At 40.7% G+C, this 72,089-nt stretch overlaps 2 protein-coding genes across 3 annotated transcripts; both read left to right on the top strand.

The window, feature by feature from the left end:
• The first annotated feature begins 18,910 nt into the window (after nucleotides 1–18,910).
• On the top strand, nucleotides 18,911–20,869 carry LOC118585308 (keratinocyte proline rich protein). Of its 2 annotated transcripts, XM_036189697.1 has the most exons (3): nucleotides 18,911–19,512; nucleotides 19,618–20,213; nucleotides 20,280–20,869. In XM_036189697.1, the coding sequence occupies exons 1-3, from the start codon at nucleotides 18,911–18,913 to the stop codon at nucleotides 20,867–20,869; spliced, it is 1,788 nt and encodes a 595-aa protein (XP_036045590.1). The 2 variants fall into 2 exon arrangements, with proteins under 2 accessions (XP_036045590.1, XP_036045589.1); XM_036189696.1 differs by having other exon boundaries at nucleotides 18,911–20,869.
• Nucleotides 20,870–68,380: 47,511 nt separating this feature from the next.
• LOC118585271 (late cornified envelope protein 1C-like) lies at nucleotides 68,381–69,033 on the top strand. The gene has a single exon (XM_036189604.1). The coding sequence runs from the start codon at nucleotides 68,398–68,400 to the stop codon at nucleotides 68,839–68,841; it is 444 nt and encodes a 147-aa protein (XP_036045497.1). The 5' UTR covers nucleotides 68,381–68,397; the 3' UTR covers nucleotides 68,842–69,033.
• Nucleotides 69,034–72,089: the final 3,056 nt, after the last annotated feature.

Here is a 72,089-nt window from a genome sequence, read left to right as displayed (position 1 = left end):
GGCCACACTTCCACAGAACAATGATAGAAGGTCTTGAGCTATAAGAATTGTTTGCTGCAGTCCTGGGTGCCTAAGATCCTCCTTCTCATCTCAAAGTGTTTCATCTGTATAAACTTTTATTGATTTCAAATTATTTTCAGTAGTCCTTTAAATATATGATTTTGAAACTCTGTTAATTTTCTAAATTAGAAATTATACTTCATACGTTTAATTTGCCCAGGTTCACACAGCAAGAGCATGGGCTGCTGTCCGTGTCTGCCTTCCCATGTGCTCATCTTCCCATTCTCTTCTCTCCCAGGCACTGCCCTTCCACCCCTCTGCAGCAGGGAAGTGCGTGCTGATGGCTAGGAAGCTGTCATTAGTGATGCTTTGGTGACCCTCGAACCCAATGTAGGTTCCTCCTCGAATGCAATGACTTCACTTTGCTTTCAGAACTTCCTCATCCTGGAAAAACAGTCTCATTTACATGCTTTTCTGTTGTGTCTCTCCACTCCAACGTATACTTCAAGGGTGAAGGGGGCTTGTTTTCTGGCCCACTGTAGCATCTCCTGCACCTAATGTGCTTGCATTGTGTTGCGAACACATATTCCAAGTCCACATGCAAGTCTGCATCTTGTTCCTGAGCTTCTGATTGATAGTTGTAAGATTATTAAGAAATCTCATCAGTTGGGGATTCTATTTTAACAAAGTTCAAGTTTACAAAATGAGATTCAGCATCTGTCTCCACTCAATAGATCTCTCTCATCCAAGTGAGAGGCATCATTACCTTCCCATGGAGAAAAGAAAAACATCAAATTGTTCTTCCTTTTGTAACCAGTGCTCACCAAATCTTACTGCTTCCACCTCTCTTGAACTTACCTGCTTTTCTCCATGTTCTCAATTTTAATGAGTACCAACTTTGGTTTCTTAGCACCGCCTGCTGAACTTGTAGTACACTTTTCTATTCTGTTCTCCATACTGAAACCCTGATAATCTTTATAACGAAAATTTGAATGCAGCTTTACACTCTCAGTTCTCCAAGGCAATAATGTCTTTGTGTTCTTTTCTTTTAACTCATATCTGCTCCATGAGGACCCTGGGGTTTGTTGCTCTTCCAGGAAACAATTAGATTACTACAGGTTCTTGCTCAGAGACTCAGGGGCCCCAGTAGACATAACTCTGGTACAACCTTTAAAGATATAGTTTGAGTGTTATCTGCCCCTTTGTCAAAATGGGGGACACAAATCAGCCAGTCACTTCAGGAGACCTTTAGTTCTACACCTTATTGTCTATTTGGCTCCCAGTGATGACACATCTCCTTTCCAAAGATATGATTTTAGCCATGCTATTATAATGTTGTATTTGCTTTCAGGGATGCAAGAGTCAGGGCTTCTTTCTGCCACCTCTTTGCATGCTTTGTGCAATGAGAGTCTACAATATCCCTAACCCAAATGACCCTCAAGCCACTATTTAAGAATATTTTTATACCAAATAATTACTATGCCCTTTAATAAATGTTGTCTTGAGTGTTCTATTGTGTCACTGGAACATTTTCATCAGTGATGTGTATCAATTATAGAGCTATATATTATTTAGTAAATGAGTGTATGACTTGAAGTAAGTTATTAATTCAACAGTGCTTTAATATTGTCTTTACAAAGAGGAGAGAAAACCAATTGTTTATGTTCTACCCTGTTGGGAAGATTGAGTCAATATGTGTGAATGATTTTAATATCACATATATGGCAGCTTTCTATGGCAATTCCATGATTTTCTAACAACCACTGGTTTTTAGTAACTCAATTTAAATCTGACCCTACTCCCAGAGTTAGTATAGACCCCACAAGCTAAGGCTCAGACCTGCTACCATTTTTCTTACTTCATCTTCCCCTGTAAAGTGGTTCCTGGTATACTCATTCTTCTGCCTGGATGACTACCAACTTCCTCCTGAGTTCAGACACAATTCACAGAACTCAGGAAAGGGTTCACCCATGATGATGTGTTTGTTATTAGAGTTACAACTGCATAATAGTCTAATTGGAGAGATGCTGTGTTAGTCACCTTTGTGTCATTATGACAAAATACTCGAGCTATTGTAAGGAGGAAGGGTTTATTTTGGCTCAACCTTTTGGAAGTTTCAATCCATTGTTACTTGGCCTTGTATTAAGGCAGAACAGAATGAGGGATTGCATGATGGAAGAAGCCCTCATTTCATGATCAAAGTAATCTGTGAGAGCAAGGTAAAAGGTTGTGGCCCAATATCCCTTTCAAGGAATGCTTCCAGGAATTTCCCTTCTTCTCTTTAAGTCTCATACCCTAAAGGTCCCACCACTTCCCCAAAGCATCTCAGGGTAGGGACCAAGTCTTCAGCAATTCATCCTTTGGGATGAGACTTAGAAAAATTGTGGAAGATGCATAAAGTCATGTATAGAGGGAAGGGAGATGGAAATCTTTTCAGTCCTTTCCATGGAACTCTCTCAATTCCCACAAGATTAATATATTTATGAACCTAGAAGCTGGAGAATGTTATCCCTTCAGGCTTTTGATGTAGGTCAACTATCTTGGTGAGGCTGAAACTTCCAACTCTCTAATCATGTTCCAGTTCCTGCTCCTAAAGGTATTTATACTTCTCATCATCTTTTAAGTATATACTCATGCATGGTCTAAACTTTAGACTCTAAAGGGACTTTCTGTGAATAACAAAGGGTACCCCAAACCTCAAGGAAAATCCAGGGATTTTGGAGTTTTGTGCCAAGGACCAGGGACAAATATTAAAACAAAAACCCACTGGAATGAATTTATTTCATGGAATATGGTTATTTTGCCAATGCCATCGAGGCCAAACTATATTCGTCATTAATGAGAACAACATTACTGTGATCATGGTCACTCCCAACAATGACCTTCATTCGTTGAGCAAACCACCCTTAATTCAGTCCTTATTATTCCTTTTCTTTCTAAACACCTGAGATCTCTGCAATAAATTCCACAGTGCTGACACTCAGTTGAATACTACATTACATTCCAATGAAATTTTTGGTTCTATAACTGTTATATACTTGTCCTTCATAACTCTTTATAAAGTTATTTTTTCTTGATTATTTACCATTTTCTTAAGCCCATTCATTAATTGATAGGTAAAATAATGACTTTTGTCTTTCTTTCATCTTAAAATTAGTTTCTCCAGAAACAGAGTTAATGTCCAAGAAGCTGAATGAAGAGGTTTGCTCCTTGGATACTTCTTAAACCTTCTCTGCTTGAATAATTCCTCTCCTGTTTTCTTGTCTTAGGTGAATTCTGACCTTACTTTAGCTTTTTTCTTTCATCATCTGATATCCATATATAAAAGCCAAGAATGCCAGCTTGTATTTGATCCTGACGGTCTTGCTGGCTTCTTCCTTGCTCTTAGCATCTCATTGGTCCTTATGTTCCTTGTGGCTCCCAGTTATGTGTCCTCTCACAAAACTAGCAGCACCCAGGACTTGTCTAATTGAGAAATCAAGTAAATACTCACTGACTCTTGAATTCTTCAGCACAAGTGGTTTCCTTATATTTTACTTAGCAGAGTGCTCATTATAAGTCAGGACACATTTACTTTTTGATTAATAAAATTTTTTTCTTTCTAATTTCGTATTTATCAGTGAGGTATATAGACATGCATTTAAACATTATCTGCCATTTTATCTTGTTTAAAAACTAAGTCCAACAGGATCTGGTAACTAAAGTGCATTTGTCAGTATCTCCTTCCATTTTCACCCCCTTCAACCCCTCATAATGCTGGCTCTGCCATCATCCTACAATGCCTTAGGCTGTCTTTTGCTCCCTCCTTGAGTCCTTCTTCCTTGTCAATGACCTTAGCTTCACCCCTCTTCCTGACCTGCTTATTTACCCTACTCCCCACCCAAATATGATTCCCTTAGGCCTCTGCTCCCAGTTAAGGTAACATTATGGGAACATCAAGATGAGATAACATCCAAAGATCATGTTGCATTGAACCTGTTGTGTGTCCTCCTTCAGGGAACTCCTAAATCTCAAATAATACTGTCCCAAGACATTGGTCTCACCCATTGGTCTAAAAAGTTCCAAATCATTCATGCTTTTATTCAATTAATTAATCAGTTCTTTATGGCTACTAGAGTAAGAATTCCTGAAAGGAAGCTGTGTCTACAAAGGTTGACAGATTAAACTTCAAATTTCCCTGGAGATTTTAGACAGTTGTAAGCCCCCGAAGCTCCCTAACAAACCATTGCTTATCCACCTCTGTGTCAGACCTAACACCCTGAAAAACAGATAAAGGCCATTTGAAATATATTACCTTAAGGAAACTCTATTCTCTACCAATCAAAGAATATTGTCAGATGAAATCTGAGGCCTCTCTGCTTGGCTGTAACCTACTTCTAGTATTTCTATCAGTATATTAAAAAAAAGTCCTTGATTTATAACTTTCTTTGTTTTGTTACTACAAAAATTCTGTGAAACTGCTTCCACATTGGAATATGGAAATTGAAACAACCTAAATCCATGTGTCTGGCCTGTGTGTGGTCACTCAAATTCTACTCCAGAAAAATCTAACTCTTATTCCCACTGTGCTGAGAGCTTTGTTTTGTGTGTGTGTGTGTGTGTGTGTGTGTGTGTGTGTGTGTGTGTGTGAACACCAGGTGAATAAGGATGAATGTCTTCCAGCAATGACTCTGCTCTAAACAGGTTTCCATTTGGAAAAACAGAAAGGAATACAAGTAGGAATGGTATTGTCCTGGTAGGATGGCTTTTAGAAGTTCACACCTAGGTTACAGTGCCTTGCTACAGCATTTAGCAGAATGTTTTACCATGAGTTGTTTATATATTATGTCCCCAAGGCAGCTTAGCTAAAATCATGATAAAAGCAACTTGCAAAACCCAGGACCAAAATAGATAATGAATATTTATTGAATTAGTGAATAAATGTATATATGATTGTGGAATGGCTGACCACAACAGACCTGTGAACAGATGTCTTGGCCTCCCTGTCTTCTAGGATTTCTCTTGGCCTCAAGGGGCTTCCAGAAGGCCCAGTGCTGGGAACAGAGAAGAGTTGGCCTCATTCCAGCTGTGAAAGTGACATATACAGGCTGCGTCTCATTCCTGGGAAGGCGACAGGCCCCAAATAAAGGGCTTTAGTGCTAGGCCCCTTGATCTTCAGGCATGTCACTTCTCATTGCTCCTACTCCTCCACTGAGCCAAGTGAATGTTTGACAAGGAAGAGGTGGACAGAACAGGATGTAGAAATAGGAAGGCATAATTAGAGGCTGAGAGATGTGAAAGATGTTACACCGGAGAAGTCCTGGTTTTCAGAATCTCTCTTTGCTATTTGGCCATTAGAAAACTAATGTTCTAGATATGACATATAACCACCACCTTGATATCAGAGATTAGAAAATGAACAAACCATATGTTCCCTTCCAATAGAAGGCTGGCTTTGAAGTCCATTTAGACAGAATATTGCAGTGTAGGAAACATGGAAGGGAAAGAAGAAAATATTAAAACTTATTTTGTTCCAAATTAGTTGTAGAAGGCAGACCATCAGCCAGCTCTTTGGAGGGAGGGTACTTTTCTATGATGTATGGGAACAAGAGAACAAGACTCCATCCTTGGAGTGGTGAATGGATTTCTTTCCATTTCTCAAGTTGACAGAATTTTGTCCAGCATCTCCTGCCAGCAGGATCATCAACAGCATTAGCACCTCTTCAAGTCTCCCCAAAGTGTGATCTAAAGCACCCACACCAGTGCTCAGCCAAATGCCTACCCAAGCTCTATCTACTGTGTCTTCAGCTTTGAAATTCACAAAAGCTTCAGGACTGGTACTGCTGCCCGGGCTACCTCAAGTCCTGTGTTCTTTCCAATATGTCTGGTCCAGAACCTTGGCCAATGTTTGTGTGAACCATCAGTGTACTTCCTGATACTGCCATGGCTCTAGGGAGTGATGATGCCCTTTCTGCATGGAGAAGTAGTAGGAAGATGAAAGTTTCCTATGGCCTCCAGACTTTCCCTTCTGTTACATTCCTCCATCTTAGAATGTGGGAGCTGAAAAAAAAATCTTTCTCAGAGGGCTCATCTCTATGTCACATATAAACTCTTCTGGCCCCATATCCGTGCAACCCCACTTGTGACCCAAGGCTCTAAATAACTGTGGCTCAGTCTTGACCCCACCACATGAACACATGCAGACATACATGAGAACACACACGTTCCTTCTTCATATTCCTGACATGCAGTACTAATCATTGTTCTGATGACATCTTGTCCTGACTCCATTTTGTGTTTACATAAACAGTTCGAGGCCCCAATCCTACCTCCCAACAGTCACATCTGCCTTGGCAACACATATGAGATTTCCATGAATTTGACTGAGCTCTAGATGTATTAACCAAAATAATTAATGTTTCTACAAACAATATAAACTGATATAACCGAGGAAGACATAATTACGTCTAAGATATTTACTATATTCTGCCAGAAATGAATGTTTCCAAGTTACTCTGACCTTCATCTAACTTTGATGTAAATTGTGCTCTTTATGGTTTTTGCCTTTAAAATGCTGTACCCTGAGCTTCTGCAGTAAGGGATTTTGAGGCATGAGCCGGCTCTTCTTCACTGGCTGACAAAGGATTCTCACACTTTTAATAGGCTTAATCAGTGTGGTTGTCTAGATATTTCTCTAGTGGATTATTATGGTTCTTCTAGGCAATATGGCCCCATTTGGGTTCTGTACACTCTAGGGAGTAGACTGTGACTCCCCACAAGACATAAGCCTAGAGAAACTTAATGAACTCATCATTTAATCTAGAAAAATCAACCTTCTGCAAGCTCCAAGGTTGGGGACCAGAAATGACACTGAAATTTACATCAATTGAATAAACAGTTAAGTGTTATTACATGTTACTTTTATATTCTGTGGAATGTAAGCAAGGGCAATAGAACTAACTGTGTTGAGAAATGGAGAGACTGATGAGCTATTCAGAAAGCTACATGGATAGAGTGTTTGCCATCTGGAGCCTTAGTCTGCTACTCTTTCACTTATATCACATGTCACATTATCAGCCTCTGTGATTTCAGTTTCCAAAAGGTTTTGGATCACTGGAAACTGTTTGAAAATTGTTATTTTTTATTAGGTGAGGTCATGATGCAGTAAGCATCTATAATGTTAAGTAATAATGATTTAATGATGCTAACCAGATAATTATCTCCATTCAGGGCTGATTCATGGCTTGCCTCTTTGTATGCCTTTTCTGAAATCTATAGGATGAACATTATTTACCTTGTATATGTGATGAAACTAACCAGGGCTCGGAGACAGTAAAGGACTTGTTCTGCCACACAGTTAATTGGCGGGAGTCACAGAAGTAGTTCTGATGTCAGAGCAGGAAGGGCTTGTCACTTCCCCGGCACGTTTCAGCCTCCTGCTATGGTTCTTTATTTCTTGAGATTAAATGAGAGGCTTCAGATTGTGTCTGATGGTGTGCAGCATTAGCACAGGCCCACAGTAAGTTTAATTATTGAGACAAATGGTCACCCATCTCCCTGGTTCTGCTCTCGCTCCCCAAGCCATCCCTCCAAGGTATTCAGAATCAGACCACATCCCACCTCTACTTAAAACAGTTGGCCACATTCTAAGGTCTTTACATCCACTCATAAAGCAGCCCCTTCCTCCTGTTCTGACATCACCCGATGATTTCAATTCCATTAAAGTACTGCAATCCCCCAGGACATCTGCTGTTCTTCTGCAGAATCTCTCTTGTGCCTGCAAGTTCTTCTCATTCCTTTCAATCCCTGTGGGCTTTATGTCTCATGTTTCCATGTCATAAGAGCCTTTTCTGGTCTCCCTATTCAGGTCAGCTCTTCTGTTTTCCCAGTGGATGCTAGTCTTGGAAACCTTCATTGCTTTGTAGATGAATTCCACCAAATACCAGTCAGAATCTCTGGCTATTTAACTTGTAACCATTTTTATAGTATTTTTTCTCCACTCAGTCAAATTATACGGAACACTAGAGCTACATGTGCATGGTTTTATGTCTTTCCTCTGTCGTCAGATCACAGTACCATTCTTTTTACCTACTCAGGATTGAACACATATTTGCTGGATGAGTAAATGCATGGATGGATGAATGAATCAGCACAATTACGCTCATAGCTATCATTCTTCCAATTTGTGTTGGCCTGGAAATATTTTTTTAACTGTTACAACCCTATGGAACCACATATATGATTGAATTTAAAAAATGAAAGAACAACAGAAAGTTGGGTGCATGAGGAGGTGGGAATAGATCTGGGGTTAGTTTAGGGATGAGAGACTATCAAAATACATCACATGAAGTTCTCAAAGAACTAATACAAATAGTATTAAAATAGTTGTAGTTTATCTAAAATTTAAGTTCAGATGAACATCTGTATTTTCATTTGCTAGGAAACTCTACCTCAGGTACTAGCTTTTTCTGTGGCCTGGACAAACCCATTTCATGGTGGGAGGCTTATGGCCCCATCCTCTTCCTGGTGTTAAGTGTGAATGTTTTTCTCCATAGAGGAAGGTAAAATCTTTGGAGTCTTTGCCTCAGAATGCTGCTGCTTTTTACTCTGTGTCTTTGTCTCCAGAAGAAGTCATCATATTTGCTGTTTACCTTTAAAAAATAAATACAAATCCGCAATTGTTTAAAAGACAAAACCACTTCCCCTCCATTTACCTTTTCATTTTCCTTTTTAGATTATCAGATCCTTGAGGCAAATTCTTTGAGTTGGTGCTCTGAGTATTTGTTGGATGAAGAGATGGTGACCATTCTTAATCTAATTCCAGAATTAAATGGTGGTTAGTTTGTACTTGTTGAGTGAACTGGACTTAAGAAGATCCACCAGATAAACTAAGATCTTATCGATTATGTGTGGTAATGACTATTAGCTGTGAAGACATTTTAAAAATGACTATCTTCAGGATCACTGAACTGTTGCCTCAGATTATAAATTGGCTTCCAGTGAACATGTCAGATGCTTGGGGGAGATTCACTGGACCTCAAGAGAGACTGAGTCATAGAAAGGTGGAAGATGGGTGTGTGCCTATGAGGTGGGTCTCAGGAAGTTTGTGCTATGTTTAAAGAATATGATTTAGGTTTCTCTAGGGCACATGGATATGATTATCTATTACTGATTTTTAAAAATCTGAGTATATGTATGTATACAACATATTTGCATATGTATGTACATATTATGCATGTAAATATATATATATAATTGCTATTGATATTATAATTCATAGGCTATAAAATCAATCCATTTAAGATATAAAATTCAGTGGCTTAGTGTTTTCACAGAACCATGTAATTATCATCACAATATAACTTTAGAGTATTTTAGTTGCTGTGTGGTGGAATACCCAGACAGTGGCCATCCACGGTTAGGTTCCTTCAAGTCTGTCTTTCTATGGTGCTTTCTTGTGACTGACTTATTTCCCCTACCATCAGTGAGGTCCAGCTATGTTACAGCGTGCATAACCTCATTCCTTTTCATCATCCATTAATATTCCATTTTATGGGGAAACCATAGGAGAACACCCATCCACCAGTTGACAATTATGTGGATTGTTCCTGCCTTTTGCATACTGCAAATTTTGCTACTGTGACCCCTCCATATACAGGTCTGTGAGTGTACATGTGTTTTCACTGAACTTGAGTGAGCTTTTCATTTTACTGGAAAAGAAACTGATAGTTCATAGAGTAACTCTCAGTTACTTATTTGGAGAACTGCTGAGCTATTTTCTCAGTGACTATGCCATGAACGTCCCACTGAACTTCATTGAAGGACCCAATTTTTCTGTATCCTCCTAGCACCTGTTATTTTCTGTTTTATTGTAGTCATGGAAGTGACTGTGAAATATGTCATTATGGCTTTGGTTTACATTTCCTTAAAGACTAACGATGCTGATTATCTTCCATACACTTCTTGACCATTTGTATAGCTCCTTTGAAGAAACGCTTGTTCAAATTCATTGCTCACATGTAAATTGCATTATTCTTTGTTAATATTATTTATATATTCTAGCTGTAAGTTTCTTTGTTCAGATACATAATTTACGCATTTTAGCTGCAAAATTTATAGCATAAAAATTCAGTTTTTGATTGTGCATTTAATTCAGTGGTATAGTATCTACCTAGGATGTGGAAACCCTGAGTTTGATTACCCAGCACCACAATACATAAATACATAATATGTCATACATATGTATGTAATATGACATGCATATCACAACAAAACAGAAAATCTTTCCATAAAAATGTTTTCAGTTTTTATGAAGTCCACTTTTCCTATATTTTTCTTTTATTCTTTATGTTATTTGATATTATATTTGAGAAAGTAACACCCTACTCAATTCTACAGAGATTTGGCTCCATGTTTTCCTCTAAGAGTTTTTACAATATTGGCTTTAATAGGCTACTTTATGTAGTTCTTAATATGCTGTTAGAATGCTGATCACCTAGTGAAGGAGCTAAACACAGTAGCAAAGACACAACATTTGTTGGTCCCAGGAAGAGAACTCCAGGGGGTCCTGAAGTGGTCCACTCTACACTCCACCTAGGATGATGGTGAAAGTAGAACACCGATTGGTAGATGTTTAGCACAAAACTTAGAAGTAGATGAAGAATGGGCGAGTGCTCTAGGCAGAGGAAGGGTTCTGAGGAGTGGCAGCAAGTGATCCATCAGCTTACCATAGGACCAATTGAAGACTTGCATATAACTTCAGGCTTATCAGAAACAATACATCCTTCTTCGTTGCTTTCTGGATTTGGGGGTATTGCTATCCTAGGATTGCTATTTGGTATCATTCACTGAAGCCAAGGATCTGAATACACATGGCTCATGATGCTGTTTAGATTATATGTTAACTTGACATACCTAGAGTCACCTGAGAAGTGGGAACCTTAACTCAAGAATCGTCTCTATCAGATTGACCTGTGGTCATGCCTGTGAGGAATTGTTTTGATTGTTGATTGATTTTGGAGGGCCCACTGTGGGTGGTGCTATCCCTGAGCAGGTTTTCTTAGGTTACGTAAGAAAATTATTTAAGCACGAGTTAGCGAGAAAGGCAACAAGCATCATTTTTCCATTGTTTCTCATTCAGTTTCTATTTGAGTTTCTGTCCTGACTTCCCTTGATGATGTATTGTGACCTGGAAGTATAAAGCCAAATAAACCCTTTCCTCCCCTAAGTTGCTTCAGATCATGTGTTTATCACAGCAACAAAGATCAAACTGACACACACTAATTGTGACGACTGATATTTTACTATTATTTAAAAATAATTTGATTCAAAGGGGGATTTCAGGGTTGCATATGGCCAAAGGACATGATCTATTTCTATGAAACTGTCTTTATGCAATCAATTATTATATGTAATAAATGTATAACAATAAATTTTTATATTAAAAAGTAGTTGATTCAGCCCTATATTAGGCTGAGAATATTACTGCTTTTGTGAAAGGGGTATAGCAAGGCAGTCATCTTTTCAATTAGTTTTTATTCTGCTAATAAAACATGTATTTAACTCTATTTAGCTGTGGCAATATTATTAAATGTGCAAAATAGAAAAGGTGTTAAATTGGAAGCATAGTTCTACTTTTGGTTTTCACACCCATATCATCCTTTTTATGTGGTTTCTGATTATCAGTGTCAAACATCATCCCCTGTCTATAGGCATCCCTTCACATGTCCATTTGTTGTTCTCTGCTGCTTGCATTGCTGAGCAGGAAACAGGACCGAGAAGTTCTTCTGCTCTGTTAAGTACCATCTCTTCTTTGTATCATCATCCTAGCCCTTGGATGCTCATGTTTCTTCAGCTATTTAGTCATATGTCAGAACCCCGCGATGCTGTGTTTTTACCTTTGCCTCCACCTTAGTTGTCTTGTAGGTTTGGAACACTCTGATGAAAACGGACTTGGGTCAGAAGGCTCAATGGTACTCTTGTATCAGTCTAAATACCTGGAATTCTTCAAGGATGAATAGCAAAAGACTCGAGAATTTGTGTGAAAATATTGAAAGATAATGAAGGTGACTGATACAATCTTTGTTTCAGTGCAGAGGCCCAATGCCCCTTGCTATTACAGTGATGGACAAGAAGCTGAAACAGGAAGACCATGCAATGACATCACCATAAAAGAAGAGTCTTTAATATGGAGACCCACACTGTTCAACATGCAGAGAATAAGACGTGGTCAAGCACTCAGTTCCAAATGGGACAAGTATATCATATCCCCTCCCACCAAGGCTCAGAGATCTTCTTGGAAGAGAGGGCAGAAAGACTGTAAGAGCCATAGGGTGTAGCTGGCCTCAGGAAAAAACCAAACAAACAGTATTTGCCAGACACAACAGCACAGTTAGTTGCATACATGAACTCAGAGCAGCTGGGGCTGTATGCACAAGATCAGTTAAAACTCCAGCATGGATTTGGAGAGGCTCATGAAGTCACCCCCCATCTAAGATGCTATTAGTATTTGATAGCTGCTGAGATAGGAGAGCCAGCTTTCTTCAGAGATGTGGGTCCTGAGGTGGTTGCCTTCTCTAGTAAATGGTCCCACACCTGTGCACATACAGGCAGCACTAAGTGAAATCAGTTCGTATTAAAATTTTCTTTTTTAAAAAAGAGAGAGAACATGAACTTGGGAAGGAAAAGTGGTGAGGTAATAGGGGAACAATCAAAAGGGAGGGAATGGGGGAAATTTGATCAAAACATTCTATCTTGTATGAATAACACATAAAATGTGTTTAAAGCACATGTCTTTGCAGCATGGAGCAAGTCTACCTGGCTCTCAGGATCACTAAGTTGCCACTGAATCCTTTCAGGGATTGACAACCCAGAGTCCCAAAGGGTTGCAAGTCCCAAAAAGATCTAGAATGAAATGGAGAGAATCTCTATATATCTCTAGCTCAAGTAACAGATTTGCTTCTGGAGGCTTCTTGTCGGATAATGTGGCAATGAACTCCTGTTCTGACATTCCCAAGCCTGGGATCTCAAAAATACTACTTTGTTTTTGAGCCTATGTTATCTCAGTTATAAAATAATGATCTGTACCACAAAGAGTTTTTTTAAACCAACTAATTACTTCTTCCTGGAAGTAGCCCTTGCTTTTCACTTATTTTTCATTTAAATATTTTTATTTCATAATTAATTTAATTTTAAATATCAGCCAATGGTTCCCCTATCTTCCCTCCTCCCACCTCCCAGCCTTCTCCCACAATGCACCCCCTAAAATCTATGTATCGATTGCATCCTCCGTCTCTTAGGAACTATTGTTGTTTTCAGTATGGCCTTAATATATTGTCATGTGTTCACATGTGGCTTTTCAACATGTAGTGAAACAACCTAGTCCATAAAATAGTACAAGACATGTACATTAGACTTATGTGTACATGTGTTCATTTGAATAAATCAGAATGAAATGGTTTAATAAACAAGGGGAAGTGCACCATATGCAATGACATTGTGTCTGTTTCTCAGATACAAAGTTTTAAAAATCACAACCTGTTTCCTTGTGAAAACTGCAGTTGGTGTGGAAGACAGGAATGTAAATGATCAGAGCACATGATAATCTCAATGACAGACGTGCTTCAAGTGCTGCCAGAGTGCCAGGTGAATCACGGCTATCGTGGCTCTAGAGTCACAATCATTACCAAAGACTGCCATTAGAGCTGTCTCAAGCAATGAGCAATAGTTCACATGTAGAAAGAGATGAAAGGATGTTCCAGGAAGAAGAAAAGATACCCACAAAGGCCTGCCAATATGGAACATCAAGGCATGTGAGGAGGGTGAAAACTACTTTACTTGTGTTTGTTTGTAGTTCTGTGGCATGGAAAGTGAGTTGGAGTTAGTAATGCCGAGAAGGACATGAGCTTAGAAAGGTAGGATAGAGCCAGCTCATTAAGGGGCTCATATTCCCTGCCAAGGAACTTGGATGTTTTTATAGTAGACAATTGAAAATAAACTAAACATAAGAAACTTTTATATTATTACTTTAGGAAACTCACTCTTATGACTGCTTTCAATTAAAGCCTGGATGCAAAGAAAATAGTGAGACCATTGTACCACATAGGAGCACAAAATTCTGACGTATGTGTGTGTGTGTGTGTGTGTGTGTGTGTGTGTGTGTGTGTGTGTGCACTGCTGTGTCAGCACCTTTAGAGGTCAGAACTTGTTTTTGGGGTGCATTCTTTTGTTGCTTTTCCTCTTGATATAGGGTTTCTCACTGAGCCCCAGGCTCACAGTTAGTTAGGCTGGCTGGTAAGTGAGTCCTCAGGGTCCTTCTGTATCTTCCCTTCAGCACTAGGGTTACAGACATGCAATACCACACCTGGCTTTTTATGTGCGTGCTACTCTGAAATCATGTCCTCATGTTTATGAGGCCAACATTGTACCCACTGAACCATCTCCCCTGTCCTGGAACCACTTAGTTTGAAGATGCTGCCAGATAAGGAATGCCCTTTGGAAGAACTCTAAACCTTATTGAAAAAATATCTAATATGCCACATTTATCATCACCTTTAGACAATCACAGCACTAATTCTAGTTCTTAACCATTGACGACTTGTATGTGTGTTGTATTTGTGTTTAGGTTTTTGTGTGAGTGTGTATATGTGACAGAGGTCAATGTAAGTATCTTCCACAATCACTCTACACCTACATATTTTTTTGAGACAGGATCTCTCAATTACCCTGGAGCTCACCACTTAAGCCAGGCTGATTGTCTTACAAACCTCAGGAATATCCTGTCTTTGCCTTCCTACTGTTGAGATGAAAGAATCAAACAATAATGCTTAGCTTTTGATATGAGAATGTTGGGAATTAGAACTCTGATCTTATTGCTTGTGTGGGAAGCATGTTACAGAGTGAGCCATTCCCTGGCCTCAGCAATGGCAAATTCTAATTTCTAGGATACACATAGCAGGAGGAAGAATGTCAGGAGTTTTTCTTTTAGTCAATGACTAGTGTATGAAACTGTATTATTGAAAACCATGTCTAACTCTAAATTATAGCCTTCCCCACCACCATTTTCCCTCCATTTCTCACTCTAAGTTCCAAGAAGTAACAAAGCTTAGTGTTCCTCTTGGTTATCAGCTCATTCTCTAGTGATCTGAGATACGTGAGCCAAGCCTAAGTCCTTGCCCAGTCTTCTACTCATCCATTATGATTCTTTTAACAGATTCATCTTAAGTCAGGATACAGACAAACAGGGACACCAGAGCTGTATTTCTCTTCAAAATTACAGATTCCACAAAAAGTTGGAGGGGACAGATATTAGTATTCAACAGTTCACATCCTGGGGCATTCTCAGTTTTCCTTCTTTGCTATTTTCCAGGCTACTCAGATGATTATCCAGGTTAAGGGAAACTTGGCTAAAGTATGTAATTAGAGAAATACCTCACAGCAGAAAGATCACTGGCTTTGTACCAGATCTAACTAGGATTTCATCTCTCCATGGCAGTCATTAGCAGTTGGAACCCAGAAAGATTTCCTCTGCCTGGGCTTTAGGATCCTCATCTATAGAAGGGCAGGGTAGGACCTGGAAACGTTTGAAGATTTTGGTTGTATGACATTCTGAAAGTCTATAATCCTCCTGAAGTCTAGGTGCCCTTTGGAAAGAGTGATGGGAATGAGAGCAAGACTCTGAAGTCCTAGTGAACTGGGTGGACTTCATCTTGGGAGAGACTTCAGAGATGTGATTGGCATGTGCACTGTAGGTCACTAAGAGCTTTTGTCCCAAGGAGAGCCTCCAAGGTGTTACCAGCCCCATCATTTCATGAAGAAAATGAAGCACAGAGAGCTAAATGCCTGTAGTAAGTATGCCAATTTTCTTGTTTAATTCATTCACACAATAACCTTAAGTCCTTTCATACTTACTCTTCCTTCCCGCCCATTATTTATTTATGTCTACAAGGGGGTGTCTATATGAGTATTTATGGATGTGTGTATGTGGGTGCTTAAGTCTAGACCTGCATGGGAAGGCAGGAAGAAGATGTCATGTGTACCCTTCCATTGCTCATCACATGTTCTTCTAAGGCAAAGTCTCTTCTTGAACCTGGGTCTTCACAACTGGGCTAGACTGGAAGCCATCATTTCTGCCCTAGGGATCCTCCTTGCTTGGTTCCCCCAAAAGCTGGAGTCATGGGCTATTGCAGGGGATGCCTGCAAGGTTGTTAGGGGACTGCTGGGATCTGAATGCTGGTCCTTAGGATTGCAGAGCAAGTGCTATTAACCACTGAACATCTCTCCAACCCAATGGTTGCTTTCTTTTTAGCCATAAAAAGAACACAAGCAAAATAATATAAGGAGATCTGTACTTTAGATTGCATATATAGAATAAAGAATGATGAAGCTTTGTAGAATAAGAAATTGTATGCCCTATTTATGGAAGGTAGCTAGCTAGCTGTTGTCAGGCTGATGACAGGCAGGCTTCCCTAGACAGACTGCATTTTTAAAAGAAAACCTGGAGATCTAGAATCTTAACTGAAGTCTCTTTATTAATAAATATTAGCTACTACTTTTAACAAGATGCAGAGAAACATAGAAGGTACCCAACTTGTGTTCATGTGGCTCAGGGGACTACCTTGTTAATTTTGTTCTGAACTGTGCTGCCTCCAAAGGCTGCTCCATCACATTAAATGGCTTATACTTCTTTGTAAGGCTGCTCTATAGCATCCTCCAGGCATCTGCTGTGCATTAGCCTCTCTCCTCAGCTTCAGACTGGGTTGGAGCAGATACTCACTAACACAGCTGCATCTGTTGCCTGTGGCATGCTTACTCTTGAGAGGGTGTTGGATATTTTGAAGATAATTCTTGATAAGATGGTTTCATATGAAAGAATTTGCTGTAGTCTCTATGACAACTATAGAAAGGAGATTGAATTTTATACATTTTACAGAAGAGTAAATTAACATATAGTTCAATTATTAAGGTCCCCATGCTGTAAGTCATCAACAGGAGACATTAGATCCAGCTCTGACTCCACCGTATCATCATTCTAAAGTTGACTTGAGTTTAGACTTTAGCTTGATTGCTTTAAGATAAGAGATGCTTCTGTTGTTACCTCTATCTTGTGAGAATCTGAGGCAAGAAGGTAGGGCACAGAATCATTTTCCAGAAGAGATGATACCCCCACATTTCCTCACCACCTTTACCGTTGGGTCCTGCTGGGATAGAAGGGAAATTGACAGGGTAAAGGAGGAGGAAGAAAACAATAACCAGCTTCTTCATAGCCTGGAAGCTTCAGCACTAAGGCAAGACACTCCCAGCTCTGTAGGTGACTAGATGGACAGCACACGGGGAGGGAATTGACTGGTGGAATGTTACCTTGGGCAGATGCCAACCAGCTGTCTCATGGTCTGAGCCAGACCCACGACTCTTTATATAAACACAGCCCTCTGCCCAGATGCCTTAGCCTGGATGACTTTGTGCCTGCTGAGGAGGGTGAGTCTGGAAGCTGGGTCCTGGGATTATGTTGGGGGTGATATTCAGGGGCTTCTCAGACTCAAAAGAATAAGGCATGATTAAAGGAGAAGCTGGGACTGAGGTACATCAACCTGAGGAGAAAAACTGCATAAAGAAATATAAAACATGTAGAATTTATGAGAAGAGATGGGCTGTAAAATTGTGCTTATCTTTGACAGTCCTGGCTTCTTCTCCAGGTACCATTTTCTTTTGTTAGGAACTTCTCCCTGGAAAAGATACCTTAGTGTCTATTTTGTGTGAGTAAAGACAAATGAGGATGGATCAACTTCTCCAGGGAACATGAACTTAGACACTTGCTACAAAAGGAAAATGTCTAGCTCTGTCTTCCAATGGAAGCATTTTTGGTATTTTGGGAGATTGTGAGAGGTGCTGTGTTATATGATTCAATTGCCAAAATAGCCTTATGCTGTGCTGGTCACGGGGCTGCTGGCATACAGACAGGTGGCCCTGGGAAGAACAAATGAATGGGAGCTGATGTCCTTTCTTGATAGCTAAGGGAAACATAGGATTGTATGCCTGAATGTCTTAGGCGTTGCTGTGATGACCTTGCTATGTAGATCCGTAAGTCTGTCTCAAAGTCCTTACACAAAGCCTTGACTGTGACAGAGGATCTGACAGTCTCTGAGTTATCCCAGCTTAATTAACTCTATCCTGAACCTCGGAGGGCCTGAGGAGAAAATCTGTTTGAAGCCAGCAGTCTGTCACCTGCCGGTGACTAATGTCAGCAACCTGCCTGGGCAAGTGCTCATGTTGATCCCAAGGCTAGTGTGTTTTGTCTATGAAGCATAAATGGATTTTCATATTTCTGTGAGGGTCTATTTAAATGAACTCACCTAAAAAAGATTGGATGCAAAGCAGCAAATATTAAACGCTGGGCCCAAGAGGTCTGGAATCTGCCCAAATCCTTTGCTTTTCAGTGGACTCCTGGATGTAATGTGAACCTAGATGATGCCTGTGTTTTTGTCTTTATTTTCCCCTGCGCTCATTTTTGCACACATGTGTGAGGAAACCCAGGCTTCCATGGGTGTGGAAGCTCATTTTAGGCTATGCATTGCAAGCAAGCTGATACCTGTTCTTCCTGTAGGACTTGCCGCCACCAGACTTTTTAAGTGTGGAGCATCTGCTTGTCATCAGCGCCCTCTGGTGGCGGACATTGGTATGCCTACTTTTATATGCAGCTGCGCAGAACCCAGCCATTTTGGCAAAACCAGCGCAGGTCTCCTAGACAGTGGTGACTAGCGCGGGCTTCAGCTAAGTCAGTATCAGTAAGGATTCTTGGGTGAAGGTTGAGGGCATCTGAAGAGAAGAAGCCAGGCTCCTGGCTCTAGATCCTAGCTCCTCCCTCCCAACTCTCCAGCCTCTTGACCTTGGTTTCTCTACCCTCAGGTCTTGCTCACCCACCTGCATCAGGACCATGTGCGACCAGCAGCAGATTCAGTGTTGTGTGCCGGTACCCCAGTGCTGTGTCAAGGGTTCCGCCTTTGGTCCCTCACAGTTTCCCTATGCCAACAACCAGGTGCTGGTCCAAGCTCCATGTGAGATGCAAGTTCTGGAATATGCTGCACCATGTCCAGTTCAAGTTTCCCAGACTCCGTGCCAGTCCAGTACAACTGAAGTGAAGAGTCAGGCTCCATGCTCAACTAAGACCACCAAAGTTAAGTGTCAGGCTCCCTGCCAATCAAAGACCACCCAGGTGAAATGCCAGTCCAAGGTCACTGAGGTAAAGTGCCAAGCTCCCTGCCAGACTCAGGTTTCCTGTGTTCAGTGTCAGGCTCCATGCCAGTCTCAGGTCTCCTATGTGCAAGTACCACAACCTCTTCAGACCTACTATGTAGAATGTGCCCCAGTGTATTATACAGAAACTAGTTATGTGGAATATCCGGTTCCAACCTATGTGCCTGCTCCAGCTCCTCGGCCTGTCCACACCTATGTAGAATGTCCCTCAGTGGGCCAGGGTCAGGGAAGTTTCTCTGCTCAGTGCCAGTATCAGGGCTCCTACGGTAGCTGCACCTCTCAGTCACAGCCACGGGTTTCTTACAGCAACTGTTGTCCACAGCCTCAGTCCCAGGCTTCCAACAGTCGCTGTGTAACCCAATTCCAGTCCGGGCCCTCCTACACCAGCTGTGGCCCCCAGCGCCAGTCACAGGCTTCCTATGGTGGCTGTGCCTCCCAATTCCAGTCTCGAAGAGCATCTTACAGCAACTGCTCTTCCCAGCGACGGTCTGGGGCTTCGTTTAGCACCTGTGCACCTCAATGCCAGGCCCAGGGCTCCTATGGCAGCTTCACATCACAGCAGCGTCGGTCTCAGAGCACCAGCCGATGCCTCCCTCCTCGTCAGCTGCAGCCTGCTTATCGAAGCTGCTCTCCACCAAGGCGTTCTGAGCCCTCTTACAGCAGCTGCCTGCCATCCCGATGCTCTTCAGGCTCCTACAACTATTGCACCCCACCCCGCCGCTCAGAGCCCATCTATGGTAGCCACTGTCCTCCTCGGGGCCGCCCTTCAGGATGTTCTCAAAGATGTGGACCCAAGTGCAGGGTAGAGATTTCATCACCCTGCTGCCCCAGGCAGGTTCCTCCCCAGAGGTGTCCTGTCCAGATTCCTCCCATCAGAGGAAGATCCCAGAGCTGTGGCCGGCAGCCCTCTTGGGGTGTCTCCTGCCCAGATCTGAGGCCACGTGCAGAGTCACAGCCATTCCCAAGGTCTTGTAGGCCTCAGCGTCGTGACTGGTCTCCAGAGCCATCACGGCAGCGGTGCCCAGTTCCTGCACCACGTCCATGTCCAGAGCCACAGCGTCGTGACCAGTCTCCAGAACCAACATGGCAGCGATGCCCAGTTCCTGCACCACGTCCATGTCCACGTCCAGAGCCATGCCCAAGCCCAGAACCCCGCCCATGTCCTCCTCTGCGGCGATTTTCAGAACCGTGTTTGTATCCAGAACCATGTTCAGCTCCTCAACCAGCGCCATGTCCAGCACCACGTCCAGTGCCACGCCCGCGCCCAGTTCACTGTGAGAATCCAGAACCACGTCCGTGCCCACAGCCCTGTCCATATCCAGAGCCAATGCCGCATCCTGCACGCTGCTCCAGCCCAGAGCCTTGTGGGGAGCCTCTTCGCTGTCCCAGTCCCTGCTCAGGCCCTAATTCAGTTCCCCACCACCAAGAACTAGGTTGTCATGAATCTAACCCATGCCGCCTGGATACTGAAGGCCCGAGCCCATACAGCTGCAGTCAGGGGCAAGAGAGTAATGGCAACTGTAGACCTAATGATGTTTTCCCAGGGCCACAGGGTCTAGGTGGCTGTGGAGACCAAGGAAACAGCCATGGTGGAGTGAAAGGCGGGGCTTATTCAGGAGCAAAGGGTGCTTACTTTTAAACAAAATGTAGCTCAAATGCCCCTGCCTCAGGTTCTTCAGAATATTTTCTTGTCTCATCTGGTTTACATCTCTCCACAGACATTGAGGTGCTCTCTGCTTCAAAGCTGTCATCCATACTTCTTGTCTGTCATCTCAGGTTCCACACCTGAGTCTCAGACATCATTCCAGCCTTATGTCTCACTCCTCCTGTGCACTCAGCTTTAATTCTAACTAGACCAGCTTGGCCACCAGGGCACTCCTTGGGCGTTCCTCCTGACATTCTCCAGACGCTCTTGCCTCAGCACAGGCTCCCTTGGTTTGAACAATTTCTCACCTATTTCCCAGGATCCAAAATTGCACATGTCTTTCAGTACTTCTTCCTTGAAGACTTTTGTTGTGGTGGTGGTCTGTTCCCACCCGAAGGAGCCTGTTCTGACTGCCTAGAACTCAGTGCCCCTAACACCATCCTTTTAGCAAGAGTTTGGCAGCACTCCTGAATCAATTTCTCTTTGCAGTTACTGCCTTTTATGCCCATCTACATTGTAAACTTTCATCCAAGTGGGGTCAGTATATCCTTAAATCCCTGTGCCTATGTGAGGTCAGGTAATAGTTGATCAAGATTGTGGTTGGCAGCCTGAGCCATGTTCTGTCCTGCTGGAAAACTAGGAACGGGGTTAAGAGGAGGATGCATAATAATAAAAACTGGATATGTTCACAGTTTGAGTCCTGAGTGATATCTGCTCTTTATTTGATGCCCACTTGCTGAGGTGGTGTCTTTTTAAATCATGAATATATATATAACAAAATGTATTAACACAGTCATGTCAGAGCATACAGTTCAATGGATTTAATTGTCGTTGCATTATTGTGTTACCATCACCACTATTCATCCATCCTGCAGGACGAACACTCAATACCCCATTCCCCACTTCCCTTTAGCCTCTAAACACTACCATTCCATTTTCTACCTTTTAAAATTTGACACTACATGTGTCACAGGTAGACTCAAGTGGTATTTGTGCTTTTGTTATTCGCTTAGCACAGTGTTCTCCAGGTTCATCTTTGAGGCAGAATAATATTACATGGACTGTAGATACCATTTTAGTTTGTTCAGCAATGAATGGCTAAGCACTTGAGTCGCTTCCATCATTTGGCTATAGTCAGTAATGGTCCAGTCAACACCAGTATAAAATACTTCTTTGAATGTATGATTTCAATTCTTTTGAGTAGATATCAAGAAATGGAGTTCCTACATCATATGCGAAGACAGGTGCTTCTATGTTGCTTTCCACAGTGGTGACATCATCCACAGTCCCACCCCAGCAGCAGCATCCACAGCCCCACCTCAATGTGCAGGTCCTAATTTCTCCACATTCTTGTCAACTTTTTTTTAGTTTCTGTGCTTTTCTTAAATACCAACCACCCCAATATGATGTGGTGTGGATTTCATTGTAATATACTATTTGGGTCTTGAGTTTATTGTATCCATTGCCTGAGCATTCCTTAATCTAGCTGAGGTAGTTTGGCTTATGGGTTTTCTGTCTCTCCTTTGTGACTTTGTCACCTGATGAATGAGGGATCAGGAAGGATGACTCCCAAGCTAGGAGTGTGTTCAGCTCTGCATTTGGAAGTTGCCTGGCTGTAGTACTAGGGCTATAGTTAGAGTCATGATACCTCTGGATCAAGGGATGTAGGAGGGAGGACACATAGAGGCTCTCTGGAGATACGTTTTCTTTGGAATTAAATTATTTCCTCTTATGTATCTATTATTTTATCATAGAGAAAGCAAAGACTGATCCAGATTCGGAATTAATAAATTGCTTTAAAATCCTATTATGCATGGTACCATGTGCCTTCTGGGGTGGGGGGGTGGAATCAAAGCGGTAGAAGATACAGAAGTCTTTTTCTCCAACTCCCTGCAGATGAGGTGAGTGATGTCCCTACGTGGGCCTGGAGGATGAGCATATTGGGGGACAGACTTCCCCCAGTGTGAGGTGGCATCTGAAGGTCACAGTTATAAACAGAGAATTACAAAGTCCTCTGAGGAGAATGACAGTGGGGGCAGGTTCTGACACGGTCTTTGGAATGTCTGTTCCAATGACCTCTCCTCACACATCCCAAACAACCTCAAAACTACAAGGCCAGAGCTGAGAAGACAGAGTCAAATCTTGGCTCTAAACATGCTGTTCCCTTGTCCCAGGGACCTAGGTCTGCAATGTCAGCTTTGGAGATCTAGAGGGTATGCATCAAAACCCTGTGTGGTTTAAAGGAAAACTGGGGCCTTTGTATGGGGTGCATTCCTTTATGCACTATGAACAAACATCCATTGTTTACCTGCTGGAAAGACACTAATAAAAGGCACATAACTCCTGTTTACTATCACTAAACAACTTACCAAATGGTTCTTGGGGAGCAGAAATGTCAACATTGTTATGTGGACTTTTCCTAAGGAAACAAACAAACATCTACCCATCCAGGATATGGCACCAATGGCAAGTCAGAAAAATGATTCCATTTAAGTCTAGCTTGGTGAATTAGTAAGCTTAATTAGGGTCACTCACAGGAGCATGAGTGAAGTGTTATATACTGAAGTAGGGGCAACTTAGGAGTGCCTGAACAGTCGAAGAAAATGTCTTGCTCAGCAACCATTAACCAGCTTTATTTATTCAGGAAGGGGTCAGTCCTCCTTTCTCTATGACAGACATTAATGAGCCCAATCTCCTGTGAATCTCATACAGGTAATCATGGCTCCTGAAAGTTCAAAAAGGCAATGGCATGTCATTCCTGGAGGACAGCATTCACAACACTCTCCCCTCTTCCTCCTGTTCTTACATAATTTCAGCTCCTCTTCTGTAATATTCCCTGAGGTTGGAGGGGATGATTTAGATATCACTTTTATAGATGAGTGTTCAGCAGTCTCATTTTCATAGTATTTTTTGACCAGTTGTGAGTCTCTGTAGAAACTGGTGCCCACTGAATGTAGAAGTTTACTTGACTAAGGATGACAGCAGTGATATCTATGAATGTAAACATAAATGCTTAGAACAATTTGATGGACACATCACATCCATTTAGCAAAACAGTGATAATTGTTTCCCCACTAGGGCCTATGACCTTCCCAGTCATCAGCTTTTGACTGGACCCTTGAGTATCAGATGTGAATTCCCTTCTGTGGATTGAGCCTTAAGACTAGTGAGAAGTCTTTTAGTCATGACTGTACAAGTAGAAGCATCTTGCCTGGCATGTTGGTAGAGTACCATGCAGAATCTTTGGCTGGGTAGGATTGTTGATGAAAATTCTTTCCCAGCAGCTTCTGATACTATGAAAGCTAGCCAGCAGGTAGGGAAGCTTCCATCCTAACCTCAGCTTCATTTCCCTGTGTCCTGTAACCAAAGTCTGTGTCTTCATTAATAAGGTCTTATCGTCTAGTTCTGGTGGGCAACCAAGAGCAAAATTAATAGCCTATATTTTGAGGGGTCTTCAGGGGCCACCTTGGTTAATCATTTGTAGGAAGGTAGACCACTCCTGATGCTGAGAGTTTTATCTAAATAACTTTGTGATTTCTGGGAGCATCTTTGGGTTACTGCCTCTCAATCAGCTATACCTGCTTACTGGGAGATCCTTGGCCTGGACATGATTTCCAACTGTAGTATATTTTCTTGATGGCACGAAATGTACACATACTTCTTTGCAGGGGTGGGAGGGGGGAAATGGTGGTGGTGACAAGGCCTTACTCCTGGGACAAGCTTAGTCTTTTTCACATGCACTGTTATTTCAGAACTCTGGCCTTACACAGATCTTGTCATATTTGATTTTTTGATGAACCAAACAGGACCATTCCTATCTCATAAAGAACATTTCTTTCTTTCTTTCTTTCTTCCTTCCTTCCTTCCTTCCTTCCTTCCTTTCTTTCTTTCTTTCTTTCTTTTTTTTTTTTTTTTGAGCTGGGGATCGAACCCAGGGCCTTGCGCTTGCTAGGCAAGCACTCTACCACTGAGCTAAATCCCCAACCTCAAGACTATGTCTTATGGGATTCAGTAAAGCCACAGAAGCCCCATACCTGGTCTTTGCTGAATCAACCACTTTCCTAACCCTTCTGGGAACACAGTCCTACTTGGCCCAGTGAACTGGGCTTCAGATACTGCCTCACTCATGTTCAACTCTCTCAGAGATACCCAGTTTGTCCTCTATTGACCCCTAGTACCCGACATCCATAGATACCTCAACTAGAAATTACTAAGTGACCCTCATATTGTCTCAGATTACAAAATCTTTGTCTTATCCACACTTCAGCACTCAGACTGATCCCATCTCCTCCCAAGACCCATAAGCTCGTGAGCTGTGCTGTGAGAGTCTACTATTTCTTGCTTCTTTTCTAGTTTAAGCAGTTCAGGGGAAGAATATTCTCTGATTATCTCCTGTACAATTCCCTACTATAACCCCTACTACATGCTATATTACAAATGGATTTTCCCTTCCTATATATTAAAAGTCAGACATGAGAGGCACAATCTGTAACTTCTACCTTGTGCTTTCCCTCTTCACTATTGTATTTTCCACATGGATTTGAATTTTCAAGAAGAGACTTGTGATGGCCAATCTTGGTTGTCAAGTTGACTGGATCTAGAATCAACTAAAACCCAAGCAGCTGGAAACTCCTGTGAGAGATTTTCTTGACAGGATCATTTGAGGTGGAAAGGTCCATCCTAAATCTGGGATCTACCTTCTCATGGGCACCCACAAAGGATGACATAGAATAAGGAAGTTTCTACTTTTTTTTTCCTGCTTGTCTTCACTCTCCCTGGCAAGTTCATTCATCCTGTTGCATTTCTTTACTGGCACTAGAACCTACTTCTTTGGGATATCAGTGTGGACTGAAGACCAGCTGAGACATCCATCCTTGTGGACTGAACAACTACCAGATGGATTCCTGGCTTTTTCACAGGGCTAGGGGGAAACCACTGTTGCACTAGCCAGGCCACAGCCTGTAAGCCACTGTAATAAATCATATATAAATGTGAATGTTTATATTCATTGTATCAATTCTGTTCCCCCAGAGAACCCTGATTAATACATGGTTATTTAGCATAAATCTAATTTGTATTCTTTCCTTTATGTTCCCCAATCCTACCATAATAAATAGTAAGCCAACACTATCTTTTTCTCCTCACTCTTTTTCACATTTCCTGCCAATTCTAAGGCTAACACAGAGGTTGGTGTCTATCTGTCTTTTTTCTTACTGTTATCCCTCCCTTATCCAGGCAAGTTCTTTTTGGGGCAGCTCAGCTTCAGTTGTATGCCCAAAACAAGAGCTAGGATACTGATATGACAGCCTGCCCAACATATGTGTGCTACTTTCAGGGACTGTAATATGTTCTGTAGCCCATCTAATGTTTTGAAGATGCCTTTATGCTCATTCATGAAGGAGGCATGTCATTCCATGCCACACAGCTGAAGACAGCCACCCTTCAGATGAGGTGGCATTTAGTTGCATGTGTTTTGTTCATAGCAGCTCCTAGTGTGACGAGAAGTCATGCCCTTCTATATCACACAAGGAAGGATGACCATATTGAGATTGCTTCCACAGATGCCCCACTATTAGACAGCTTAGCTTCAGCAGAGAGAGATACCCCAAGAGCTTCTCCCAAACTGATCTTTATTTCTGTCACTTCCCATGCTGGGCACAATGTGTTATGTGAACTTTACCTGGAAACAAACATTTATTCACTCCAAATAGGGCACCAGCAGCAGATCAAAGATGATCCCACATACATATAACTTGGTTAGCTAATGAGTTCATTATGATTATCATGAGTGAGGGGCTACTTACAGGAATATGGGCAACTTATGATTGGCCAGATTACTGAAGCAAAATAATGAATCAATCACAAATCCTCAGAGAGCATAATATTAACTGCCTATATCCTTGCCTGACCTCTAGCCAAGTCAATTTTATTCAGAGCTTATACATAATTACAGTTGCTGGGAGCACAAGAGGACTTCATCTATATCATGGTTAGAGTCTGGCATCCCACAAGTGTCAATGAGGCCCTTGTTATAAATTCAAAAGCATCTTGTGGACTTACCAAAGCAGGGACATCAATGGGCTCTGTTCTAACTAGTCCTCCAATGTTTCTGTTGCCTAGTAACATTTGGTCATCAATGAATCAGTGAAACACCCTGTGCAGGTACACACACACACACACACACTCTCTCTCTCTCTCTCTCTCTCTCTCTCTCTCTCTCTCTCTTTCTCTCTCTAGGTGGATAGCGGTATGTGTGTGTAAGCACACCTGTCTATGCATTGCCTTACATTACTATCTGTATTCTACTTCTCACAATAGCCTATAAGATGGGAATTATTATTGTGTTATTTTTCAAGAGGAAATCTAAGCATGTAGATTTTAAGTGACTTGCCAAAGCCTTTTGAGCAGGCTTGGCCTACAGTCTTTATACTTGTTAACATGGTAACATTAATCTTAGCAACACTGCCATCCTCTTCCAGAGATCTTTCCAAGATCGATCACTTTTCTCTTTAACATAGCCTTGGAGTTCTCTTGATGAAACAAGCTATCTCAATCACTTTCACACTTGCCTCTTTTCTTAAAAATCCAGGCTGCTCTTTACAGGTGCCTCTCCTACCTCCCTACAACCATTTCCCAGGGACTCTGTGGAACCTTAATGCAGAACTGGCTTTCCTCCCTCCTGTTGACCCTCTCAGCTCTCCCCATTCCTTTGGGTCGGCCAACAATACCTAGAAACACTCTTCCTGAGATTCCCAGTGGCCACACTGGCCTGGGAATCAGGTAGGCAATTTTCAGTCTCCCTTTGAGCCTCCATTACTATCTGTCCTATCTTATCCACAGCCCTGTATCAGCCTGCTTGCAGGTTCCTCTCCTCCTACCTTCCCTTCATTAACTGAGGACTCTAACTCTGGCACAGACCCAGAGTCTCCTTAGCCCTTTCATCCCTGTCTCTCCAGATACCTCCCTCGTCTTACTGCAACCTATTTTCAGGAGTGTTTCCTTCCTCAACAATTCCAACAGCCTGGGAACCCCACTTGTAGGTGGGAATAGGATCATTTTAGTTCTTTCCCAAAGCCATTTTCCACCTTTTCTCCTAGCCCATCTCTATTCCCCTCTGCAGGCCACCACTGACCTGTAGAACCACACTCTACTGGGGAACCCACAACCATCACACGTTCCTAAGATCCAGAGAGGGCAACAAAAACCAAGGGACAGAACACCAACCCAACAAAGACAAGACTGTATATCAATACCTGGAATCACAATCATCTCTAACCTGGGTGCTTAGACACTAGCAAAAACACTAACAGCCAAGACAAATATGCCTTCACCAAAACCCAGTAACCATACCACAGTAGGCATAAATTTCAAAATAAAATAACTGCTTTGAATATGTTCAAGGAGCTTAAAGAGGATATGAATAAATCCCTTAATGAAGTCCTTAAAAACAAAAAGAAATAGAGGATGAAATGATGAACACAATTGAAGATCTGTATCATACTCACTTACACACTGAAATAAAACGGGAAATGAAAAATTTATGAAGTCAAACAAAAAATTCAGAGGTAAGCTTCACCAACAGAGTACAAGTTATGGAAGACAGAATTTCAGACATTAAACACAAGATAGAAAAAATGGACACCCAAGTTGAAGAAAATACTAAATCTAAAAAAAAAAAAAAAAAAAAAATCCAGATATGAAGCTTCTAGAAAATTTGGGACATTCTGAAAGGACCAAATTTTATGAATGATAGGAACAGAGAAAAGAAAAGAAACCCGGATAAAAGGCACAGAAAATAATTTTAACAAAACCGTAAGAGAAAATTTTCCAACCTAAAGAATCAGCTGCAAGGTACAAAAATTATACAGAGCCCTAAATAGACAGTACAAGAAAAGAAATTCCCATGTCCATAAAAATCAAAACACTAAACATACAGAACAAAAAATATTAAAAGCTGTAAGAGGAAAAGATCAGATAACATACAAAGACAGACCTATTAGAATAACACCTGACTTATCAATGGAGATCCTAAAAGCTGACAGGCTGGACAGATGTTTCACATCAATAGTACTTTAATTATTCTTCAAAATAAAAACTGAAGGAGCATTTCCTAATTCGTTTTATGAGGCCACAATTATCCTGATAACTAAAGCACAAAAACCCAATAAAAAAGGCAAATTGTAGAACAACATCCTTTATGTACATAGATGTAAAAATTCTCAATAACTATTTGCAAAATAAATACAAGAACAATCAAAATGGTTATCCAATAAGATCAAGTAGACTTCATCTCAGAGAGGCAGGAATGGTTCAACTTATGTACATCAATAAATGTAGCCCACCACATAAGCATACCTAAAGACAAAAACTACAAAAAACCACATTAAATGCAGAAAATAGCATTGACAAATTTTGAACATCCCTTCATTATAAAGGTTCTGGAGAAACTAGAGGATACAGGGGACATGCTGAAGAGGCCTAAGTTAACATTAGTACAACTATCACAGGCTGCAGACTAACAATACTGGGACTAGACCTCAGCATTATAACAACCAGGAAAAACCACAAACTGTGCCCTGTGGGGGACCAATCAGAATTGAGACAAACAAGTACTAGATGCTCCAGAAAATTAAGAATGTCTTATATAACTTGTATATAGGTTGCCAATTTCCAGCAATGCCAGTACCAATCACTGTTTGACAAAACTTCTGTTACCTCATTCTTGCCCAATCAGGAGTTCAACCCTCACCTGAATCTGGAATTTCACCATCAATCCTTGACTCCTAAAAAACCCTGCTGTAACTGAGCTCAGGGCTCTCCCTGATCCAACTGCTGTGTCAAAACAGAGAGCCCAAGCCTCTAGCTTTCAATGAAAGCTTTTTGCTTTTACATATGAACTCAGATTCTTGGTGGTCTCTGTGGGCTCATGACATGGGCATAACAATACCTCAACGTAATAAAGGCAATTTACAACAAGCCAACAGCTAACGTTAACCTAAATAGAGAGAAACTCAGAGGAGTTCTACTAAAATCAGGAACAAAACAAGTATATCCACACTCTCCATATAATTTTAATATACTACTTGAAGTCTTAGCTAGAGCAATAAGACATTGGAAGAGGACCAAGGAGATACAAATAGGAAAAAAAAGAATTCAATGTATCTTTCTCTGCAGACAATATGATTTTATACATAAAAGACCCTAAAAATTAAACAGGAAACTTCAACAAGCTGATAAACACTTTCAGCAAAACAGTAGAGTACAAAGTTAAAATACAAAACCCAGTTAGCCTTTGTACACACAAGTGACAAATGAACTGGCAAAGAAATCAAGGAAATGATACTTTTCACAACAGCTTAAACAAAACAAAAACAGCAGCAGCAACAGCAACACTAACAACAACAGCTTAAACAAAACAACAGCAACAATAACAACAGAAATCTTGGGTAACTCAGGCCAAGCAAGTTAAAGGCTTGTATGATGACAACTTTAAGAGATTGAATAACAAAACTGAAAAAGATATCAGAGATGGAAACAAGCTCATACTTATGGATTGGTAGGATTAATATATTAAAAACGACCATCCTACCAAAAGCAATCTACAGATTCAAAACAATCCCTATCAAAACCTCAGCACAATTCTTCACAGACCTTGAAATGCCAATTTTCAGCTTCCTGTAGGAACATATACAAATAAACAAAACAAAACAAAACAAACAAGCAAATAAAAAACTCCAAACAGGACAACTAAAGCAATTCATAGTATTCAAAGAACTGCTAGAGGTATCATCATCTCTGATCTCAAGTTGTACTACAGAGCTATAGTAACAAGAATACCATGATGTTAGCATAAAAACAGACACATTGATCCATGAAATCTAGTTGAAAACCCAGATATAAATCCAAACATCTATGAATACCTGATTTTTTACAAAGAAGTCAGAAATATACACTGGAAAAAAGACAGCATCTTGTATAAATGGTGCTGGTCAAACTGGATGATTTCCTATAGAAAAATGTAAATACTTCCATATTTATTGCCCTGCACAAAACTCAACTCCAACTAGATCAAGAACCTCAACATAAGACCAGATGCTCTGAATCTTACAGAAGAGTAAGTGATTAATAGTCCTGAACTCATTGGCAACAGACACCAATAGCACAGGCGCTAAGATCAACAGTTAGTAAATGGGACTTTGTGAAACTGAGATGCTTCTGCATGACAAAATACACCACCATTCTGACAAAGTGGCAGACTATACAATGGGAAAAGATCTTTAACAATTACTCATCCAACAGAGGGTTCATATAGAAAATATACAAGGACTGAAAACATCAACAAAGGTGGTCATCAAGAAAACGAATAACCCTGTGAAAAACTGGGATATAGAACTAAACATAGTATTCTCAAAAGATGAAACACAATGACTGAGAAACACTTAAATGTTAAACATCCTCAGTTATCAGGGAAATACAAATCAAAACTACTTTGAAACTTCATCTTATACTAGTGAGAATGGCCAAGCACCATAAAACAATTGACAGCTCATGCTGGAGAGGATGTGAGGAAAGTGGGACCCTTAGCCATTGCTGGTGAGAATACAAACTTATAAACCCAGAATGGAAATCAGTGCTCTGATTTGAGAATTGATCTACCTCAAGAATCCAGGTATGCCATTCTCAGACATGTACGAAAAGGACCCTAGCTTCCACTGCAGACATACTTGCTCATCCATGTTCATTACTACTTCATTCATAACAACTAGAAATTGGAAACAGCCTAGATGCCCATCAATGGATGAATTGATAACAAAAACAAGGTACATTTACACAATGGAATATTATTCAGCTTATAAATGCTGGGGAGTGTCTTTCTGTATGCTGTGAATATATGCTGTTCCCACTGGTTAATAAGTAAGCTGCTTTGGCCTATGGCCAGGCAGCTTAGAGGCAGGTGGGAAATCCAATAAAAGAGACAGGGAAGAGAAAGGCACAGTCTAGAGAGAGATGCCAGCTTGCCACCCAAGGAGCAATATGCTAGCAGACTGATAAAGCCAAGGAACATGTGGCAAAACATAGATTAATTGAAATGGGTTAATTTAAGATAAAAGAGCTAGCTAGCAGGAGGCCTAGCATAGATCATACTTTATAAAAAAATATTAAGCCTCTGAATTATTATTTTACAAGTGGCTATGGGACTGTGGGGACGGATGGGACTGGAGAAACCTTCCAGCTACAAAAGGTAAAGTGGGGGAGATGCCAGGCGGCCATCCTAGGAGCAACATGTAATGGGATGCAGGTAAAGCCACAGAATACATGGCGATACATGGATTAAACTTAAGAGCTAGCTAGCTAGAGGCCTGCCATAGGCAATACAGTTGATAATTAATATTAAGCCTCTGAATGATTTTCTTTATTTTGTGTTTTAATTTTATACATCAGCCATGGGTTCCCCTGTCCTCCCCCCTCCCGCCCCCACCTCCACCTTCCCCCCAGCCCCTCCCCTCCATTCCCATGTCCTCCAGGACCAAGGCACCCCTGGGGATTCATTTAAACCTGGTGGATTCAGTACAGGCAGGCCCTGTCACCTCCTTCCAGACTGAGCATGTGTCCCTGTGTAAGCCCAAGGTTTCAAATAGCCAGCTCAGGCACTAAGGACAGGTCCTGGTCCCACAGACTGGGTGCCTCCCAAACAGATCAAGCTATTCAATTGTCTCAATTATCCAGAGGGCCTGATCTAGCTGGGGGCTCCACAGCAGTTGGTTCGTAATTCATGTGCTTTCTTTCGATTGGCTATTTGTCCCTGTGCTTTTTGCAATCTTGGATTCAACAATTCACGCTCTTGCAGTCTCTCCTCTTTCTCAACAGTTGGACACCTGGAGCTCCACCTGGGTCCTGGCTGAGGATCTCTGCATCCACTTTTATCAGTTATTGGATGAGAGTTCCAAGAGGACTGTTAGGGTGTTTAGTCATCTGATCACCAGACTAGGTCAGATAAGGCTTTCTCTTGACCATTGCCAGCAGACTACAGAGGATGTATCATTATGGATTTCTGGGAACCTCTCCAGCACTCTGCCTATTCCTGTTCTCATGTGGTCTTCATTTATCATGGTCTGTTATTCCTTGTTCTCCCTTTCTGTTCTTGATCCAGCCAGGATCTCCAGCTCCCCCAAGCTTTCTTTCCCTCAAACCTTGCCCTTCATTACTCCCACTGTTGTCCAGGTTGTTCATGTATATCTCATCCATTTCTCTGTCATTGGGTGATCCCTGGGTCTTTCCTAGGGTCCCGGTTTCTAGGTAGCCTCCCTGGAGTTGTATAGCAGTCTAGTCATCTTTGTTTTACATCTAGTATCTTCCTATGAGTGAATACATGCCATGTTTGTCCTTCTGAGTCTGGGTTACCTCACTCAGGATGATTTTTTTCTAGATCCATCCATTTGCCTACAAACCTCATGATGTCATTGTTTTTCTCTGCTGAGTAGTACTCCATTGTGTATATGTACCATATTTTTTTTCATCCGTTCTTCAGTTGAAGGGCATCTAGGATGTTTCCAGGTTCTGGCTATTACAAACAATGCTGATATGAACATAGCTGAGCAAATGCCCTTGTGATGTGATTGAGCATTCCTTGGGTATATGCCCAAGAGTGCTATAGCTGGGTCTTGGGGGAGATGGATTCCCAATTTTCTAAGGAAGCGCCATATTGATTTTCAAAGTGGCTGTATAAGCTTGCATTCCCACCAGCAGTGGAGGAGAGTTCCCCTTGCTCCACATCCTCTCCAGCATAAGCTGTCTTCTGTGCTTTTGATCTTAGCCATTCTGACAGGTGTAAGGTGGTATCTCAGAGTCATTTTGATATTTCCCAGATAATTAGGGATGTTGAGCATTTCCTTAAATGTCTTTCAGCCATTTGAACTTCCTCTGTGGAGAATTCTCTGTTTAGTTTTATAGCCCATTTCTTAATAGGACTGTTGGGCATTTTGATGTCTAATTTCTTGAGTTCTTTATATATTCTGGATATCAGCCCTCTGTCAGATGTGGGGTTGGTGAAAACATTTTCCCATTCTGTAGGCTGTCGCTTTGTCTTGTTGACCATGTCCTTTGCTCTACAAAAGCTTCTCAGTTTCAACAGGTCCCATTGATTGATTGTTTCTCTCAGTGTCTGTGCTACTGGTGTTATATTTAGAAAGTGATCTCTAGTGCCAATGCGTTCAAGAGTACTTCCTACTTTCTCTACTATCAGGTTCAGAGTAACTGGATTTATGTTGAGGTCTTTGATCCACTTGGACTTAATTTTTTGCATGGTGACAGATATGGATCTATTTGCAGCCATCTACACATTGACATCCAGTTATGCCAGCACCATTTGTTGAAGATGCTTTCTCTTTTCCATTGTACATTTTTGGATTCTTTGTCAAAAATTATATGTTCATAGGTGTGCAGGTTATTGTCAGGGTCTTCAATTCAATTCTATTGGTTCACATGTCAGTTTTTATGCCAGTACCAAGCTGTTTTTATTACTGTAGCTCTATAGTAGAGCTTGAGGTCAGGGATCGTGATGCCTCCAGAAGTTGTTTTATTCTTTTGGCTATCCTGGGTTTTTTGTTTTTCCATATGAATTTGGGTATTATTCTTTCCAGATCTGTGAAGAATTGTGTTGGTAATTTGATGGGAATTGCGTTGAATCTGTAGATTGCTTTTGGTAAGATCGCCATTTTTACTATGTTAATTCTGCCTATCCATGAGCATGGGTGATCTTTCCATTTTCTGACATCTTCTTCAGTTTCTTATTTCAGGGACTTAAAGTTCTTGTCATATAGGTCCTTCACATGCTTAGTTAGAGTAACCCCAAGGTATTTTATATCATTTGTGGCTATTGTAAAGGGTGATGTATCTCTGATTTCCTTCTCAGCCTCTGTCTATTGTATATAGGAGGGCTACTGATTTTTTTGAGTTGATCTTGTATCCTGCTATGTTGCTGAACGTTTTTATTAGCTATATCAGTTCCTTAGTTGAATTTTTGGGGTCACTCATGTATACTATCATGTTATCTGCAAATAGGGAGAGCTTGACTTCTTCCTTTCCAATTTGTATCCCCTTAATCTCTTTATGTTGTCTTATAGCTCTGGCTAGAACTTCAAGTACTATATTGAATAAGTATGGGGAGAGGGAATAGCCTTGCCTTATTCCTGAGTTTAGTGGTATTGCTTTGAGTTTCTCTCCATTTAATTTGTTGTTGGCTGTTGGCTTGCTGTAGATTGCCTTTATTATGTTTAGGTATGTTCCCTGTATTCCTGATCTCTCCAAGACCTTTATCATGAAGGGGTGTTGGATTTTGTCAAATGCCTTTTCTGCATCTAGTGAGATGATCATGTGGTTTTTTTCTTTGAGTTTGTTTATATGGTGTATTATTACATTGATGGACTTTTGTATGTTGAACCACCCTTGCATCCCTGGGATGAAGCCTACTTGATCATGGTGGATAATTGTTTTGATGTGTTCTTGGAGTCTGTTTGCCAGAATTTTATTGAGTATTTTTGTATCTATGTTCATGAGGGAGACTGGTCTGTAGTTCTCTTTCTTTGTTGCATCTTTGTTTGGTTTAGGAATCAGGGTAATTGTAGCTTCATAGAAGGAGTTTGGTTATATTCCTTCTGTTTCTATTGTGTGGAACAATTTAAAGACTATTGGTATTAAGTCTTCTTTGAAGATCTGGTAGAATTCTGCAGTGAAACCATCTGGTCCAGGGCTTTTTTTGGTTGGGAGACTTTTAATGACTGATTCTATTTCATTAGGGGTTATTGAACTATTTAAATGGTTTATCTGGTCTTGATTTAACTTATGTATGTGGTACCTATCCAGAAAAGTATCCATTTCTTTTAGATTTTCCAGTTTTGTGGAGTAGAGGTTTTTGAAGTATGACCTGATGATTCTCTGGATTTCCTCATTGTCTGTTGTTATGTCCCCCTTTTCATTTCTGATTTTGTTAATTTGGATGCTCTCTCTCTGTCTTTTGGTTAGTTTGGATAAGGGCTTGTCTATCTTGTTGATCTTCTCAAAGAACCAACTCTTTGTTTCATTAATCCTTTGTATTGTTCTCTTTATTTCTATTTTATTGATTTCAGCTCTCAATTTGATAATTTCCTGACATCTGTTCCTCCTGGGAGATTTTGCTTCTTCCTGTTCAAGGGCTTTCAAGTGTGCTGTCAAGTCACTAGCGTGAGATTTCTCCAGCTTCTTTATGTGGGCATTCAGTGCTATGAATTTCCCTCTTAGCACTGCTTTCATAGTATCCCATAAGTTTGGGTATGTTGTGTATTCATTTTCATTGATCTCTAGGAAGTCTTTAATTTCTTTCTTTATTTCTTCCTTAACTCATTGGTGATTCAGTTGAGCATTATTCAGTTTCCATGATATTGTAGGATTTTTGTAGTTTTTTTCTGTTGTTGAAATCTATCTTTAAACCATGGTGTTCTGATAGAACACAGGAGGTTATCGCAATTGTTTTGTATCTGTTGAGATTTGCTTTGTGGCCAAGTATGTGTTCTATTTTAGAGAAGGTTCCATGGGGTGCTGAGAAGAAGGTATATTCTTTTTTGTTTGGGTGGAATGTTCTGTAGATATCGATTAAGTCCATTTGAGCCATAGCATCAGTTAAGGCCATTATGTCTCTGTTAAGTTTCAATTTGGCCGATCTATCCAGAGGTGAAAGTAGGGTGTTGAAGTCTCCCACTATTAATGTGTGGGGTTTTATATGTGATTTGAGCTTTAGTAATGTTTCTTTTACATATGTGGGTGCCTTTGTGTTTGGGGAATAAATGTTCAGAATTGAGAATTCATCTTGGTGGATCTTTCCTGCAATGAGTATGTAATGTCCTTCATCATCTCTTTTGATTAATTTTAGTTTGAAGTCTATTTTGCTGGATATTAGGATGGCTACACCAGCTTGCTTCTTAAGACCATTTGATTGGAAAGTCTTTTCCCAGCCTTTTATTCTTAGGAGGCATCTGTCTTTGAATTTGAGGTGTGTTTCTTGTATGCAGCAGAAAGTTATGTCCTGTTTTCGTATCCATTCTGTTAGTCTGCGTCTTTTTATAGGTGAATTAGGTCCATTGATATTAAGTGATATTAATGACCAGTGACTGTTCATTTCTGTTGTTATTTTTATTTTTCGGTAGTAGTGTGTATGTACTTCTCTTCTTTGGGGTTTACTGCTGTGGTTTTTTCTATTGCCCATGTTTTCATGGGTGTATCTGCCTTCCTTAAGTTGGATTTTTCCTTCTAATGCTTTCTTTAGAGCTGGGTTTGTGGATAAGTATTGTTTAAATCTGGTTTTGTCTTGGAAGGTCTTGTTCACTCCATCTATGATGATTGAATGTTTTGCTGGGTATATTAGTCTAGGTTGGCATCCGTGGTCTCTTAGTGTCTGCATTATATCTGTCCAGGTCCTTCTGGCTTTCAAAGTCTCCATTGAGAAATCAGGTGTTATTCTGATGGGTTTGCCTTTATAAGTCACTTGGCCGTTTTCCTTTGTTTCCCTTAATATTCTTTCTTTATTCTGTACATTTAGTTGTTTAATTATTATGTGGTAAGGGGAATTTTTTGGGGGGTCCAGTCTGTTTGGTGTTCTATAGGCTTCTTTTATCTTCATAGGCATTTCCTTCTTTAAGTTAGGAAAGTTCTCTTCCATGATCTTGTTAAATATATTTTCTGTGCCTTTGAGTTGGTATTCTTCTCCTTCCTCTATCCCTAAGGTTTGGTCTTTTCATGGTGTCCCAAATTTCTTGGACATTTTGGGTCATGACTTTGTTGGTTTTAGTGTTTTCTTTGACTGATGAATCTATTTCTTCTAATGTATTTTCAGCACCAGAGATCCTCTCTTCCATCTCTCGCATTCTGTTGTTATACTTGCCTCTGAAGTTCCTGTTTGTTTACTCAGATTTTCTATTTCCAGCATTCCTTCTGCTAGTATCTTCTTCATTTTTTCTATTTCCCTCTTCAGGTCTTGGACTGTCTCCCTTGCTTTTTCATGATTTTCCCTCAACGGCTTATTGTTTTCTTCTGCTTTAATTGTCCTTTCCTCTAGTTTTTTATAGTGTTCTTCCCATTTTTTGTTTGTCTGTTCCTCTACTTTATTTTTTATTTCTTCTATATAAGGTTCTAGCCTCTTCATGATGTTACTTATAAGGTTGTTTTCTTCTTCTTCTTCTTCCATTCCGTGATGTTCAGGTCTAGCTGTTGGAGAAGGGGTAGGTTCTGGTGATGCTGTATTGCTCTTTATTATGTTGTATGTACTTTTGCCTTGATGTCTGCCCATCTCCTCTTGGGTTCATTCTTGGTCTTATCAGTGTACTTGGTCCAGAGAGAGCTGACAGATTTAGGGAGCCTCTCTCTGGTCCAGATGGAAGCTCTGGGCCAGATGGGAGTGCTAATCCAGATAGAGTGCTGGCTGGATAGGAGCTGGGGGGCTGGACTGTGAGTCTCGGGCAGTCCCTGGCATCTCCTTATTTTGTCCCGATGGGAGCTCCTCTTGTCCAGATGGGAGTTCCTCTGGTCTCCAGTCCAGATGGGAGTTCCAGGGCAGGATGGAAGCTGGGGGTTGGTCTCTGATTCTCAGGAAGTGACTGGGGTTTCTGCCAAATGGGTGTGGGGGCAGGGTGTGGAGACTGCAGGGTCTGCCTGCAGCCTTGGAAAAGGGGAGCCTTCCCGCAGGGCCCACAGATTGGCCGGAAACTGTGGCCATGTTGGTCAGGTCCTCCCGGGATGGCCTGTGTCCAGTGGTGGGACCCAGGGGCAGTTGCCTCTCTGGCTATGAATGATCATTTTATAAGCAGCTGAGGAACCGTGGGCTGGGCGGGACAGGAGAAACCTTCTAGCTACATTTGGGTGCCCAACATGGAGCAATAGTTTCTGCCTAAAACCTGAGAGAACTTAAAAAGAGATTTTAAAAGTGTAATGTATAATTAAGAAATACAGATTAATAATTAGTCATCTGTAGTAACCTCATTTATGGTCATGTGAGGTAAAATTTCTATGTATACATAGATATATTTCAATTAGGTAGTTAATCTTCAAATACTTCAAAGACCTACCGAATATGGCATTAAAATGTTTTATAAATTTAAAGTTTCTGAACAGTGAGACATGGCTGCTCCTGGTAGCACCAACTGACTTCAAAGAAGATGATAGGCATCAAAGAATCTACATATGGAGTTTGCTTTCCTTATGGCAAAAGTTAGCCATTTGGGCAAGGAACTCTTCTTGCCAGGACTGCCCCATAAAATGTTATATTGACTGTACATGCAGGACCCATGGAAAATGACCACTAAATTTTGCCAAAACAGGGTGAGATGGTCCTTCACATTCCTGCTTTGCAGAGCAGACTGCTAGGCATTCTGCAGCACACAGGGGGAAGCAACTGAGAAACGCTAAACTGATAGGCTAAAGATGACACCCCATTGTTACAGAAGAACTTTGGGTGACTGTCCAGGCAGCCAGATGTCTCTGTCATTCTAGATTTTTGGAAGTTGCTTACAATGCACTTCCTATTTACATAGTTGATATTATATTCTTCTGAGATCTTTGATGTAGTTGAAGACTAGATATAATTTTTCTTAGTTATGCTAAAAGATAAATTAGACATGAAACTTCAGACTCACAAATATAGGATAGATGGCAAAATATTTTCTTTAATTTTGCCAAATATAAATAGACTAGATATTGTAACTGTAATTCTTGCTTGATAACTGTTTGGTATATATAATTTTACTATATTAGAGGCAAAACCTTCCTTTTTGATTAGATAGAAAAGGGGAAGTGCTGGGGGATGTCTTTCTGTAAGCTGTAAATATATGTTGTTCCCATTGGTTAATAAATAAGCTGCTTTGGCCCATGGTAAATCTATGGTGGAAAACTCAAGGAGAGAGAGTCAGGAAAGAGAAAGGCACAGTCTAGAGAGAGACTCCAGCTTGCTGCCCAAGGAGCAACATGCCAGCAGACCAGTAAAGCCATGGAACATGTGGCAAAACATAGATTAATAGAAATTGGTTAATTTAAGATATAAGAGCTAGTTAGTGAGAGGCCTACCATAGGCCATATAGTTTGTAAATAATATTAAGCCTCTAAATAATTATTTTATAAGTGGCTATGGTATTGCAGGGCCAGGGGCTGTGAGGCTGAGTGGGACCAAAGAAAACTTTCGACTACAGTTAAGAAAAATTAAATAATGAAATTTTCAGGTAAATGAATAGAGCTAGAAAAAGAACCATCCTGAGTGAGGTAACCCAGACCAAAAAAGGACACATACTGTATGCTTTCTCTTTTATCTGGATCTTTAAGCCTTTGATAGGAGTGCTATAATACATATAACCACAGAAGATAGGCATTGAGTTAGGGGGAAGGGGGAAGGGAAGGGAGTGTCTTAATTAGGGTTACTATTTCTGTGATGAAACACCATGACCAAGAGCAAGTTGAGGAGGAAAGTGTTTATTTGCATTATACATGCATATCCTAGGCACTTGTAGGAAGTCAGAGCAGGAACCTGGAGGCAGGAACTGACACAAAGGCTATAGAAGTGAACTGTTGACTAGCTTGGTCCACATGGCTTGCTCAGTCTGATTTCTTATAGAACCCAGGACCACCAGTTCAGGGGTGGCCCCACCCACAATGGCCTGGGTTCTCCCACACAAATCACTTATTGAGTAAATGCCCTACAGACTTGACTATGGCCCAATCCTATTAAGGGATTTTCTCAATTTAGGCTCCCCTACCTCCAATAACTCTAGCTTGTCAAGTTGACATAAAACTAGCCAGCACAGGGAGGATCTCTCAGTGAATGAGAAATAGGATATATAGTTATGAATGGACAAGGGGAGACTGCAACAGGAGGATCAAATGGGGGAGAAGATGGAAGAAAGGGGTATGAGAGGGAGTATGTGGAGAAGCAACTCACACTAAGGGACATTTGAGGGGTCATAGGACAATCTTCTACTGTAGAAACTTCTTAAAATATATACACATTTGAAAGAAATCTAAATGGAGTCACCAAGTAATAGGAGAGACAATGCCCTATGCAGACATCTTTCACCACCAAATGAAACATTTGGTGCCAGGAATGGGTAATATCTAGTTGAGTCATTGGTCAAAGAGACCATATGGAAACCTTCCATCTCAAGCTATTGCCAAGCCTATTGATGTTGCTCTGCAACTCAATGGTAAGGCCCTATTGCTAAAGACAATACCTACATATCTCACTGAACACAAAGAAGTCATGCTGGTGACGAACTAAGCCTTCATCCCTGCTAACTAGTATTCATGGTACTACACTCAACCAGAGGAGAAATGTTAACACCAGCCCAGCTCCAAACTACGAGATTTACAGCAGTGACCTGCCTACATGATATGCTGGCACAGTAGTGGCACAAAAAAGTTGGAGGAGACTATCTGATTGGATGTAAATCCTACTCCATGAAATTTAATCTGTGCATGACATTGCTTGGTTAACCAAGTACCTGAGACTAGGTAGGTCATGGACATAGGAGAAAACCAGATAACATGGTCTGCTAAAGGAGAAGAGCAACCAAATACTCCTAATGGCATTTCAGATCAGTGCCTTGCTCAGCCATCATTGGAGGAGCTTCTTTTTGCAATAGATGTGAACTAACACAGACACCCACAGCTGGACCCTGTGCAGAGGGTGAGAAATCTTGGAGCACTAAGTCCTAAATGAGATGTTTTCATAAAATCTCTTTCATCAGGATGCAGGGAGCTATGCAGAAGAGAAAGCAGAAAGTTTGTAAGATCCAGAGAGGATGGATGATGTCAAAGAAACCGTATCTTCCAGATACAACAGGGCTGACACACATATAAACTCACCGAGACTGTAGCAGCATGCATAGGACCCACATAAGTTCCACCCAGATGAAATCCCAGGCTTTCTGGGATTCAATGTGGGAAGATGTTAGACAATGGTAGAAAGGAGAAATCTCTGATTACAGTGGTAATTCTCCTTGTCTCCTGTCATGTCCAGAAATACTGTCCCACAGCAGTCCCCCACTACTTCTGTCCTTTACACACTGTCCCACAGCAGTCCCCTGTGGTGGTGGTGTGTTCCCCAAAATATTGTGCACCCTAATAAACTTCTCTAGGGTCAGAGACAGAACAGCCACAATATTCAACATAGAGGATAGGCAGTGGTAGCACACACCTTTAATCCTAGCATTCCAGAGGCAGAAATCCATCTGTTCAAGGATACTACCAAGCATGGTGACTCACGCCTTTAATCCCAAAAAGTGAGCCTTTAATCCCAGGAAGTGACAGCGGAAAGAGAAAGATATATAAGACATGAAGACCAGAAACTAGAAGCATTTGGCTGGTTAAGCTTTTAGGCTTTGGAGCAGAACAGTTCAGCTGAGATTTATTCTGGATGAGGACTGAGATGCTTCTAGTCTGAGGAAACAGGATCAGCTGAAGAACTGGCAAGGTGAGATGCATGTGGCTTGTTCTGCTTCTTTGATCTTCCAGCATTCATCCCAAAAACTGACCTCAGGTTTGATTTTATTAATAAGACCTGTTAAGATTACTGCTACTGTCCCCCACTACCTCTGTCTTTTACACACTGTCCCACAGCAGTCCCCTACTACCTCTGTCCTTTACACACTGTCCCACGGTAGCACCCCACTAGCTCTGCTGTTAACATACTATCTCACAGCAATCCCTGTAGGCAGAAGTTTCTGTCCTGCCAGCAACTCCGAATGAACACACTGAGGCTTATATTAATTATAAATGCTCGGCCAATAGCTCAAGGCTTGTTACTAGCTAACTCTTACATTTAAATTAACCCATTTTTTTCTTTTCTTTTTCTTTTTCTTTTTCTTTTTTTTAGCTGAGGATTGAACCCAGGGCCTTGCACTTGCTAGGCAACTGCTCTCCACTGAGCTAAATCCCCAACCCCATATTTCTTATCTATGCTCTGCCATGTACCTTTTCTCAGTATGGCATACCTATCTTGCTTCACCCTGCTTCTGCTTGCAACTACCCTGACTCTGCCCTTCTTCTTCTTCTCATAATTTTCAATTTGGCTCTCCCGCCTAACTTTATTGTGTTCAGCTATTGGCCAGTCAGCTTCTTTATTAAACAAATCACAGCTACAAATCTTCACAGTATACAAAAGGATTATTCCACAGCAGTCTCCCACCACCTCTGCCCTTCCCAGGCTGTCCCACAGCAGTATCCACCACCTCTGCCCTCTATAATCTTTCTACCCTCTCCTCTGTGATAATCTCTAAGACCTGTAGGTGGAAGGTCTAATACAAATGTCTGGGCTGGGCACTCCACAGTGTCTTAGTCACTGTGCTTTAACCAGTTTCATATCTCTTATTGATCACCATTGACTACAAAAGGAAGTATCTCTGATGAAGGCTGAAAACTCCTCCAATCTACAAGCATAACTAAAAGTACTGTAAGGACAGTTTGGTTTTATGGGAAGTTTATGCAATTACCCATATGTGGAGTCAGATTTTGTTTTCCTCAGCCACTACTTCTCAAATGCTCAGAACCAGGCTGTGTGCATGGATAAGTGACATGGAGTATGGTTTGTGTTAGAGATGCTCTTACTGGTAGATAAGAGCCTCACTGTGAAATATCTGTCCTTTACCTAGGCATTGCACAGAGGGAGAAATATCACATTCTACAATTTGTTCTATCCACTAAATATCCTTGGATACATAAACATGCCTGCCATGCATAGAGAACAGCTTAGCTGTTTATATTAGACTGTATGCGCAGTTAATCTAGTAACCAAAAGACAATGTGCATGTGGAAACTTTGTTGCTAAGTGGTGGAATAGTTGGATGGTGATCAGACTTGGTACATGGCCACAGGCTAGTCCTGTGTTCTGGCATGACTCCATGCTACAGAGGATCCACAATGTGGTAACTAAGATGAACCAAGAACATAGCAGGTAATTGGTGATTTTTGTGTTTTCCATAGTCAGAGACCATCACAAGTTTATTTCTCTAAATATGAGGTTTCCTGATCCGGGAAGTGAAACTAGATGTATAGACTCAGGAAGAAGCAGGCTTTGCCTAATCTACCTAATTTACCTGTCATGTTCCTCATGTTCTTTCATAGGAAGCTTGAGCTGGGTTAATGTCTTGACCCCATCCTCCAGAATTATGCTCACTGAGACCTTGCATCAACACATCCACTCATGTGACAAATATTTACTGGTACTTGGCTAACTGCCAGAAAGTGATTGATCTTGGAGATGCCACAATGAGCAATGTAGATAACATATGTGATCCGTACTTCAGAATGGGAGGCATGGGGTGTTCCATGGAAGGAGAATGTCGTGGACCAAGTATTCAGGAGGCAACTGCACATCATAGATGGAAGCTGAGTGTGGTGAATGAGGAAGGAGGAGACTGTTCCAGGAAGGTATAACAACAGTCATACTGTCAGCATGATTTAAAGACAGGCAGGCCAGGGAGGGAGACATGGCTCCTCATTGGTGAAACATCTTTCCTGATGCCTAATTCTGCACGGAGATGTCCTGATGGCTTCTGGACTCAGTTTTCAGTCCTGCCCCAATGACCTTTTTATCAGAAAGTTGAGGATACACTGTAAGAGGAAGTGATCTAGATTCTAGGTGTCTTCAAGTTATGAGAGAGGACTGGGGTGTAAACTGCTGACAAAATGTGGGTTAGAATCATGGAACTGATGTGACAAAAAGAAAAAAAGATTAAGGTTAATATGAAAACCCAATTTAAGGTTGAGACTAGCTGCACTTATTTATGAGTCACTCTGTATACAGTTGCATGAGTGGAGAAAGCTTGGTTGATTATAATCTTAGGAAAAGCAAAGGGTGGAATTGCCTGTGCTACATGACAATGGGCCCTTGTTCTTAACAGCCATGCTAAGCCTGATGGAGTTGTTCTTCTTGGCTCTGGCAATGCTTCTTGGGTCCTGTGTTTAACTTAGGCCAATGTGCACTAAACATCACATGAAACTGGAATCCTTCCTCATATTTCCAGTAACTTGGAACTGTGTTAGTATTTACTCCACTGAACAGATGGAGAAGTTGACTGATATGTCTGAACACACATCTAAGCGCTGTCACTGCTAGAGTCCAAGCTTATGATTATTATGTTCTCAAATTTGGTCTGCTTCTCATGGAAGGAAAGATGCTGTTATATTCTCAAAGTAATAATATATTTATAGTTTTTGTTATTCGAAGTAGCTTCCATTCAGAAAACAAATCAGCCACCAGGTAAAACTTGAAGAATTAAATTCAATGAAAATAAAACAGCACAGGGCTGGGGATTTAGCTCAGTGGTAGAGCACTTGCCTAGCAAGCGCAAGGCCCTGGGTTTGGTCCTCAGCTCTGGCAAAAATAAAAATAAAAAATAAAATAAAAAAGTAAACCAGCAAAGGAAGATTCTAGTTAGAAATCTGGAACAATTTGGAAATGGAATATGTCATTTATCCATGCATATATATATTGAATTTTATTTTGTGCCATTCATTATTCCTATAATACGATAGATAATGATAGCCTGGGATAGACAAAACAAAGATTCTGGTTATCAAGGAATTGAATTTATAGCACAGAAAAAAATGCCTAATAAATAGACACATTGTTAAATTATATAACAGATAAAATATACAAGCTGCATTGGAACTAAAGATAATTTAGCAATGTAGCCTTGGGGATGATGAGTAAGAAACCAAGAAATCATAAAAATGTAAAGACCAAACTAAATGTGTGGGACAGAGGGGCTCACAGGAAGACAGAACTGTGAGCCAGAAGGAGTGGGAATGGTGTTCTAAAATACAGGTTTGAACTCAGTACTATCACTCAAAAGTTGAGAGGTCTTGGTTTTGGTGATTTTCCTAATACTCAATTCCTGATCTATAAAATGTGGCTAACAAGCTTTACTTTTGGTCTGGATCACAGTGAAGATTAAATGAATATAATTTAAAATATTTCACGTATTATCCAACACTAAACATATATTTGCTTCTGGCAGTAAAATATCACCCCTATGAGGAGAAGAGGAGGAAAGAGGCAATGCTTGGAGAAGTGTATGTTGGATAGGAGACACTGGCCATAGAGAGAAGCCAAGTCCTGTCACAAGCAGAGCCTGAGTGAATTAAAGGGATGTTGATATGGGGATTGAGAGAAGCTCCAAGGAGGAAGAATTTAAGGGTTGAAAGAATGGAACTAGAGAAGAACAGTGATGAGTGAGTTGGTGTGGAACATAGCTTAGGAAAACTCCAGGTCTAGGAACAATAAAAGATTCATGTGGCAGGAAGTTCATGTGCTTTCCTGAGTGCTCAGTGTTAAAGAACAATGACAGTAGGGTGTGTGTGGGGGGTAAGCATTGTGAAAGTTCATCTGCACTTTGGTCTTGCTTAGCAACTTTGCCATTAGAATGGTTCTCTGGGTCAGCTAAAGGAGACGAAATACCACAGTGGAGGCCTTGTGGTCAATTAGGAACAATATTTAGTCTTATAACTGGGTTGGATCCTTAATCAGGCAGGTATCATGGCTTTACATAGCCTAGAGGAAAGGCAGGGCTTAGCAATGTTAATCATCCACTCCCATAGGATTCTTCAGAAGCTTGTTTTGTTTGATTAGTAACCTCAGAGCTGTCTCCAGTGTGCATCATCTCATTCCTCTTACAGCAATGCACAGCTTCTCATTTCAGCTCATAGGGTCCAAGCTCTGATACCAAGAACGGTAGAGAATTGCAGGAGCTTGGGAGGCTGAAGAAATTTCAAGGCATGGCAGATAAACAAACATGGCACACTTTATTTACTGGCACCCCAGCCATTAGAAAAGCACGTGTGTGCCACACAAGGTAGATACAGACACACACAGGGTCTACTGGCACACAGGCCCAAAGACAAACACTCACTGTTAGGCTGGTGAGCTTGAAGGCTTCTACAGAATCTCACAAACGGGCATTTTTGCCAGGAATAGCTGTCTAACAGACTATGTTGTTGTTTATTCTTGGGTTCCCTAGACATTCAATGCCAATCATTTTTGCTGACTCATACCTATCTACCATATTAGTCATTGTGGCCCATGCCAGATACATGTACCAGCACTATATTGTCTAAATACAAACTGGCCCTATAATAGACCTCTGATAATCCTACTATGGGATGGACTTCTGGTACATGGCACAGTATTTAGGAGAATCTCTGATCCCAAAGATGACAGCTGTAATGACCAAATATGTCTCCAAGTTGTTCAATACTGTCTTCTGGGGACAGAGGAAAGTCACAGAATCCATTTTCCCCTCTTCCACTATTGAATACCACTAAATTAAAGAAACTCGGGTCTTTGCCTCAGGACATTCCCAATGCAAAAGAGTCAAGTCTTGGCCTTTCTTCTCTCCCACCCAAACCTCCAGTCACTAAAAATAAAAAGGCTCTAAAATGTAAACAGCATAATATTAAATACAAATAAGTAGTCACAGAGTTAGGAATCCACAGAAGGCATTTGTTTTTAACCCAAGGGAGCTTCAGGTTTATCATAGAATGATAGATTATTTTATAGTAGATTATTATACATGCTTATATTCATTACCTTTATTTAAAAATAAAGGCATGATCTGGCTGTATAACTCTTGAGCATATAGACAAAGTAACTGTGTATTGTACTGCAGAGGTAACTTGTTCATCCATGTTTATTGCTGCTCTATTCACAATCTCCAAGAAATGGAAAAACCCTAGTTGTCTATCAATTGATTAGTGGATAATAAAGATGTGATAAATTACACAATTAAATATTATTCAACTGTTAAGAAAAAAATAAAATAGTGAAATTCACAGGTAAATGGATGGAGCTAGAAAATACTATACTGAATGAGATAACCCAGACTTAGAAAGGCAAATGCCACATGTCTTTTTCATATGTGAATGCTAGCTTGAAATCTTTTTTTAATTGTCTTTACATAATAAAAATATAATTACACAACATCCTCCCTTTCCTTTCCTCCCATCAAACTCTCCTATGTGTTCCCTCACTCTCAAATTGCTTCTTTTAAAATTATTTTTACACACACACAACAACAACAACAAAAACCCATCAGGTTATTTTCTTCAAATTTTGTATTTCTGTATATATGGCTTTAGGCCTACCATTTTGTTTTGGATAACCAATCAGGGGCCTCATCCTTGGAAGAGGCTTCCAGGTGAGTTCCAGCTTGATTCCTCCAAGCCCTGTGTATGAAGGGCATCATGCCTTCAGGAACAGGGTCTTACCTTCTAATTCTGGAAGGCAACTAAAGGCAATGGTAATAGCCTACATTGCTTTGAGGGATGGTCTCTTGGTCTCCCCTGACTGACAGCTTAAGAAAACCGTTCTCATGTGTGGTACTGAGGTGTTTTTTAGGGAGTCCATGGGATCTTGGGAGAAGCATTATCACTAAGTAGTGTAACTGCTTTACACACACACACACACACACACACACACACACACACACACATGCTTCAAAAGTGCATTTTCACAGGAAGCCACTAGAATCAAAGGTTTAGATGAATAATTACTTTTATCTAACAGGAACACAAAGAAGGAATTGGGAGGACCAGAATCCTTAAGTCTTAGCACATTACCAGGGTGGAGGAAAACACAGGAATGAAGGGTGAAGAAGCCTCCTGGAATGGCTCATCCACATCTTCTCTCCAAGCATTCCATATCAAGCAAACACATTCCTAGATGGGAGCAGGCAGCCTGAGCCCAGTGCACAGTAGCAGGTGAGGAACATCCAGTCATAACTTGTCACAGTCACGTGGGCCTTAGACGGCCATCCTCCATGCCCAAGCCCTGTCTCATGTGCTGAGGAAAGAACTTTAGAGGAGGATAAAAAGGCTGGTGGCCAGAATACTTCCATCCACTCACCTCTTGAAGTGTCTACAGAGCCTGTGCTGTGTGTCTGGTAAGTGTCCAGAGAACAGGAGCAGGTGCTTCTCCAGAGGGTCAGAGCAGGAGGGAGGCTGTGTATACTGCAGGAAGCATTAAATTGTGGTGAGAGAGAATTGGGGAGGGGGCGGTATTTCAAAGTAGAGAATGAGGTGTAATTTGAGAGGATTTAGAGATGTGTGCTACATTTTCAAAGAAACTTGATTACATTCTGTTGTTTGGTGCATCTCTCTGGTTTTGTGGAACGTGGGTCCCTAGATTATGGAGGGAGCATTGGGATGCAGTCTTGAAAGTCAGCCATGCTCATTTTGGGGAAAGATGCTCTGAGGACCCTGGTATTAGGGGAAGGAAGAACTACCTGATTAGTCAGCAGGAAGACTGTTGTGGGGAGCCTTGGGCAGGGAGCCAGCAGGTCTGGAAACACCCCAAGAGGCTCCCTGGAAACCAGCTCAGAGCCAGCAGCTATACTTCTTTTTAGTTTCTTCATGTATAAATTGATGGTTACAAAGTGACCCCAAGGACCTTTGTACTTACAGTTTGCTACATTTCTGCCAAATCAAGTATTTCTGAAATTTCTCCAGAGGGAATGCTTTTGCTTTTTCTGAAAGAGCTTTACAACTTGAAACTATTTTGAGTATTTTCAGAATTTTGACTGATATGATAGAGTGCATTTATTGACTGGACACTTGGGAGATTTTAATGATTAACTTTCTTGGTATATTTGGAAACTGTTGCTTACCATATTCTAAATGGAGTTTGGTGTGTGGTACTGGAACACAGTGCTTAGTAAGCAATGAAGACAATCAAAAGCTCATACATGTTTTTCCTGTGTCTGATTGCAAGACTCACAAGGGAACAAGAAATGAGGCTGAAGAGACAAGAGTAGACAGGGTGGTCTTGGAACACGTGTCTAACTTGTGTGTGACTTTCCCACAGCTTCTGAGCACCCACAGACCAAGATGTCCTGCCAGCAGAGCCAGCAGCAGTGCCAACCCCCTCCCAAGTGTTCCCCCAAGTGCCCTCCCAAGTGCCAGACTCCAAAGTGTCCCCCCAAGTGTCCTCCCAAGTGTCCTCCCAAGTGCCCCCCTGTGTCTTCCTGCTGCAGCCTGGGCTCTGGAGGCTGCTGTGGCTCCAGCTCTGGGGGAGGCTGTGGCTCCAGTTCTGGGGGCTGCTGCAGCTCTGGGGGTGGTGGCTGCTGCCTGAGCCACCACAGACCCCGCAGATCTCTCCGACACAGACACCAGAGCTCTGGATGCTGCAGCAGTGGTGGCAGCAGTGGCTGCTGTGGCAGCAGTGGAGGCAGCAGTGGCTGCTGTGGTAGCAGTGGTGGCAGCAGCGGATGCTGCAGCAGTGGTGGCAGCAGTGGCTGCTGTGGCAGCAGCGGTGGCAGCAGCCAGCAATCTGGGGGCTGCTGCTGACTTTGGCTGTGAAGACACTGGAAGAGCTGTGCAGGAGGAAGCTATGTTCAGAAGACTCGGCCCCACCTGCAGCCCTGCCCTTCTCCTCCTGTCCTGCATGTCCAGATCACTACAATACTGAAGTCTAACTGTGGAAGTTCTAAATTTGTTCCTGGATTGCTGCCTCCCTTCTGTGTTTCATAGGAATAAAGCCTTCCCCCATGATCCTCAGCAGACTCTTGTTTGCTTTGCATCCCCAGAGGTCTCCCTTGGCAACTATGGATCAGCAATGTGCTGACAACATGTTGTGAGGCCAGATGCCAAAGGTTGGGCTCTCTCCTAACTTGGGAAAACCTGTCAGGGAAACAAGCCTATGTTTTAACATTGGTGAATCCTTGACCCAGTGTTGTGCAGTAGTGACTGGGTGTGATTATTTTTCTCCCTCTTTCATGAGAATGCCTCCTCAAACAGGGAATTCTCCACAATTCCCATCTGTTTTGGAGTCTAGGATCTTAACATATCTGAACAATACAGGAAGCTCCTGATGCCCTCTGTGAAGACCCCTCACTACTTCAGACTCAGTTTATTGGAAGGAGGATCCCCTGGGTGCTCTATTTCCAGAGAATGGTCCAGAGGGATAGGATATGACACCCATCCAATCATTCCCTGAAGACTGCTCCTTGTCTTGTTCTCTGCATTCTGATTGTGAATTGTTACAAGGGCTGCCTGTGACTGGGTAGTTCCAACCAAGCAGGCTCATGAGCCACAAGGCCCTCAATGCACATCATTTAGTACTTGAAATGTCTGTGAAAACAAGAAGACCCTGTCCACTCTACTCTTCAAAATCAAACAGAGGCCAGAGGGGCTTAAAGTTGTCAAGGTATCTGCCACAGCTGACCTATGCTGTCATAATATCTGTCATGGCTGCCTATGGCATGTGGTGGCAGTTGCAGAAGCACAATTAAGGATCTTGATAAATCCTTTAGATTCTTTTCTTGTTCCTTGCTTCTTGGAAACCCAAGGATAATACTTCACTTCTGCAGATCTGACCCAATAAGGAGGGTTATGTTAAAGTCCTTTTGACCTTCTGTCCAGTAAGTACAATTCCTTCAAGTGAAAAAACTAGATCTTATTCCTGAAGAAAGAACAAAAGCAAAAACAAAATCAGAGGCAAAGTGAGTGAATAGATTACTCAGAAACACACCCATTGTGTGAAATAATATCAAATACATTAACTGGGGCATCAAGTGTTAGTAGAGTTGCTTAATAAATAAAATTTAAAAAATATACAATATATTCTGGTGACACTTTCCCTTCTCCAACTCCTGGAGGGTGGACAGAAAAGATTCAAATAATAAATAAATAAATAAATAAATAAATAAATAAATAAATAAATAAATAAGACACAAAAAGCTAAGTTAAAAAAAAGTGAAATTAAAAGGGAAAACAATATATTACATAAAAATAATTTCCAGTAAAGAATGAAATTTTGAAGCAATCAAAAAGCAGGACTTGGTCTGGACAAACTATGTTCACTGCACAAAAGAAGCAGAACAAATGTTCATGAAAATTCTGGTGAATCAATTTCTATTCAGATAAAATTTCCAATAAATCCAAATAATAAAAACAAAGCAAAAATAGAAGTGTCAAAATACCCACTATAAAATAATCAGTAAATGCTAAGTATATGCCAGTAGTTTAAACAATAGAAATGCATCAGTGAACAGATAGAAAAATGTCTCCGTATACTCAAGAGCTGAATTTTCTGGGTGGTTTTCAATGCATTTCAGGTATTTCACACAAAGTATACATCAGCTATACAAGCATTACCTTCACTGAAAATGTTAAAATCAGATTTTTAAATTATTTAACGATAATTCACAAAAATTAAAGTTTTAAATTAGAATATCTTGGTTTGAATTTTTTTTAGATTACACTAAGATATTTGTAATTTGTCATGGGACATTTATACTTAAAATTTATATTTATTACATGAGTAAATTTTTGCTCATTAACCAAATACAACATAAACAGTTTCATATACTCAATGTTCATCTTCTCCATCTCATTAGAATATAATGTCTTTTACACGGTAGGTATTTAAAAATGTGTGCTATAGTTTACATATCCTGCCCCTAAATATTGTACACTTGATAAACCTGATGCACACTTGTTTTCCTATTATGGTATCATTTATAGGATATTATATTTATCTGTATGCTATAGTTTACCTTCCAACCACACTTCTAGGCATTTCAGCATTTCTAGGACTGCTTGTGATCTTTCCAATTATCTTGCAGTTTTCACCTTTAAAAGTTCCCTACATCTTGTCCACATGTAGGATACCTTCTCTAGGCAGTATGGTGAGGAATTAAATCCTGAGTTCTGGACATGCACCTAATTAACTTTGCAATGCGACATATACTGTAGTATAATTTACACTCCATTAATGTAAACAATTTGCCTGTTGCTCCACATCCTGGAAACTTTTTCTAACATTAGATTGCAGCTTACATGATTGCATTGTTTACAACTCTCTCATTATTGCTGTATTATTTATTTTCTGGAGTAAAAGTGGTTTTTAATAGGCATTGTTCTACATGTACTTTGCTGCTACTAAGAATGCATCTTTAAGTCTCTCCTTTTACTAACACCTTTAATTACACAAACCAATGGATTTCATTATGATGTTTCCTCACATGTATAAAACAAAATTGACCATATTCACCCTGCAATAAGATCTTGTATTTTTGCTCTCCCATTGGCCTCCCTCCAGTCATCAATTATTTTTTTCATCAATTATTTTTACTTTTCAAATGCTGTAAGAATATTAGGTGAGCTAACTATTTCTGATTTGCTACTGGGGGTGTTTTTTTGTTTGTTTGTTTGTTTGTTTGTTGTTGTTGTTTTTTATACCTTTTATACATCCCTGGCATTCTTTTAGTGCCTTAGACTACCTGCTGTGGCCTCTCCTCAATCTGTAGACCTTCAGGGAAGAGAACAGATCCTGGTGGAGCACTCTGCTTTGCTCCCTCCTGTGGACTCTTTCAACATCCTCCTCCTAACCAATCCGCATTCCTAAGTGTCAGCTCTCAACACCTACAAACATGTTTTACCCAGAACTCCCAGTGGCTAAACCAAGCAGGATCCCAGAAAAATTCTCTACCAGGCAACACACAGCCACCATACATTCCTAAAAACCAGAGAAGGCAACAAAAATCAAGGAGCAAAGCATCCATCTAACAGGACCAGACCAGATATCAGGACCTAAAATTACAATCATTCCAAATACAGATGGCCAGATGGCAGCATAAAGACACAATCAATACTCCAGGACAATATGTCTCCATTAGAGTTCAGCCACTCTACCACAGTAGGCCCTGAGAATTGCAACATAGCTGAAGCATGAGAAAAAGACCTAAAATAGTCTTTATGAATATGATAGATGTCCTTAAGGAGATAATGAATAAATCTCTTAAATAAATATATGAAAATACAAACAATGGAAGGAAATGAATAAAGCAGTTTAAGATCTGAAAGTGGAAATAGAGTCAATAACAAAATCCCAAACTGAGGGAAATCTGGAAGTGGAAAATTTAGAAACTTGAACAGGAACCTGGAAGACAAGTCCTACCATCAGAATTCCAGAGAAGAAAGAGAGAATCTCAGGCATTGAAGACATGATAAAAGAAATGGGTATCTCAGTCTGAGAAAATGTTAAAGCTAAAAATCTCCTGGCACAAAACATCCAGGAAATCTGGGACACGATGTATAACCATATAAGAATAGTGGAAGGAGAAGAAACTCAGCTCAGAGACACAGAAAATGTTTTCAAAAAATCATAGAAGAAAATTTCCCTAATATAAAGATGCCTATAAAGATATAAGAAGCATATAGAACATTACATAGACTGGACCAGAAAAGAAATTCCCTTCAGCACGTAATAATCAAGAAAAGATACTCCCCATTGGGACATAATAATCAAAACACTAAACATACAGAACAAAGAAGGTACATTAAAAGTTACAAGGCATTAAGACCAAGTAACATATAAATGCAGACTTACTAACATAACACCTGACTTATCAGGGCAGACTCTAAAAGCCAGAAGGGGCTGGAAAGGTAGTCTACAAACTCGGAAAGACCACACATGTCAGACCAGACTGCTACTATACCAAGCAAAACTTCCAATCACAATAGATGGAGAACATAAAACATCCCATGATAAAACCAAATTTAAACAATATCTGTGCTGAGGAATAATTCTTCTGCGTACTCTAAATATGTATTACCTCATTGGTTAATAAAAAGCTGACAGGAAGTTAGGCAGGAAAGCCAAACTGAGAATAGGCATCATCTCAGGATAAAAGGATGGAAAAGATATTATAAGCAAATGGACCTAAGAAACAAGTTGAGATAGTCATTTTAATATCTGACAAAATAGACTTCAAACCAAAACTAATCAGAAGAGATAGGGAAAGACACTACATATTCATCAAAGGAAAAATCCACGGAAAGGACATGGCAATTCTTAACACCTATGCACCCAGTACAAGGGCACCCAAGTCCATAAAATAAGTATTACTATAGCTTAAATCACATATTGACTCTCACACCTTGATAGTGAGAGACTTCAAACACCTCACTCTCACAGCTCATCCAAACAAAAATTAATCAGAGAAACGCTGGAGCTAACTTACTAGTTAAAAAACAAATGGACCTAACAGATATCTACAGAACATTTCACTCAAACACAAAAGAATATACCTCCTTCACAGCAACTCATAGGACTTTCTCCAAAATTGACCACATACTTGGACACAAATAAGTTTCATTAAACATATAAAAAATTGAAATAATACATTATATCCTATATGACTGCCACAAATTAAAGCTGGTTATCAACAACAACAGAAAGTTTACAAACTCATGGAAACTGAACAACACACGACTTAATGAAAAAATTGGTCAAGACAAACATTTAGAAAGAGATTAAAGACTTTCTAGTATTGAATGAAAATGAATAGACAATATACCTAAACATATGGGACACAATGAAGGTAGTCCTACTAGGCAAGTTCATACCACTAAGTGCCTACATTTTAAAAAATGGAGAGATCTCGTACTAACATACTAACAAAACATCTGAAAGTTCTAGAACAAAAATAAATAATGTCCAAAAGGAGTAGACAATACAAAATGATCAAACTCAGGGTTAAAATCAAAAGAAATAGGAGAAAAAAAAACAAAGAATTAATGAAATAAGTAGTTTCTTCTTTTGGAAAACCAATTAGCATGACAAATACTTATCTAAATTAACTAAAAGACAGAGAGAGGAAAATCAAAACTGACAAAACTAGAATGAAAAGGGGGACATAGCAACAGACACCGTGGAAATTCAGAGACTAATAAGAGCACACTTTAAAAACACGTCCTCCGGGGTTGGGGATTTAGCTCAGTGGTAGAGTGCTTGCCTCGCAAGCGCAAGGCCCTGGGTTTGGTCCTCAGCTCCAGCAAAAACAAACAAACAAAACAAAAACATGTTCTCCACCAAACTAGAAAATCTTTAAAAAATGGAAAATTTTCTCTATGTATACTATTTACCAAAGCTAAGTCAAAATCAGATAAGCAATTTAAGCAAACCAATAACCCCCAGTGCAGAGTTCTACCAGATTTTCAAAGAAGAACTAATTCCAGTACTCCCCAGATTATTCCACAAAACAGAAACAGAAGGAACATTGTCCAAATTCTTTTTTTTTTTTTTCTCCTGAGACAGGGTTTCTCTGTGTAACTTTGTGCCTATCGTGGAACTCACTCTGTAGCCCAGGCTGGCCTCAAACTCACAGAGATCTACCTGGCTCTGCCTCCCAAATTCTTTTATGAGGCCGCAGTTACCCTGATATTGAAACCACAGAGAGACCCAATAAAGAAAGAGAAGTATAGACCAATTTCCCTTATAAACATAGATGTGAAAATTCAAATAAAATACCTGTAACCTGAACCCAAGAACACATCAAAAAGATCATCTACCATGACTAAGCAGTCTTCATCGGAGAGATGCATGGGTGGTTCAATACACAAAAATTGATAATCATAATCTACCATAAAAAACAAACTGAAAGAAAAAAACCACATGATCATCTTGTTAGATGTAAAGAAGGCCTTTGACAAAATCCAATACCCTTTCTTGATAAAAGTCCTACAGGAAATAGGAATTCAATGGGCATACCTCAATATAATAAAGACAGCAAGATCATAGCCAACATTAACTTAAATAGAGAGAAACTCAAAGCAATTCCACTGAAATTAGAAGGTGGGTTTTCCAGTCTCTCTATACCTATTCAATGTAGTACTTGACGTCTTAGCTAGAACAATAAGACAGCTCAATGACATCAAGGATACAAATTGGAAAGGAAGAAGTCAAAATAACTTTATTTGCAGATGATATTATAGTATACAAAAGTTACCTGAAAAATTCCACCAGGAAACTCCCACAGCTGATAAACACTTTCAGCAAAGTAGTTGTATATATCTCTCCTATAGAAAAATGACCAATGGTCTGAGAAAGAAATCAGGAAAACAATTATTTTCACCATAGCTTCAAATAATTTAAACTATCTTGAGGTATCTCTTACCAAGTAAGTAAAAGACTTATATGATAAAAATTTTAAGACATTGAAGAAAGAGATTGAAGAAGATATCAGAAGATGGAAAGCTTTCCCATACTCATGGGTCTGTAGGATTAATATAGTAAAAATGGCCACCTTACCAAAAGGTAGGATGAATCTGGGATGAATCTACAGATTCAATGCAATCCCCATCAAAATTCCAATACAATTCTTCTTAGAAATTGAAAGGATCATTTTAAGCTTCATATAGATACACACACACACACACACACACACACACACACACCAGGATAATTAAAATAATCCTTAATAAAATAATGTCTGGAAGGCTCACCATTCTTAATTTAAAGTTGTACTACAGAGCTATAGTAATAAAAACAGCATGGCATTTGCACAAAAACAGACACGTCATAAATGAAATAGAATTTAAGACAGTTCAGTTCCCAGAACCCATGGCTGTCCCTCCAGCTATTAAAAAGAAAAAAAGCAAAGCAAAGCAAAGAAAACAAACAAACAAACAAACAACAACAACAAAAACTCTGCAGCGAACCATGACCATGCCTAACAGAAACTTTGAAATCTTCAAAAGGATGACAAGACCTCACAAAGATGATTCCACATGGACTATGTTAAAGTCATTAAGCTGATTAACACCACAGAAAGATCGACTTTGGACTACAAACTGCTCAGGACAATTTCAAGATGGCTAGATTCACAGACAATTCAAGCAAAGACTTGAGACAAGCCCTATGTTTTCCCATTATGCAGAGACTGAACAACAAATGATACAGCTACCTTTCCCAGGACTTGACAATTAACCCCAAAATTTTCTTTTCAGGATTCTCTAAAGATGTCTTTGCCCACAGAAAACAGGAAGTAATTTTAAGAACACGATGCCCACATTCCCAAGAGGTGGGGTGGGTGTTTTTTGGTTATTCAATGGCTTATGGAAAATTGTTATTGTTTATGATGGTTGGTTACAAGTTGTTTATTGTTAATGGTAAAAAAAAAAAAGCTAAACACAGGTGATTAGATACAGGGTTCTTGCTTAAAAAAAAAGAAAAAGAGAAAGAAAAAAAAGAAGATATAGAAAAGAGTAGATCATTGAATCTACTCTGAAATAAGGGAAGATATAGAAGTGATAAGAGAAAAGGTAGATTTTTTGATCTACTAAAAAAAGAGAATATGGATATGATAAGATTAAAAGGGAGATTATTGAATCTACTTTTTAAAAGGAACTACTTTTTTTTTTTTTTTTTTTTTTTTGGTTTTTCGAGACAGGGTTTCTTAAAGGCATGCACCACCACTGCCCGGAGGAACTACTTGTTTTAAATAGGATAAGTAATGAAAATTTTTTTATCTGAATTTGTCAAATGTTAATGGGGACGTGTTATATATTAATGGAGTTTTTTGGTCTGAATCTGTCAAACGTTCATGGACTAGACATTGTTAATGTAATTCTTGATTGTATATATTGCATATATTTATTGGATGTAGTTTTTCTTGTATTAGTTATAATCTTTTTTAAATTTTAGACAAAAAGGGGAAATATGGTGATATTGTGTCCCCCAATAAACTTATCTGGAGTCAAAGAACAGAACAGCCATGAGATAGACATGGAGGCCAGAAAATGGTGGCACACAACCTTTAATCCTAACATTCTGGAGGCAGAGATCCATCTGGATCTCTATGAGTTTAAAGCCACACTGGAAACAGCCAGGCATGGTGACTCATGCCTTTAATCCCAGGAAGTGATGGCAGAAAGGTATATAAGGTGTGAGGACCAGGAACTAGAGTCTGGGTAAGCTTTTAGGCTTTTTGAGCAGCAGTTCAGCTGAGATTCATTCTGGATGAGGACTCAGAGGCTTCCAGTCTGAGGAAACAGGATCAGCTGAGAAATTGGCAAGGTGGGGTGGCTGTGGCTTGTTTTGCTTCTCTGATCTTCCAGCATTCACCCCAATAACTGGCACCTGGGTTTGTTTTTATTAATAAGACCCGTTAAGATTCATCCTACATAAGACCCAGGCATAAATCCACACATCTATGGACACTTGATTTTTTTGATAAAAAATAAGAAGTATACACTGAAAAAATTATCTTCAAACCTCCCTGCCCCTGCCCCTTGCCACCTGTGGCAGGCAGGAGAGCTGACCTAGCCCCTCACCAAGTGCAGCATTAGGAAGAGCAGGCCCTACACCTCACCTAGGCAGCAGCAGAGCTGACCCTGTTGACAAAGATGCAGGCAAGCTGGCCCTAAGAATGTGAGCATGGGAGATCTGGCCCTGCCCCTCATCTGCCACATGGTGGTGTAATCAAAAGGGAGCTGTCTTTCCCTTCCCAATCCCTCACCACCTGTGGTAGGTAGGAGAGCCAGCCTGAGGTCAGGAGAACCAGTGAGCTGGCTGGCTCAACATCTCACCAGCTGCAGCATTTCAGAAAGTAGGCCCTGCACCTCACCTGGGCAACTCAGTAGAGCTGATTGATGCTGATGGTGATGGTGTGGGTGAGCCAACCCTGAGGGCATAAGTGTGGAAGAGCTAGCCCCCCTTCTTATCTGTCATGCAGTGTGGGTAGGAGAGAAATGCCCACCTTGTCCCTTGTCCTTGCTGCATACAGCACCCAGGAGAGCAGGCCCTGCACCTCACCTTGGTACCATAGTAGTCCTGACCCTGTTGGTCAGGGCACAGGTAAGCCTGCTTTGAGATCTTCAGAGTGGGAGAGCTGGTCCTGCACCCTTTGTCTGGCATGTGGTTGTGAGGGAGAGGGAAATACATATCAATAAATGGAATAGAATTGAAGACCCTTGCTTCTTGCCACCTGCAGCAGATGACAGAGCTGACCCTGCCCCCTCACCAGATACAGAACTAGGGAGAGTGGGTCCTGCACCTCACCTGGGCAACACAGTAGAGCTGCCCCTGCTGATGGAGGTAAGTGTGAGAGACTGAATCCCACTCCTCATCTACCATATGGTGGTGTGGGCAAGGGAGAGAAGCCCTGCCCCATGCTCCTTAAGGTCTGTGATAGGTTGAAGAACTGTCCCTGAGGTCACTAGAGCAAGAGAGTTGGCCCTGCCTCTCACCAGCTGCAGCACTTGGCCGAGTGGCCCCAACACCTCAACTAGGCAACACAGTAGAACTGTCTCTAGTGGTTTAAGTGTGGGTGAGCTGACCCCAGGACATGAGAGCAGGAGAACTGGCCCTGCCTCTTTCTGCTTACCATACAGGGTGAGCTAGCCAGGACAGTACTGAAGAGCTCACCCTGGTGTTGAGGATGAAGGAGAAGTTATGGGCTGAACAATATAGCAACCATTCAGACCCAGAATCAGAGCTAGGAGTTGACACATCATCCATACTATCTATGATCAGCTGGAGTGAAGGGGCTGATCCTGAAAACCCAGAGATACAGACTCTCCATGACACAGAAGAACAACATAATATCCAAGAAGAACCCCAGTGAGGGCCCAGTGTTGAGGATGTAGCAAAAACCAGAGACCTCAAACCAGACCAATGACTCAATGCAACCAACACTTGCAAAGCAACAATATATGGACTAAAGGACTGTGTGACTCATTGTGTCATACTACAGCTTCCTCAAGAAGCTTCTCTTTTGTAGAAGATTTTTCTTTTCTTTTCTTTTCTTTTTTCTCCTCTTTCCTTTTAAGTTTTATCTTGTTTTTTTTTTTTTCCTGGGGAGTGGTGCAGTGCAAGGTTAGAGGGCAGATAGGAAGGGATGGGGAGATGATGAGTGGAATTGAGATTCATAATGTGAAATCCACAAAGAATCAATGAAAGTTAAATTTAAAAATATTTACATTATGATTCATAACAGTAGCAAAATTGCAATTATGAAGTAACAACAAAATTGATTTTATGGTTTAGGGTCACCACAGCATGAGGAACTGTATTAAAGGGTCAAAGCATTACATCAACATAAAACTAAATACACCAAACCCAACAGAAGAAAAAGTGGGGAATAGCCTTGAACACAATGCACAGGAGAGCTCACCCTGCTGTTGAGAATGAAGGAGAGCTGGAGGGTTGACCAACCCAACAACCACCCAGACCTCATGAAACTGACAAGCTTCTGCAGGGAAAATGACACAATCATTTCAACAAAGTGGTAATCTATACAATGGAAAAAGTTTTTTTTTTTTTTAAAACCAACTACACATCTGATAGAAGGCTAATATACAAAATATATAATGAACTAAAAAACCTGAATATACTTGTGAGAGTATTGTTTCATGGTTTGTAATTGTGAAATAGTTTAACAACAACTGTATTTACTTTAATGAAGAACAATTTTCATTTGGATTACTTCTTGCTTAGAGCTCTCAGTATTCACTTATGTTCTATGTGATGGAGAAGAATTACCTTAGTTTTAGTTACAGGAAACACCTTGATAGCTGAAAGTATGCCAACTGCTAGTTAGCCAAGATGTTAATATTGTCTTGAAGCCTAAGTCCACAGAGCCCTAGTCTTCATTCAGCAAGCATGCTACTCACACATCACATACCTACACCCATGCATGCCAGCTGAGGACCTGGAGGATGTTGTCATGTACAAAGGCAGATAGATGCATCTCATCTCAGTCATCTTAGAAGTCAGGAGCTGAGCTGAGCAGAGATGTCATTGTGGAAACCAGGAATCAATTCCTAACCTCTCCCCATTACTAATCACTTTGGAACAACCTGAATGGAGAGCAGATGTCAGTCCAGGTGTGACACTGGCAGGTCTCTCAAGGTCATTTGGAAACCCATGCCTCAGTCTGTCTCAGAGATCTGGTTCCTATGAGGTGACCTGAGTCATAAGGAATAGCTATTTATAAGTTAAGACATCAATGATGATGCTAGTCAGAGGCTTAGACACCATAAAATATCTACTGCATGTGTAGGGCTGTGTTTACCTACTGAAGATAAGAAAAAACACAAACACTAACAAATGTTGTCAAGGAATGAATGATAACTGCGTTAAATATGATGAATTAAAAGAACAAAAGTAGAACCCAGCTGCATTACCATGTCAGGCAAAGGGTGTGGTATGTCTTTAAGGGAAAATCATAGCCAAAGTATGAAAAAGAGCATCACTGACCTAAGAACAGTTTTGAGAGCAGATAGAAATGCTCCAGGTAGAGGTAGCATGAAAGGCTGTATGTCATAGGGTTTTACTCCTGTTAGGTGGTACGCAGTCCTCAACAAGTATTTGTTAAGGGCTTAATGCTAGTTATTGTAGGGAGTGTTGAGGGTTTTTAAAATTTGGGTCTGAGGTTGCAACAGAATCATTGATAGACAAAAGAGATCTGGATGCCATATTTTGTCATAGGATTTTGAATATGTATAAAGAGAAGAGGCATTTAGAAAAAGGAAGGTTGTAGATAGATGATAAATAGATAGATGATAGAAGATAGAGAAGTATGCATATTAACAAATATCCATGTATCTCTACCACATTTCATTTGAGCTCATCCTTCTCAGATGACCCAGCTTCATTTTTCCCAAGCTTTTGGCAATTCCAGAGTCAACACGTATTCATGGAGAATTTTGTCTGTCTACACCTCATTGATATGTTTTTTAACTTTTGGAGTAATGTTAAAGTAAGATTCTCTACAACCATGCCATTCTAAAATGAATACATACTATTTTCATTAAAATTATTAAAAAGTACAAGTTCAGTACAGGCAGTCCCCTCCTTCCAGGCTGTGTGTGTGTGTGTGTGTGTGTGTGTGTGTGTGTGTGTGTGTGTGCTCTTAAATACAACCTACCCAGTGCAGTTTGTATAATCTTAATTGTATGTGTGTTTTAAGAACTGACCATTTGGTATTGGATAACCAGTTGGTGTGTTCTTCCCTGGGAAAGACTATTTCTTCCATTCACAGCATTCCTTGGTAGTCTGTAGTTCTTTGTGCAGCATTGGGGCCTCCTGGGCTTTCCCAATCCATGCCAGCATGTCTACAGTTGTTCTTGTTTGCTCATGCTTAAACAGTCATATTGGTGAGACTTTCTGAGTTAGCTTCTGACAGTCCTAGGAGACATAACTGCATGACAAACACACGGTTCCTCTGCATCTTAAATCTTCCTGTCCCTTCTTCCATAATGATCCCTGAGCCTTAAGGGGTAGGGGTAGTATTGTGGATGTATCAATTGGGTCTGGGCTCCACATCTTTGCATTTTGATTAGTTGTGGTTTTCTGTAATGGTTCCTATCTGTTACAGAGAGAAGTTCCTTTGATGAGGGGTAAAAAGTATGTTTATCTGTGGCTCTAAGGATAAATACTTAGAATGCAGTTAAGGATTGTGCTGGTTTGATAGAGTGTTGGTTGTAGATCCATGACCTTACTCGTCAGGGTAGTTCGCTAGGTTTCCAGTACCAGATATAATTTCCCCCATGTCTATCAGGTCTTAAGTACAACAAGAGAATTGATGGTTACTACCCAGATATGCATGCTAGTACTGCATCCTTGTGGATATTATGCCATGTTTGTTGCTGTTGTGTATCATCGGCATCATGGCTGGATAGGACTGTTAGTAGCTTCCCTCCTGTGGAAGCTCGCACGGCACCTTCACCTGAAATTTCTAGCTCTTGGTCCTTTGGACCCAGTGTCTGAAGTGCATGGTGTCTTCAGCAAAGGGGACTTAACTTCCACTTCTGGGAGACAACCAGGAGCAACACAGATAGTCTGGAATGTTTTAGGAGTCTCTTGGATAACTGCTGTAGAATATTATTTTAAGATGTGTTTTATTTATTTATGCTGTGGAATATTTGTTTAATAATGCAAAGATGTGTTATATGCCTTTATGTTGCATTTGTTTAACTCTGTGAAGCTGTGTTACTTTGCCTCTCTAAAATACCTGATTGGTCTAATAAAGAGCTGAATGGCTAATAGCCAGGCAGGAGAAAGGATAGGCAGGGCTGGCAGGCAGAGAGAATAAATAGGAGATGAAATCTGGGGAGAGAAGGATCAAGGAACTAGAAAAAGAGGGAGGAGGACTCTAGGGGCCAGCCACTCAGCTACACAGCAAGCCATGGAGAAAGAAGTAAGGAAAGGTAGACAGAAATAGAGAAACATAAAAGCCCAGAGGCAAAAGATAGACAAGACCATCTAAGTAAAGAAAAGCTGGCTAGAAATAAGCCAAGCTGTAGACAAAATTCTAAATGATCTTATTAAATAAGAAGCACAGTGCCAAATACAGTATTAAAAGCCCAAGAGATCAGAGCACTAGTGAATAGCCTTTAGCTTACCACTTGCTGCCAACCTTCCTCTGAGAGAGAGCCCTTCTTCCTGTGTCCTGTCTTTTTATTGCCTTTCTGTTCAGCCTTCTCATTGGCTCTAAACCCAACCACATGACTTCCTCGTCATTGCCTGTCTATACAGACCTCCAGGTCTCTATGGTTGGTACTGGGATTAAAGGTTTGGGTCACTACTTGGCTGTGTCCTTGACCACACAGAGACTGCCTACCATGTGATTGGATTAAGGGCATGTGCCACCAACATCAGACTTCTGCTAAATGGCTCATTTTGAGCTCTGATCCCCAGACAACTTTATTTATAACATACAAAAAAAATCACATTTCAGCACAAATAAAATATCACCATACCAAGCTAAGACTGGGCATTCATAAGAAAGAATAAGCCTCTGTATATTTATTTGGGAGCTGAGTGATGGGCTCCCAAAGAGCCAAAGGAAAAAAAAATCAACAGACAACTCTGTCCAACAACTCAAAAAAAGACTTTCTCCTCCACAGTCTACTTTACAGGTAGTTGCTTAGCCATGTTCATTGCTGCTCTAGTAAAAAAGACAGGAAATAGAAACAACTGAAAAGCCCTGCGGTGGACAAATGGCTAGTAAAAACAGTGTGCATATACACAGTATAGAACTGCGTTCAGCTGAAACAAAAATGAAATAAACTTTGCAGGCAAATGAATGAAAATAGGAAAGATCATTGTGATTTCTGGGACCTCTCGAGCACTCTGCCTATTCCTGTGGTCTTCATTTATCATGGTCTGTTATTCCTTGTTCTCCCTCTCTGTTCTTGATCCAGCTGGGATCTCCTGCTCCCCTAAGCTCTCTTTCCCTTGAACCTTGCCCTTCATTATCCCCACTCTCGTCCAGGTTGTTCGTGTAGATCTCATCCTCTGTAGACTGCTGGCAATGATCGAGAGAAAGCCTGATCTGACCTAGTCTGGTGATCAGATGGCCAAACACCCTAACGGTCGTGCTGGAACTCTCATCCAATAACTGATGGAAGTGGATGCAGAGATCCTCAGCCAGGCCCCAGGTGGAGCTCCAGGAGTCCAATTGTTGAGAAAGAGGAGGGAATGTAAGAGTGTGAATTGTTGAGACCAAGATTGGAAAAGCACAGGGACAAATAGCCAAAGGAATGGAAGCACATGAATTATGAACCAAAGGCTGTGGAGCCCCCAACTTAATCAGACCCTCTGGATAAGTGAGACAATTGAATAGCTTTAACTGTTTGGGAGGCACCCAGGCTGTGGGACCGGGACCTGTCCTTAGTGCATGAGCTGGCTGTTTGAAACCTTGGGCTTACACAGGGACACTTTGCTCAGCCTGGAAGGAGGGGACTGGACTTGCCTGTACTGAATCTACCAGGTTGAGCTGAATACCCAGGGGGGTCTTTGCTCTAGAGGAGATGGGAATGGAGGGGAGGGGCTGGGGGGAAGGTGGGGGCGGGAACAGGAGGGAGGACAGGGGAACCCATGGCTGATATGTAAAATTAAAACACAAATATCCACATAAAAATAAAATTTGAAATAAAATTTTAAAAAAAGAAAGAAAATAGGAAAGATCATATTGAACATGGTAACCCAGACCCAAAGAAGCAAAAGTCACATGTTCTCTATTGTCACAGGCTCCTAGCTCTAAATCTTCAGTAAGAGTAGTAGAGTATCTTCAGACACCAGGAAATTAAAAAGAGACTTACTTGCCTTTATTCAGTATTACTAGATATTCTGTAAAAGCCAATACACCTCTGTTCTAGTGTGGGGGAGCACTAGAGAAGGAAATAACAGGGTGCAAGTGATCTGATAAGTAGGAAAAGAGTGAGCTCAATTTAGGGAAAGGGAAGGGAGAGAGTAGGGAAAGGGAGACCAGGGCAACGTAACAGTATGGTTGCCTCAAAACACCATAAGGGACCATACTACTAACTAGCACAATGACTGCTTATTTTAAAATCACTTGAAGGTGGGTATATATAGGCCCAATTAGCTATTTTTTTCACATGCAGGAATAGATTGACAGTATCTCATAGTATGTGCTTTTCCTCTATTTCTCATCTGTGAACACCATTATTTGTATTTCATTCTCTTCTTACTTCTTCCCCAACTGCAATGTCACCAGGAACAGCTGGCACCTTCCATGACAGAGGTGTGCTGGCTTCCACGGAATATCTAGGAATACTGAAGCAGTAAAGAATGACTAGAATAGCACTACTCTTATGAAGATAAAGATGCAGTATAAGCACACATATGAAGACAAATTTAAAGACTCAAACAACAAAGTTAAGAAGATTTATACTCTGGAAGGCAGCACTGCATTTTTAATTATTATTACTGTACATTAATGTTACAAAATAAAAGTTTTTCTTGTGACGTTTTCGTACAGGCGATATGTATTGAACATTTCCACTTTCCCTCAAATATTGTTTGTAAGTATTTTGTTTATATTTTAAGTAACATATTTATGTGTATGTCTATGTGTGTGTATGTATACATGATTGCACATATCTTCGAGGGAAGAAGAGGGTGTTAGGTGTCTGGAAGCAGGGATTACAAGGGGTTGTGAGCTGCCCAGTTGTAGGTACTAGGAACCAAACTCAGATTCTCTACAAAAGCAATACACATTTTTTTTTTTTACTGACGAACCAACTTTTAGTTGCTAGATTTTAATGGAACTATCCTGATCCTGTATTTAGCAGTTTGCACATATGTCTCTTGTAAACTGTGTGTAACATGATGCTCTTTTTCTGTGAGCCACTTTTTAACTCTGTTTTGAAATTCATTAATTTTCACAATATTCTTAAATATCCTCCTTAACATTCCACTGCAATAGTGGACATGAGAAATGAATCAGGATATATAGGCTTTCAGAACCACACCTCAATATATACCTTGGTGCTGAATCATACATGACACAGGGTTTTATTGATGTACATGTCTAAACTGCATCCAGATGTGCACAGCTGGGAAAGTGCAGGGATGGAAGCAGACACCCAAGAAATTTGAAGGTTGTATGAACTCTACTTGTTCCAAGATGCACATGTCTCATTAAGAAGGAACAGAAAAGAAAAAAGATGGAGAAGTGACTGGTACTCTGCAGGTATGCCAGGGTTAAAGAGCTAGGAATCCACTTCCTCCCTTCATGCCTAAGCCATGCTCTAAGAGAGTTGCGGCATGCCTGGCCTCATGGAGGAAGGTTGGTGAGGATCATCTGGTCATCACCTGTCACATGAACATGCAGGTGTCAGGAGGTAGAGCCTCCCCTGTCCAGACACTGTCTGATAGGCTGAGGCAGAGCCCAGGATCAGAATAAAAGCGAAGGCACAGAGCACTTCCATCCACTCACCTCCTGAGATACCCACAGATCGTGAGCTGTCTATCATCTTGGTAAGTATGCCCAGGAGGCAAGAGCAGAGACTTTTGAGAGGGGTTTCCAGTCTAGCATTGGAGAGGGGACTGGGAAGGGACTCTCAGCCTAGACGACATATTGGTAGATCACTAAATATAGTGAAGAGTGAGGAGTGAGGAAAGGGAAAATTGGCCCACACAAGCTACAGTTCTGAGAGACATTGGAATGCTTGGGACACTCTGGCTCTGGATAGAACAAAGTAACTTCAGTGCATAGGAACCCTCAGGAAAGGACAGTGATCAGAGAATTGTGTGCATCTGGATAGTTTTCAGAGGATGTTGGGGCTGTGAAGGAAATGCATTCCCTCATTTCTGAAGATATTTAGTCAGGAAAAGGCAGCAGGCTATCATTTTGGCTTGGGAAAGTAGGGAGCCCTGGTTCCTGGGTCTGTTCACACACTTCTCTGAGGAACAGGACACCATCAGGCTGACACTGACCTTGTCACCTTTAGCCTGAGCAGGTAGTGATTTGTATACCTCTGAACTCTGAACTCACAACAGGCCCTAGAGTTCCATGGCAACCTTGAGAGGGTTTACATACTTTTCTTTAAGGGGCTCAGCTTACTCCCTCAGTGACATAGAAGGTGCTTTGGAATACTGACCTTAAACTAAAGACAGCTTCAAGCCATGGTTACTCTGTCCTTTGACAATCACTTTTCTCTTAAACAGTCAATGTACTGTCACATGTATGAGGACTAGAACCAGGAGAAATTTTACAATGTCACTAGATAGTCATTCAGTGCATCTGGACACCAGGTGACAATTACTGCCTCACTTGCATGCTTTTCTGAGGTTCTGAATTCATGAAGAACACACTGTGACAGCATGAATATGTTACAAATGAGAGGACTCTGAATGGTGTCTTGCCATGAGTGATTCTGACATGTGTGATTCTCTTGCAGCTTCTGAGCACCCACAGGCCAAGATGTCCTGCCAGCAGAGCCAGCAGCAGTGCCAGCCCCCTCCCAAGTGTGCCCCCAAGTGCCCTCCCAAGTGCCAGACTCCAAAGTGTCCCCCCAAGTGTCCTCCCAAGTGTCCTCCCAAGTGCCCCCCTGTGTCTTCCTGCTGTAGCCTGGGCTCTGGAGGCTGCTGTGGCTCCAGCTCTGGGGGCTGCTGTGGCTCCAGTTCTGGGGGCTGCTGCAGCTCTGGGGGTGGTGGCTGCTGCCTGAGCCACCACAGGCCCCGCAGATCTCTCCGTCGCCATCGTCACAGTTCTGGATGCTGCAGCAGTGGTGGCAGCAGTGGCTGCTGTGGCAGCAGTGGAGGCAGCAGTGGCTGCTGTGGCAGCAGTGGAGGCAGCAGTGGCTGCTGTGGCAGCAGTGGAGGCAGCAGCTGTGGCAGTAGCCAACAGTCTGGTGGCTGTTGCTGACCTGCTGAGGAAGACTTCAGACAAGTGTTGCAGGAGGAAGCCATGCTCAGCAGACTGCCCATGCAGCTGCGCTCTCTCTTCCTGAATCCCTCCTTGCCCTGTCCTCAGAGATGCTGAGGTCTCCTGTGAAAGGGTCTGCATTCCACTCACCAGATGACAATGTCCCCTTGCCTCTTTGTTTCAAATAAAAAAGCCTTGCCAACCAGTCCTGACAAGACTCTTGGTCATCTTCTCAGCACCATCCTCATCCCCTCCATTAGTCATCTTCTCCTGCACACAGAGACTGGCACTCAGAACTCTTGTCCCCTCCTAGACATGTATGTGTTTCCTATGACTTTGCACCAACTGTTCTACTGTATCTGTAAGAACTAACTTGGTCTTTTTAATAGTAACCTGATGTCAGAAGTTAGAAATGGCAGTCACTCCTCACAATAATAAAACCTGAGGACAAACCCAGTGTCAAGGGATTTGCAGGTGAGTGTTCACTACTAGACACTCATTAGAAGGATGAAGATTCAATATTATAATTAAACAGGGACAATCAGCACATCAGTCAGTCTCTTCTCTTCAACTTCATTTTTTTGTTACTCTTTATCAGACAAAACTTGACCTACAACTCCATCACTTTGAGTTTTCATAACGTGGGAACTTCTGTAGGGGTCTCTGGGATTCGGACTTTGATGACTTTGGGCGTGTACCTGGAACTGTTGGAGCTAGATCCCAAGGTAATTCTAGTTTTAGTTTTGAGGTTCCTTTTCTCCAACATCTTCACCAGCATTATTTGCCACAGGTGTATTTTATGGTAGCCACCATGTCTGCTGTAAGCTGGAATCCCAGTTTTATTTCCATCAATCTGATAAATAATAAAAATAAATATTTTCCATATATTGCTGGACATTTCTCTTTCTAGTACTGGCTGTTCATTTCATTTCTCTTCTTATTAATTGAGTGATGTTTCTGAGAACATTTTAATTCTTTTTGTCTTCTAGGTATTAATTCCCCCAACAAATGTATAGTTTTCCTTATTTTTCTCTCATCCTGTAAGCTGTCTATTTACTGACTTACCTTTTTGAGTATGTACTTTTCAAGGTCATAAATCTCCACAATTCTCCTTCCCAAACATGAAGATCATTTTAGAAAGTCCTTGCAGCTTCCTATACCCTGAAGTCATTTCTCCTTGATTGTCTGGAGGAGTTGTTAGACTTAGATTTGGGACTTTGATTCATTTGAGCTGATTTTGGGCAGGGTAAGATGAATGTATCTAGTTGTTTCTTGTGTATGAGGATATCCAGCTATCTCAGCACCATTTACTGAAGGGGTGCACTCTTATTCAATGTGTGTTAGTGACACTTTCATCAAAGACCACATGAATGTATCTGTGTAGGTTTATCTCTGGGTACTGAAGGCTAATTTACTGGTGTACACATCTATTTTCTGGCCTTATGTAGCAGTCTTTGCAATTTAATATAATTATTTTGTTCCGAAGTCTAATTTTAATAGATACTTTGATGCTTTTGACATTGTCTTTTCCTTATTTTATTATTTTGCTGGTGTGTGTACATTTTTCTATTTCAGTAAAAATTCATATTTTATTGTATTTGATAAGGTTTAAATGAATTTGGAGATTGCTTTCTGTAATACAGTTTATCTATCTATCTGTATGTGAGAATGGGTGGTCTTCTCATCTTTTGTTTTTTCAAAATTCTTTCTTCAGTTTTATACAGTTACATTGTGGAACTCTTTTACTTCCTTGCTCCTGTTTATTCCAAGGCTTTCTGTTTTATTTTTTTAATGCTATCATGAATGGTACTTTTTTCTTTTGTACTTTTTTTGGCTTATAAAAATGCTACTGCATTTGAAATATTGATTTTGTAGCCTGAAATTTAGCTGAACATTGTATCTAAGGTTCTTTGTTTTTTGTTTTCTTTTTCCTGGTAGAATTTTAGGGCATTTCACATTTATGATACTACTGTCTGCAAACACAGATAATTTGTCTTCTTCCTTTTCTGATTGCATTCTTATTTTGTCTTTCTCTGACAGAGCTCTAGCTAAGATTTTAGGTCTGCAGAAAGTGGACACCCTTGCCTTGGTACCAATTATAAAGGAAATAATTTTATTTTTATTCAATTTATGTTATGTTGGATATATCCTTTCTATTCCTAGTTTCTTCAGGGCCTTAATCATGAATGATGTTTAATTTTTCTGTATGCCATTTTGGCACCAATGTTGATGGTGTTTGCATTCCTGTCACGACCTTTGTTCATATATTTTATTGCATTTACTGATCAGTAATTATTCAACCATTCTATTATCTATGAAATCATACCAACCACCACGGTAATCTAGTTATTTAAAGTGCTTAATCTTTAATGATTTAATAAAATAGTTATTAATTCATTAATTTTCTAACATAATGTCCTGTAGTTTGATGACATTTATACTTTTTCTCCTAATAAGACCTACAAAATACACTTCCTTGTCTTCTTCTGAGTTCAAGTCCTCTTCTTGGTTTTGTTTTATAACCAAGAAAGTCCCATCTGTGCTGCCCATAAAAACCAGAGTATGGAGACCTCCTCTGGAACATGGTCAGTCTAGGAGTGGCCACATACTTATCCAAAACTGAGTCTCTTATTCCAGAAGCCAAAAATTGTTCATATGTATTCAGTTTGTAGGTGCCCTCAGTTGCTGTGGTTTTTATGAATGAACTAGTCCTCTTTCTTTTTTTTTTTTTTTTTTTTTTTTGGTTCCCATCTCACCTATGCCTTTACAATATTTTCACAACCTCCTGTACAATGGTCCATGTGTCTTGGGTGGTGTGTGACATAGATATCTCATTTTGACTGATCGATATGGTAACACTTGTTCTCTGAAATTTGATCACTTGTGGTGTATTGCATTAACCATTGTCCATGGCACAAAATAATGTCGTTGTGATAAAGTGTGAGATTGACTGGCCTAGAGTATAGTGGTCCCTGTAATCTGCAACCCAAGGAACAGCAGAATATAGATCTATGTGAAGCAAGAAGGAAATATGACAGTGTGTGGGTGTAGATTGGCCAGGAACTAGGTGCCCCTGCCATGAAGTAGCTGACTTTTGAGAACTGATTAAATGGGATGTCTGGTAAACAGAAATATTCTTTATCAGATTCCTAAGGAATGCAGGATATAAGATTTTGTTCACCCAATAAGAATTATTCTACCCAGTCATTGCCCTCCTGTTCAGAATATTGTCAGCAGCACTCCCCTTT

Source organism: Onychomys torridus, chromosome 6, assembly GCF_903995425.1.
Source record: "Onychomys torridus chromosome 6, mOncTor1.1, whole genome shotgun sequence".
In the NCBI taxonomy this organism is placed as follows: domain Eukaryota; kingdom Metazoa; phylum Chordata; class Mammalia; order Rodentia; family Cricetidae; genus Onychomys; species Onychomys torridus.
This window is presented reverse-complemented; position numbering and strand designations above follow the sequence as displayed.

Excerpts from the sequence above, each read along its gene's own strand:
- LOC118585308 (XM_036189696.1), top strand. The coding sequence starts at position 18,911 with ATGTGCGACCAGCAGCAGATTCAGTGTTGTGTGCCGGTACCCCAGTGC.
- LOC118585271 (XM_036189604.1), top strand. The coding sequence starts at position 68,398 with ATGTCCTGCCAGCAGAGCCAGCAGCAGTGCCAGCCCCCTCCCAAGTGT.